This window comes from Hemicordylus capensis, chromosome 1, assembly GCF_027244095.1.
Source record: "Hemicordylus capensis ecotype Gifberg chromosome 1, rHemCap1.1.pri, whole genome shotgun sequence".
NCBI lineage: Eukaryota > Metazoa > Chordata > Lepidosauria > Squamata > Cordylidae > Hemicordylus > Hemicordylus capensis.
The window spans coordinates 8,885,251-8,957,154 of NC_069657.1; the positions used below are offsets into that span (position 1 = coordinate 8,885,251).

The 71,904-nt window shown below is 46.1% G+C and overlaps 1 protein-coding gene across 3 annotated transcripts; it reads right to left on the bottom strand.

Moving 5' to 3' along the window:
- Window positions 1–466: 466 nt before the first annotated feature.
- NAA30 (N-alpha-acetyltransferase 30, NatC catalytic subunit) lies at window positions 467–27,730 on the bottom strand. 3 transcript variants are annotated; one of them, XM_053283874.1, is made up of 5 exons: window positions 27,605–27,730; window positions 21,881–22,786; window positions 14,558–14,681; window positions 8,514–8,569; window positions 467–2,295 (listed from the first exon to the last, which is right to left on the bottom strand). In XM_053283874.1, exons 2-5 carry the CDS (start codon window positions 22,781–22,783, stop codon window positions 2,158–2,160), a joined length of 1,221 nt encoding a protein of 406 aa, XP_053139849.1. In that variant the 5' UTR covers window positions 22,784–22,786; window positions 27,605–27,730; the 3' UTR covers window positions 467–2,157. The 3 variants fall into 3 exon arrangements, with proteins under 3 accessions (XP_053139849.1, XP_053139848.1, XP_053139847.1); XM_053283873.1 differs by lacking the exon at window positions 27,605–27,730 and adding an exon at window positions 22,961–23,172; XM_053283872.1 differs by lacking the exon at window positions 27,605–27,730 and adding an exon at window positions 22,967–23,170.
- Window positions 27,731–71,904: the final 44,174 nt, after the last annotated feature.

Sequence of the window (71,904 nt, forward strand, 5' to 3'; positions counted from 1 at the left end):
GCCAGCAACCCTCTTGGGCTCACTGTTCCAATGTAGCTATTTTAGTTTTTAATTTAGAATCTAATCTCTAATGCTGCCTTATTTACATGTTTTTGTACACCGCCCGGAGTCTTTGGAGTGGGCGGTATATTAAATGTTTCTAATAAATAAGTCAAACAAGAAATGTGGAGAATATTCTTTAAAAGTTGCTTGGATTGTGGTGGGAAAACCCCACAATTACATCATGTCTTAGATTGCTTATGCGGCACTAACTTTCAGCCTCAGCAACTATTAAGATGGGCTTACTCAGTAGTTTAACCAGAGTTAGATTGGCCAGAATCATGACCAGTGATGCCTGGCAGGATGGCCTGTGCGGGCATATGGGTTTTGCCAACAAGATACTTTTGGTTGTAAAGAGCCATAATTCAGATATCATCCAGCCATAAAAGGAACCACAAACCACACAAGGTGTTTCCAGAGAGATATGCCAGTTTTAAATTAAAATCCTTTATTTTTTCCCAAATACAATTCACAACTTATACATAGTGGGGGAGATGCTCAGTCTGTGCAAAATAAGGATGGCCTTCCTTTAAACCTAAGCTGTCCAGAATGGGTCTTTTTCTCCTCTGAAGTGTGACTGGAGGTCAGATCCTCACAAATGTACAGTAACTCAAACCATGTTTACAACGCAAGTTGAATCCTTAACATACAACGTAGTAAGGCAAAGTTGAATTCTGAAAGTTTTCTTCTCAGTATGAGGAAGAGATTTCCCCCCCATGAGTCATCTAGGGTTTTGTCTTGACTTATATACATACCAATGCTGTCATTGCTGAACTGCCAAAAAAGTGATTTAAATGTTTTACATATTGCACTGACAGACAGAAGTATACACCGTTTAACTGCTGGGGGGGGGGGGGAGATGTTTTTAAACAAGTTTCTGTAGCCCATTTTAAAAAGGGGGAAAGTTCAAACCATACTTTTGACACACCTCTGCCAAATTATTCAGAAGAAAATTAAAACTGCAAGATTTTTGGCTTTTGGTTTTTGGAGGAAAAAAGCAGCTTAAAATGGACACAGTAAATCTTGAGATTTATTTTCATGACCAAGAACCAATGACCAAAGCATTTTTTTTAGAACATGGAAGCAAAGCAATATGAATCCAAATCAAAATTAAGTCCCAACTGCTTTAAAATAATGGTTCTTAGCTATTCTAGTGATAGTTTTGATTAAATAAAAGATCAACCCAATTTACATTAATTTGCTGGTTTAAAAAAAAAAAAGATCCCTCACTCTTTTTAAAGGAAAAAGTGCATCAGACTCCCTTTTAGCAGCTACTCGAGGTTTTCCAAAATAGCTTACACTTCTTACTATAAGAAAAGGACTTTTCAAGCCCTCACCTGGGAAAAGTATCCAAATTATAAAAGTCTGAAATAATTTATTATCAAATCCAGAATTTAAATAAAAGCCGTTCTTGCAAAGACAGAAAGAAAATCAAGAAAAGAAAAGCATGCACTCAAATTAGCGGTGGAGACAAATATACGTATCTATACAGGCACTGGCAGACGCAATTTAATTGTTACCGTTACTCGATGTAACACACACCCCACCCTACAATACATTTTTTCATCCACTAATCACTGAGGTACCAATATTTAAGAATGGAAAGTTCAATATTGAAAAATAAAACCTAAAGTTGAAGCCTTTTTTTTTTTAAATTTTCCCCAGAAAAAACTATGGTGAGTTTTGTATGAAATGTTAGTATACTTATAGAATTTTACAATCTACATTGGCGCTCTCTCTCTCTGGAACCGAAAAAAGTTGCGTTCCACACACCCAGGTTCTTGGATAAAGTGTTCACCATTTATGTAACAGGAGTCAGAACTGCAAAATGAAAAAAGAAGGGATCTTGGCTACCTAGTGGCACATCTTCCTGGTTACCATGAGGATCTGAAGTGTGAAGCAACCTGTTGTAAATTCAGAACAAGATGTGCCATGCCACACAGTGCAACAATTTAGGTGCGACGCTCGATGAGACACTCAGAAAGAAGAGCTGCATGGAAGTCAGGTCCACCTGCAAAGCAATTCCACACCAATGGCATTGCATGCAAAAGGACGCCGCTGCTGCCGCCACTGCTGTGTCGGGTGGGAAGGAGTCCTCGGTGCAGTGATGGCCTCCTATTAACGCAGCCACAGTTTAAGACGCAGAGCATCAACTCCATTTAAATAGTATCTGAACAGCCTCTTGTCTCGCACAAAACCAAGGTTTTCATAAAGTTTCAATGCAGACTTGTTGGTGATCTCGGTCTCCAAGACAACCTACAAAAGAAGACAAAACTTTTTCAAGAGTTGCATTTTATTTAAAATATTTATACCCCACCCCTTCTGTGCATACTGCTCACACATTACAACATTAATAAAATAGATATAATATAGGATTAAAAATGGCATCCTTTTGGATTTGCTTGTTTTGTTACCCCAGTTGTTGTTGTTGTTGTTGTTATTATTATTAATTCGATTTCTATACCGCCCTTCCAAAAATGGCTCAGGGCGGTTTACACAGAGAAATAATAAATAAATAAAATGGCTCCCTGTCCCCAAAGGGCTCATATTCTAAAAAACACAAGATAGACACCAGCAACAGTCACTGGAGGTACTGTGCTGGCAGTGGATAGGGCCAGTTCTTCTCCCCCTGCTATATAAAGAGAATCACCACGGTAAAAGGTGCCTCTTTGCCCAGTTAGCAGTTCCTTACAAGATAAAGTAAACACCAGAGAAAGTCCCAGAAGAATTGAAAGAACTACTTTGTCCATGCAAAAATGGAACCTGAAATCTTTCAACATGCACATAAAAGAGTGCTTATGAGGCAGGAGCGAGGTTCTCACCTGCAGTAATTCAAAACCTGTGGGGTAATGTAGGAGAGTTGAGTGGACTGGAAAAATCTAGGTTGGCCATGAGGCTTGTTGTGTGATGGGGCCATTGAGTCAGTTATGTTCTCTTGGTCTAACCTACATCACAGGATTGTTGTGAAGACAAAGGGAGGATGGAGAGACAAGTATGCATGCCATCCTGAGTTTCTGGGGGCCAAAGATGGATTGAGATGAGGGTTCAACCCCTGTAACTGGGATGTTAAAACAGTGTTATACCCAGGCTGAGCATCTGCATTAGGATGAGCTACAAACCAAAACGTTTCACTTACATTACTTCAGGAAGCACTTGGTATAACTAATCTTGATAAGGTTTTCCTTCTTTTAAGCCACTTGTGTTCCGAGATAAGCTACACATTTGGCATATTTATATACCGCCCCAAACTTGCATCTCATGGCAGGTTACACAAAGATTAAAACATATGCCCTTGTGTCTCTCAAAGCTCAGTGACTGAGTCACTATGAATGTTTGAACAGTCTTCACTGAAAAGGGTCACATACTGAGCGAGAGTTGTCCCAAGTTTTCGGGATAAGATGAGGAATTTCAACTTAAGCTTACTTTCTAATATGGACTGGAACAAGATGATATGCAGGTCAGTAAGTGCAGCCAGCAGGATTCTTTTTGATGTTTACCAAGCAAGCCAAGGAATAACTCATAACTGCATTTTGCAAGTGCAGAACTCCTAGCTAGCACCACTCAGCTGTCAGTGCAAGCCCTGCCAGATCAGTTGTTGCTCTTCAGGGGAGTGGTTAAATGTTGAAATTCAAGTTTATTGGCATCCTGAGGAATTTGAGGTTTTCTTTTCTGGTTATTCAGGAAACCTACACACGAATCCATCCTTGCATAAATAAAGATGCTCAAGAGTCAAGATTTCAGAACTATTTTTGATCTGCGAGTTCTAGTTAATGGGCTAAAAATGAGGAAACAAAAACAGCAACAGCAGCAAGGTCCCTGAAAGTCAAGGGCTTGAATGAGACATCACGCTAAATCACAATTAAGGAAGCAAATACAGTATGGCATAATCTTAAAACTGGCAACTCGTAATCTATCCTCAGACAGCAAACTATAATCAGAAACTATGACTGGAAACTCTGTTGCAAAGCACCTTTTGTGCTTATTACCTGGTACAATGTCTGAACTGACAAATCAGAGTTACTGCTATTGCTCCAGGCATCGAAAGACAGGTGCTGAGCAGATGCAAGATGAATACAGACAAGATGCTCTAAACCACAGTTTGTGCTTTTGGAAGTTCAAACCTTGCTTTGGCATTGAAACAAAGGGTTAGTTCAAACCATATTTTGGACATGATGCCTAAATTGAGCTGCAATTTATTTTTCATGTAACCTGGTCACAGTTCCAGTTCAGTGGGCTAGGTGTGGCCAATAAAATAAATATTGGGTTGGATCCTATGTCACTCACAACTAAGAACAACTAAAAACAATTACTAACGTAGGTCCCATTAATTTCAATACAGCTTGGGAATTCAAACTTTTAGGATACAATCCATATCCACTAAGAAAGCTGACAGGTATTTTACAGAGCTAATCTGCATACCACTCACAGGAGAAAGAGGGAAGTTTTGCTTTCTATGGAACTCCTAACCCAGTAGGCAGAATTTTCAAGGAACCTGCTTGCAAATTTTAAAGAGCTCTGAACAGACACAAAGTACTTCAAGGAACCTGCTTGCAAATTTTAAAGAGCTCTGAACAGACACAAAGTACTTGCTTGCCATTCTTGTTGATTTAGACACATCAGGAAGTGAACTTGACATTAAATTATGATATTGTATGGGGAAAAGGGACAGCCTTAGATACAGTCAAAATTATTATTATATTTCGATTTCTATTCCGCCCTTCCAAAAATGGCTTAGGGTGGTTTACACAGAGAAATAATAAATAAATAAATAAGATGGATCCCTGTCCCCAAAGGGCTCACAATCTAAAAAGAAACATGAGATAGACACCAGCAACAGTCACTGGAGGTACTGTGCTGGGGGTGGATAGGGCCAGTTACTCTCCCCCTGCTAAATAAAGAGAATCACCATGTTAAAAGGTGCTTCTTTGCCCAGTTAGCAGGGGTGTTTTTCAAAAAATTGGGAAGGAAACTGGCCAGGGTGGTCTTCATGTAACTCTGCCACTTATAGGAAACAAGCAAGACAAATGAGTGAATGACAAACTGAGGCTATTCTCACGCGCAGGCAAAACGGGGCTAAGGAAGCCCAGCCCGATTTTGCCAGCATGTGAGAACTGTCAGGAGCCGCTTAACTCCCAGAGGCAGCAAACCTGCCTCCAGAGCCCGCCTTCAAAACAAGGTTAAGGGAGCAAGTGCTCCTTTAACCTCATTTTTCTGACCATCTGCCAGTGCCAGTTGTTGCAGCCAGGGCTGAGAGACTGTGGAGCTCCCGGCCAGAGTCAGGGGAATCCGCGTAATGCACCGCACACTCACACGGTGCATTATGAGAGTTCAGAGGGCCTCCCGACCCTCCAAACTTCCCTGCTGCCAGCAGAAGCCAGCAATTGTCTGGATGAGCATTCCACCTGCCCAGCAAGGTGCAGAAGATAGTCTGCAGGGAGCTAGGCTTTTAAGGCTTTTAAGGCTTTCCCTCTACTCTCCTTCTGCAATCATGAGAAAGGGCTGACTGAATATTTCAAAGACCATATTTAATGTTACTCTCCTACCTGAATGAGTTCAATTGAAGAATGTTTAAATACACAAGTAAAATATTTCCCGAAATGTGTTTGAAGAGTCACATAGTTGTGACCAATACAAGAATACCCCTGGAGGAATTCAGATTTAAGACTAAAATAAATCAATTGTTCTATTTCTACAGTTGGACTTTAATACAATAGCGAATGCTTCCAAAGCTACTGAACATGCTCCTGTTAAGGTAAAGGGTGGAAAAATAGCCAAGGGAGATCAAAGGGCCTGGTAACTGGAGCCATTCTTGAAGCCATCCAAGGATAGCAGGGTAAGCAAGAATCCACTGCCACATGGAAAACTGATCAAGAGGGGCAAAGTGTTGTAGTTCTACTGCACAGGGAAGAATTCTCAACACTGACAAAAGGAAAGTGTCCCTTTGCATTCCTGAACGGATTGAGGTAATACCACTGTTTTACAAGGATGTTTGAAAATACAAGAATTCTTGCTAATTTCAGTGTTCCGTTAGTACACAGGTTGTACTTGGTTGCCTAAGTAAAGAAAAACATCCTCAAGTCTGCCCAAGAGAAGCTGCCTGGCCGGGTTTACTTCTGTCTTTAGCATAGGTTCAAGCAAATGAAAGGGAAAAGATGGAGGCTGCAAGGCCACAGGGTTGCACAGCACCAAACAAAACCAGTGACCAATCCAATGGAAGATGGAGGGATGCTCCAGTCATCCATGTAAGGAACAAGGTCCCGCATTAGGACTCTCAAAGAGGTGGGCTGAGGTGCTCAACCAAGGCATGCACTGATATGGGTCAGAGGGAGAACTGCCACTGACAAGGCCATTAGAAGGAAATGGTTGTCTTTTTCATTACTGTATATTAAAAATGTTTAATAGAACTAAAATGCAGTTTACAGCAACGTGCAACTTGTCTTAAAGTGACAAAGTAACTGAATAAATATCTTTTCAAGAAGGCTTACTTTGCTATTGAACAAGAGGAAAGATTTTCTCCTTGAATCAATCCTTCTATTGTTGAGTGGAATAATTTGTTGGTTTCTTTCATCCCCCTTGAGTGCTTCTACTCATGTTGAAATCATAACACACTCTCTTAGTTTAGCCTTTACCATAAAGAGTTTTAGATTCTCAGTGCAAGGAAACGACCCACAGATTTTCAGAAGGAACACAGGAGGCTCCTTTTATTTTGCTCCATACCAAGACTGCCACCTCAAAGTTCTTGCATATTTCTCCTTTGTTCTACTTTCATAAATGCCCACATAAGACATCATCTTTAATTGTACTAAAACTAGTTTCATTGCCACTGGGATCCAGCTCAATTCACCAAATAAGTTGCAGTTGGGCTCAGATGGATCTCAAACTCCATCGTTTTGAGAGGTAACCCACCTAGAGACACAAGTTAAGGTGGTTTACACATCCTAAACCTAAACCACACTACACTAAAATGAAATGCAGTGCAAGTCCATTATTTTAAAGTAGGCCAGCGATGACCAACTGGAAGCCTGAGCGTTGGGCGTTGCACCCAGCCCCTGGGAACATGTTATCTGGCCTGAAACAATCCTGACTGATTGATTAAGTGCCATCAAGTCAGTGTCGACTCTTAGTGACCACATAAGATAGATTTTCTCCAGGATGATCTGTCTTCAAATTGGCCTTTAAGGTCTCTCAGTGGTGCATTCATTGTTGTCATAATCGAGTCCATCCACCTTGCTGCAGGTCATCTTCTCGTTCCTTCAACTTTCCCCAGCATTACAGACTTCTCAAGGGAGCTGGGTCTTCCCATAACGTGTCCGAAGTATGACAATGTGTAGCCTGGTCATTTGTGCCTTGAGTGAAAATTCTGGATTGATTTGTTCTATGCGTCAATGCTTTTTCTATCTTGCTTCTTCAAGGTCCAGCTTTCGCATCCATAGGGTGTCATGGGAAAAACCAGTGTCCGAACAATTCTAATCTTTGTAGGTGTAGACACATCACAGCATCTAAATATGCTTTCCAAGGCCTTCATTGCAATCCTACCAAGTGCAAGTGCTAGAGTCCATCCTACACAGTCCTGAAGTCTGCTAAAATGTTTGACCAAAGTTTCACTCATAAAAGGAAAAAGATGTTCTCAGATTAGATATATTAAACACTTTAGTGTTATACATCTCTGCTGGGTTTTGCCCACAGTAACCTGGCTAAGCCAGCTCATACATGCTTCATAACTGGAGTCCTTCCTGGTAGATAGCACCAAGTTTATTAACGGCAGATGTTAAGCAGGCTGGTTTATTTTTATTTTATTGTTGCATTTATATACCGCCTTTCGTTAAAAGACAACCCCAAGGCGACACACTTCAGCAACACACTTCTGGGGCCAGACCATTGACCGGAGAACAAAGTTGCCCCTAAAAATACATTAGCTGGCAATGCCCAAGATGAGCTTTAATGTAATTTTATTTATTTATTTATCTATCTATCTATCAGACACCGCACCAACTTTAGTCTCTGGGCAGTTAACAACAATATAAAAACAAGTTTAAAACATACACAAAAACTTAAAACAATTTAGATAATTTAAAATCAAACAGATTTTAATAGAACTCATCTATCCAGTTCCTTTCATGAGTGAAACTGGTCTCAATTTCACATAGCCCAAATAATATCAGACTTTTAGTCTGCTAGACAAGCCAGACATGGCAATTCAAGCTATCCCAATCTCTTGCTGTCTGTTCAACTGTTCAGGGATGCGTGCACATCTTCAGAGATATTACTGCACTGCCTCAAGGAGGCAAATGTCAGACACCAACTCTCCTTCTGGAGTTACAGAAAAATGAGGATAGTATGTCTCTGAGTGCCTTCTATATTCCGATCTAGTTGAAGGGTTGCTTAAACCACAAATAGCATTTGAAAGGGTGGCCTTCAAGTGAAGCCAGGCAAGAAGTTCTTGCTTTGTCCCTTCAGAGGAACAAAAGACTCACCTCATCACAATCTCCTTCTACCATGGCATAAATAGCTTTCTTAACCAAGTTTGTACCTGGAATACAGATGAAAAGCAACACATTATTTCAGCTCCCACAGCACAGACACCTTATAGAGCAACTGTGCATGTGATCAGTTCATGCAAGACCAATGATTATTATGGATGTTCGGTACAACTAAAGCAAAGGCATTCTCTACTGTAGATTAAAAGGAGAGACCAATGCCTCTGAGCCCCGTCTCAAGCAGGGGCAGGGCACCTGCTGCCAATTTCAAACTGAAGTATCATTCAGTCTGCAACAATGCAATGAACTGCATGCCCAGGAAAAAAAATTTAGGCTAGAGAGAGAAAAAACCGCTAAATGTTTCTGAGATATACAAGTTAACATTTCCAAGCCCTGTTCATGCATTATGGTCAACTCTAAACATCCCCATTGACTTTGTGCAGCTACACAACATTTTTGCAGTAGCACAACTTTGTCAGCTGCACAACTGATGCATTTGTCTGGATGCTGACCCCCTAGTTTTATCTCTCTTCCTTCAGTGCTGTCAGATTGCTGTGCCCGATTTCTAGGGATGTGCACAAAACCGGTTTGCCCGGTTCGGTTCAGATCCGAACCGGGTCCGAACCAGGAGGAGGTGGTTCGGTTTTGGTTTTGTCCGAACCACCCCCTGGTTCGGTTCGGATCCGAACCGGTTGGGACCGGTTCAGACACCTGAAAATTGGTAGGATGGTAGCTGGCACCCAGGGGTACCTGTCACCCAAACCCCAAAGCAATCGGACACTCGTACGATTTTTTATGAATTTTTGAAAATTATTTTTGTTTTTTTCTCATAGGATATAATGGGACCCGAACCAGGCCATTATTCCTTATTGTGGAGCACCCATGGGTGCCAACAACCATGCAAACCCTGAAGCAATCAGACACCCCTATGATCTTTTATGAATATTTGAAATATTTTTAATTATTTTTCTCATTGAGTATAATGGGAACTGAACCAGTCCATATCCCCTATTGTGGAGCACCTAGGGGCACAAAATCGGGGTGGGTGGTAGACAGACAGGGGTGCCTACCACCCAAAAAATCTCAAGGCAATTGGACACTCCTCTGATTATTGGTGAATTGTTAAAGTATTTTTGAATTCCTCATAGAGAATAATTACGATTGCAGCAAATGTATAGCTTCACGTCGGGGGGGAAGGGGTGTCGTAGAGTGCAGTGTGGTGGGTGGTAGTTCCTAGGGTGGGCAAGGAAGCTATCAGAATTATTTGAAAGGATTTGGGCAGAGGGATGATTTTTAAGTGATTTTTGAAGTTTACGCGTCTTTAAGGTTTTCCCCCATTAGGTATAATAAAGGGTGTATCGCTTCATGTCGGGGGGGAAAGGGGTGGCCTAGAGCAGTGTGGGGTTGGTGGTAGTGCTGGGTAGGGGCAGGGAAGCTACCTGAATTTTTTCAAAGGATTTGGGCACAGGGCTGATTTTTGGTTAATTGTTGAAGTTTACGCGTCTTTAAGGTTTTTCCTCATAATAAGTTATAATGGAGCTTTCAGCAGCCCCATAAGTGCACATGGGGGGTGCTGGGGTGGCCCAGAGCGAGTGGTGGTGTAGTGCACATAGGGTGCCAACCACCCCCATGGGTTTCTAACCCATGGGGTACAGGGTTCTCTTGTTTCTGAGGTATTGAGTGTGGATTCTATGATAGCATATTAGAGTGGATTCATGGTGTCTCATTGAAAATCTCATTTGCTATCATAGAATCCACACTCAAGTCAATACCTCAGAAACAAGAGAACCCTGTACCCATGGGGGGCCCCCTACCAGAGATCCCTGTACCCCATGGGTTAGAAACCCATGGGGGTGGTTGGCACCCTATGTGCACTACACCACCACTCGCTCTGGGCCACCCCAGCACCCCCCATGTGCACTTATGGGGCTACTGAAAGCTCCATTATAACTTATTATGAGGAAAAACCTTAAAGACGCGTAAACTTCAACAATTAACCAAAAATCAGCCCTGTGCCCAAATCCTTTGAAAAAATTCAGGTAGCTTCCATGCCCCTACCCAGCACTACCACCAACCCCACACTGCTCTAGGCCACCCCTTTCCCCCCCGACGTGAAGCGAAACACCCTTTATTATACCTAATGGGGGAAAACCTTAAAGACGCGTAAACTTCAACAATTAACCAAAAATCATCCCTCTACCCAAATCCTTTCAAATAATTCTGATAGCTTCCTTGCCCCTTCCTGGCACTACCACCAACCCCACACTGCTCTAGGCCACCCCTTTCCCCCCTGACGTGAAGCTATACATTTGCTGACACCTCCATGCTTCTTTATGGAGAAAAACCTTAAAGACACGTAAACTTCAAAAATCACTTAAAAATCACCCCTTTGCCCAATTCCTTTCAAATAATTCTGATAGCTTCCTTGCTCACCCTAGGAACTACCACCCACCACACTGCACTCTACGACACCCCTTCCCCCCCGACGTGAAGCTATACATTTGCTGCAATCGTAATTATTCTCTATGAGGAATTCAAAAATACTTTAACAATTCACCAATAATCAGAGGAGTGTCCAATTGCCTTGAGATTTTTTGGGTGGCAGGCACCCCTGTCTACCACCCACCCCGATTTTGTGCCCCTAGGTGCTCCACAATAGGGGATATGGACTGGTTCGGGTCCCATTATACTCAATGAGAAAAATTAAAAATATTTCAAATATTCATAAAAGATCATAGGGGTGTCTGATTGCTTCATGGTTTGCATGGTTGTTGGCACCCATGGGTGCTCCACAATAAGGAATAATGGCCTGGTTCGGGTCCCATTATATCCTATGAGAAAAAAACAAATAATTTTCAAAAATTCATAAAAAATCGTACGAGTGTCCGATTGCTTTGGGGTTTGGGTGACAGGTACCCCTGGGTGCCAGCTACCATCCTACCAATTTTCAGGTGTCCGAACTGATCCAAACCGGTTTGAAACGAACCACCCGCGAACCGGGGGTGGTTCGGTTCGGATCCGAACCGGAACTGGTTCGGATCCGAACCGGTTCACACATCCCTACCGATTTCCTGTATTTGAGGAAGTCTACCACAGAAAGATACCTCACAAGACAAAGCAGCCCATTTATTGCAAGAGTATGCACTGCACATAAACAAGGCATGCCAAACTTTAATAGGATACTTCTAGAACACTGGAAAATATCAGAAAGGTTATCCAAGTCACTGAATGAGCAGGAGGGCATGTTGCTGCTACCACAGCAGACACAAAGAAAACCTGGTGTGAATGCCCAAAGGATGCTTGGAATCGCTGCCACAAACAACAGTGGTCTGAGCTGAGGCAGTGTTCCACAAGTTCATTCACTGCCGACTCCCGGAGCAAATATCCTTCTTATCAAGCCAGCATGACCACAGCTATTTGCTCCTGTCACCCTCCAATTCAGAAACCTTCTGAATCTGATCAGCTCCCACCCTATGAGGACAAGGCTCAGTGATCAGAACCAGTCTGGCTGGCTACCATAGTCTTATGGCCCATAGTCTGAAGGAAGGAGGCTGGAATTAAGCTTGGAACTGTCAATTTCTGTAGTCAAGCAGAAGCATACGGAGGAGGCAAGCAGAGGAAATCCATTCTACTTTGTTTAGAACCAATTTGGGAGCAGGAAATAGAACAGGTATGACACTGAAATGAACTGTTATTTATTCATGCACAGCAGAGAGCACATAAAAAATTGCAGTGGAATATGCTCATTTTCTCCTAATGCTTGGTGTGTAAGAGCAGAATCTAGGGGTTATCAACTGGCAATTCTCAGGCTTTTGCTGTGAAATTAAGACTTATTAGAGGCATTTGTTCTGTCTTGACCTTCCTCAGCTTTATGGTTCTCACTCAGCTGCTGTTCTTTAATTCATTTGGCTATTGCATTTTGTTTTATCACTTGATGGCCAGGAAAATGATCAGGGGTCTAGAGCAGCTTCCTTACGAGATAAGGCTACATTTGGGGGTTTTTTAGCTTAGAAAAAAGGTGACTAAAGGGAGACATGATAGAGGCTTATAAAATTATGCATCAGACACACACTTCTCCCTCTCCCACATTAGAACCAGGAGGCATCCCATGAAACTGCCATGAAGTTTAGGACAGACAAAAGTACTTTTTTTCACACAGCACATAATCAATTTATGGAATTCTCTGCCACGGGATGTAGTGATGGCCACTAGCTTGGATGGCTTTAAGCATGGTGATGGCTTTTAATTTTAAATTGTTGTGTTTTAAATTTCTTGTTTTGTTTTTAACCATGTTTTAATGTTGTTTTTATCTGTTGTAAACTGCCCAGAGACATAGGTTTGGGGCAGTATAAAATATGTTAAATAAATAAATAAATAAGCAATCCAAGGGCTTAAACAAATTCAAGGACAGGTCTATCAGTGGCTACTAGTCTTGATGGATCCAGGCTACCTCCAGGCTCAGAGGCAGGATGTCTCTGAATACCAGCTGCAGGGGAGCAACAGCAGGAGAGGAGGCATGCCTTCATATCTTGCTTGGGGGCTTCCTAGAGGCAACTGGTGAGCTACTGTGGGAAACAGGATGCTGGACTAGATAGACCTGATCCAGCAAGGCTGTTCTTATATTCCAAATAAGATGATATAGTGGCAATGATATATGCATACTCCCCTGCTCCAGGCAAGATTTAAGACTTAAAATCTAAGATCTTACAAACTCGAGCAAATGTGTTTCAGTGTTAAAACATCATTGTCAATGCTCTGTCGCAAACAGCTGGACACTCTTAAAATTAAATACAGCAACTGTTATTTAACCAATTCAAGTAGAGGAGAGAGGAGAGAGGAGGAGATGACTCTACAGATCAAATTTTTAAACCTTTTATAGACCAATAAATTAAATTGCCACTTTCAATAAATTGCCTCTTCCCTAACAGCTGGTTGCAGCTGTCCAATATACATGGCCTCTTATCTTACGCTCTGCTGTATTCCCTTCAATAGCCAAAACAAACATCTTGTTTGTACAACTCTTTCCTCGTGTTTTCCTTTCATATGCTTTGCCCAGGGTTTCAATCAGTTTTTATTAAGTTGCATGTCTGCCAAATGCTCTTTATACTTTTTTAACAGGGGTCTCCCTGTCTCCTCAATGTAGAATTCATCACATTCCAGACATATGATCTTATACACTGTTCCTTTAATTTGGCAACAACTCTCTTCCTTTTCACAAATCAAACAATCCCTGCTCTCAAATTTGTCATAAAGCCTGGACTTAACCAGATGTTGTTTTAGGTTCATAGGTGCTGTACAAATTATATTAGCTTTCAGGCCATGTTTTCTTGAAGTCTTTGGTGTTTGCCAGGCGAATCTGTCAGTCACATGAGGAACTTTAAGTACAGATAACCCTTCCTCAAATTTTGTTCTCTTGAACTGACAGTGATGTTTTAACATTGAAATGTGTTTGCTCAAGTTTGTAAGTTTGTTTTGTTTATCAACACAATAAGAGAGGTCTTAAATCTTGTCTGGTCTTATATTGTTCTATTTTAATTTTATGCTACTTTCATCATACTATGCAAATGTAGCATTTAAAAAAAATTTTTTTTTAAATAGTCTCCCATCCCAGCACTGACCAGATGCAGACCTGATTCGCTTCGGTAAGTTTGCTGCATCATGTGCCTTTAGATCATGTCTTGGTAATGAGAAATTTGGAAACCATGAAAAGCAAAGAGCAATGAATTTAGTCATCTTGGTATCTCTTTCACAATCCTCTGCCTGCGCCATAATTATTTCAAACTCATCTCTACAATTAGACCAGCTTGTAATGTACTTATTTTTAGGAAGTGAAAATGACTATTCCCAGGATTCTAATAAGAGTCCATGGACTATGTGGAGGTGCTGCAAGGATGCACATTACTGGCCAATCTTAAAAATAGAAAGATCACCTGAACCACAGTAGAACATGCCGGTATCCATCCCGCACCCTGCACCCCCGAAAGTACCCAATCAATTTATTGCTTCCTGGAGGATTTTGAAATGAAACGGGCTATTCTTACCTATGCCTTTTCTTCTGTATTTGGAATCCACAGCTAACATGGCTATATAACCTCTGCGAAACATCTTTTTGTGCATATCCAACTTGCAGACGATAGCACCTACGCACTCGTCTCCCACCATTGCCTTTAAAAAAACCAGAATATTTTTGTAGCTTAATTAAACAATACAGAGTGCCATAAGACCCACAATCTCACAGCAATATAAATATTTCATCTCATAAAACATGTCTGTATTCTGGAAGTGACCTGTCCTACAAAGAGCTTTATTGCAAGATGCGTTCTAAAATGTAAAATCTCTCTCTTAGCCACAAGCAGTATACATCACACATTTTGTGGTATGACAAGTCTAACATACAATTCCTCAAAGTAAGTTAACATAACACTTACTAGCTTCAGCCTTGTTTGGTTCAGATCCTATTGTATTCTACACAGAACTCCAAGCTCTTACTACTACCATTACCACCACCACTTATACACCGCTTTCCAACAAAATGTTCTCAAAGCAGTTCACAGAAAAAAGATGACACCCTGCCCTCAAAGGGCTTACAATGTAAAATGGTTTACATGGTGCCAATTATACATGATTATTTAGGACTGAACACCTGTGTGGTTTTCCTTGTACTAGGAAAAAGATTATAAAATCCTGGAGTACAATATACAGAACCAGACATAAACCAAGCATTATTTATTTTTATTAACAAGCTTCTGAAATGATAGAGTGATTGCTATCCTCTAACCACATACCCAACTGGAGTCAAAGGGAAAACTCTGAGGATCTTCTGGAATAACTGGTTTCTCTGCACAGCTAAATCCATATTTTGAAATGTAGCTTGGCAAACTTAAAATGAATTTTATAACAAGAGCAGTGTTGGTTTTTCCTTTGGCTTTTCAGCGAATAAGTCTTCTACCAAGCTCCATTCCCTCTTTTTCTTATACACACAAATATGTTATCTGAAGGGATCACTTGCTAGTCCTAAATTTGCTTCCAGGTCCTAATGGTTGCTAGATGTTCTTCATTGGCTTGCATATCCAATGATAATTTAAGTCGTGATAAATAACATTCTCACCCATTTATTACATTCACATTACAATCTTGGGACAGGAAAGCATAATGTCGTAAGAGCAGTCCAATTAAGAAATTCAAACACTCATAGAATGAAGTGCTGGGACAGAAACATATCATTGCAGAAGAACCAACTTAAAGGAGGTGGCCAACATGGTGTGCAATGAAACATGGCCATTTTGAAACACCCATGACACTGGGCACTGAAAAGAGTGCTGGTGGTCTTGAGCAAATCAAAACTGGCACAAACACACTTCTGCAAAGCTACTTACATTATTTACTGCACAAAACCGCCAGCAGGTTGTTTTGTTTTTTTAGGTGCCCAAGGTGGCACAAGCAGTTCAGAGCTGCCTGTTTCACTGTGCCGATAGTTTAAATTGGGGCCATTTAGAAAACTGCTTTCTCCACAGATTAGAGTCTCTGCCCCTGAACTGCTGTAATTATCTGGGCAACAAGGTCACACGGACATCCATCTGAGGTTTCTTGCTCTTGCACCAATCCTTGTATTTATTTGGTAAAGTAAGAAAAATACTAGGTTCAAGATGCAACCAGTCACATCAAAATATGTTTGAAATACGCATTAGGCCAAGGTAAGCCTTGGTGGTCTGAAAGATGCTTTTTAAATTTTATTTTTTTTTAAATCAAGTCAAGAATTTAAGCAAAAACAGTAAGTTGCAGAACTCTCCCAAGTTGTTTTGGTTTCCAGCTCCTAGGAAATCAGGGCAATTGCTTTCAAGTTCTGGAGGAGGAAAAAAAACACACCCCTACCTACACAAAAAGCTTGCCTCAGGCAGAAACTTTGCACGCATTTTATATGCGCCAGTCAGTTACTGAGAACCGCTGGTGTAATGCTGAACACACAGAGAATGCCTTTTTTTTTGGACAGAACAGCTTGACTGTATTAAGTGACTATCGTGTTATAGCAGCCCTTTTTGTCAAAGAGATAGTAATGGTGAAAAAACCAGGATCTCTTCAGATCAGCCAATTTTACAAACTAGGGGCAGAATCCAGTCAGGGTGAAGTACTTTGAAGTTCCATTGACTTCTAGGGTGGGATGTAAGCTAGTGGCTGCTTTCCCCATTGAGATCAATGGGACTTCAAAGCGTCTTCATGCAGCTAATTCAAGGAAACACACAGACAGTACACAATAGGCTTACTCATCTTCCTAGTGAACAGTGCTTGCACAGCAGGCTACACACAACTAGCAGCTTGATCTTAAAAATGCTTATGCTGGCACAGTGCCTTATGCTGTGCCCTCACACTGGCACAGCTGTTCTCTTATACTCCACCCTTACAGCTTGAATGGAACAAAGTCAGTTTTGGTATTGGCAGGCAGGCCAGCCAGCGTTGTACCGCACCGTGGCATCTAGGCCCTCTTGCGCTTTACAAGACAGGAGAGGTTTCAAGCAGCTGCCTCCAAGTCTTTGCTCAGGTAGTGAAGGGAAGCCTCCTCCTGTCAGCAAAAAGGCTCCACTTAGTTCCCAAAGCTGAGAATCAAAATTAGATTCAGATTCTGTTCCCAAAGCCTGAAGGAAGAGGTCCGCCAACTAGCCAGCCATTAAAAGCACAAAGCATCCCCATTAATGTCTTCACCCAGACATGACGAAAGGCTCACATGTGCAGGTGGCTGGATTGGTAAGAGAGGTTGGCACATTTAAACAAGTGAGCACCTGAGCCTTGGGACTGGGCTGCAAGTCACTTCTGATTGACAATGGTTACCTAGCAATGACAGTAACAAGGAATTGCAGAGAAGAGCAAGTGCAAACTCAAGCTAAGGGCACCCATGGCCCCTTCCTCCTGTGCAGACCCTTCCATCTGCATTTCCAGTAAGATGCTAAGTGAACATAAGAACAGCCATGCTGGATCAGGTCCAAGGCCCATCTAGGCCAGCATCCTGTTTCGCACAGTGGCCCACCAGATGCCGCTGGAAGCCACAGGCAGGAGTTGAAGGTGTGCCCTCTCTCCTGCCATTACTCCCCTGCAACTGGTACTCAGAGGCATCCTGCCTTGGAGGCTGGAGGTGGCCCACAGCCCTCCAACTGGTAGCCATTGAGAGACCTCTCCTCTCTGAAGTCATCTAAACCCCTCTTCAAGCCATCCAGGTTGTTGGCTGTCACCACATCTCGTGGCAGAGTGTTCCACAAGTGGATCACGCGTTGTGTGAAAAAGTACTTCCGTTTGTTGGTTCTAAATTTCCTGGCAATCAATTTCATGGGATGAACCCTGGTTTTAGCGTTATGTGAGAGGGAGAAGAATTTCTCTCTATCCACTTTCTCCACACCATGCATGATTTTATAGACCTCTATCATGTCTCCCTGCAGTCGTCTTTTTTCTAAACTAAAAAAGCCCCAGGTGTTGTAGCCTTGCCAAAAGTGAACATTTGGTTCAAGAACCTGGGAGTTTATTTCAACATTTTTCTTCAGACACAATGCTGGCCCTCCAAACAAAGGCTTGGATTTTGGGATGGTACTGTGGGCTTATATGCTCCCTCCTTCCCGCTTGTGCATGCAGATTCCCCCTTTTTGCCTGGACATTCAAATCAGAGCTACCACAAAAAGGGGACATTCATAAGAGGAGTGAGGTTGAAGGAAGAAGTGGCATGTTCCCAATCTTCAACTCTAGAAGGAAAGGACACAACACTAAAAAGGCAACTATGAGGGGACATGACTGAGGTTTCTAAAATTATGCATGTGTGAAATAGAGATTCTCTCTCTCCTAAAGCACTTGAACCCAGGGTCATTTAATAAGACTGGCAGGATAAGGCAAAAGGAAGCACTTCTTCACACAGTGCATAAAGTATGGAATTTGAAACAAGATCTGGTAATGGACACCAGTGTTCCCTCTAAGAGGGATTCCCAGATGTTGTTGACTACAACTCCCAGCACCCCCCAACCTTTGCTTGAGGGTGCCGGGAGTTGTAGTCAACAACATCTAGGAATACCTCTTAGAGGGAACACCAACAGCCACTAGCTTGGATGGCTTTAAAGGAGCTTATCAGTGCTTCAAATGCTGCAGAAACTGCTGCTTTCTACAGAGGTGCAGCTAAGAAGAGAAATAAATCCTGTCAATGCCGCCACCACCACCACCACCACCACCAGGGGTAAGCAGGAGATGAAAGAACATTGTAGCTCAGAAAATGGTGTAGGTTTAGCCAGTGTGTCATCCTACCTGGGCCAATGCTCTACAAAACACACAGTGCCACAAAACTAGAAGTTCACAGAACTGCTAGTAACATTAAGTAGTTTATATTTGCAGTCTACTGAAGCAGACCTGTGCCCCACGATGACAATTTCAAGCAATATATTTTACTTGCTACTACGGAATTCATGTTCAACTCTGACAAGGATTCAGCTTACTAGACACCCCCTAAACATATTAGCATAGCACTAGCAGATAATAAGTTTGAACGAGAGAAAGTTCCATTCCTACAGAAGAGCTAAACATGTTTCTCTAATATTCCTAATAAAGATGTATTCCTGTCTTTAGAGAGATGCTGAGAATATCAAGATTAATTTTGTTAAGAGGCTAACCAATGTGAGGGGACTAAATTTACCACACTATTAGTTTGTCTCTGAAAAGCAAAACCTATTAGGATTTAGGAAGAACGTTTTGTATTTGATAAACACAACTTCAAGTTACTAGTGCCAACAGTGAAGCCTGTGCATCCATTTGACTTTCTAAAATGCCTTCACAACTCCAGTTGTGTTGTGTGCTCTAGTGTAGCTTTTAAGATCAACCCTGCAAATAAGTGTTTAGAAACAAGCCTTGTAAGTGCTAGAAGCTGTGTGGAACAAAGATATCAGCTGACTCAAGTTGAAATGCTTATTCGTTTTTCTTAAAAGCAGATGCCTGTGAACATCCTCAGCCCTTTTACCAAATGCAGCATGAAGTCAGCATTATACCAAAAGAACACAGTATTCATTTTTGTTGCTGAGGCTGAGCCTTTTAAAAGTCACATACCCAATAAATAAAGCTGGTGAAGATCTGCTGCAGCTGTACACAAGGGCTGTGCGATTCGTAGAACACCAAATGAGAAGAGCGATGAGCACTTACACTGATGCTGCCACTATACAGAGCCAGCTCCTGAAGTTTTTAAAAACTGTCTCTCTCTCTCACCCATCCACATTTACTCAACTACTGATGCTGTGCTTCTACAGGTTGCGAGCCCTTAAAAAAGGCTGTCTTAGCAGCAGCTCATAAATCCACCACACGTTTTAGATCAACTGGTGTAAAATCCACATACAATGACATTTCCTTGGAAAAGATGGGGAACAGCTTGCTACACACTCTCATGCCACAAGCTCCAAGCACAACCATATTAGAGTCCAACAAGAACTCCCTTCCCTTTCACAGACTTGTTAGAAACCAGACATAGCCCATCAGTTCTTCTACATAAACCTTACTTTCCCATTTCAACTTATCACGGTTATGACACACCATGGACACAGACTCATTCTCGTTTCCAGCTACTCATCAATTAACAAGCAGCTTTGATTCTAAAATTTGCTATTGCCTCTATATGTGCTTCCATAATGTTCAACATAAGGACTGAGTTGGCAAGCCTGAGGCTTGAGTATGGAAGCGGAATGCAATCTGGTCTGCTGTGCAGTATTTTAGGGAAACACCAATGTTTTCCCCCTATAGGAGCAACTACTTTATCATAAATTGTACAGCTATTTAATTAGGCTTATAGATTTTCACTGCTTTCTCCCTTCCCACTTTCTTTTAAAGTTACTCTTTTAAAAAAAATCCATCAAGGCTTGCACTCACTGCCCCCACATAAGTGACTGGACTGATAGCTCTCTCTAGGCACATAGTGTTTTAAACAAATATTTTATTTGTTTTAAAATGGGCGCTACAGAAAGCTAACAAACCCATTGGGTTTCTAGCTCTCCGCCTTCTCAAATTTCTGCAAACCTCAGACTTTACATGGCCTCAACTATTGAGCAGTTACTGTCACAGAACAGTACCAAGTTGTCAAGAAAAGGTGAGGGAGCCATGAGAACAGAATTATCATTAAATATCAAGACTAAGGCACACAGTCTTCAAACATATAAGAGATGGGATTAATTGCTCACTTGCACCAGGGAGAAGAGATTGCAACAGAAAATTAATTTACACACTGTACAGTGTGTGCGCCTGTACAATTATTTTAGTCTTTGTGCACAAAGTGTACTAAGTGGGAGTAGGTTACTGAGAAGTGCCCTAGAATATTTTCTGAGATTCTTAAAATAAGTGAAAAATAGTTTTTAAGGAATAAATTTAAACTAATCTTGAGCTGCAAAAAGATGAACTTCCACATCCAGACTAAAATGCTATTATTCCAGAAATTAAAGGAAAAGGAAAGGTTGTGCTCTCCAGTCAGTGTCGACTCCTGGCAACCACAAAGCTGTGTGGTTTTCTTGGTAGGAGTGGTTTACCGTTGCCTTCTCCTGCACAGTATGAATGGATGTCTTTCAGCACCTTCCTATATTGCTGCTGCCCGATACAGGAGTTTTCCATATTCTGGGAAACACACCAGTGGGGATTCGAACCAACAGCCACCTCCTCTCTAGGAAGGTTGCTTCCCCACTGCGTTACAGTCCTCAAAATCCTGCCTTACAAAATGAGAGCCAATTGATGTGAAAGCTACTCTGCTGATATTCTCAAAACCATTACTTTTCAACAGTTGGGGGAGAGAGCAACAGAATACTAGAGAAACTGAAGAAGAGCAATGACAACCACTTTAGAACACAACTCCTCGACTCCCTTGAAACAAATATATATGTACACCGGCTCTGCTGATATACCACTATTGGTATACATACAACTGCACTGAATATCTTAGTTTAGTTCCCTGGTTCTTGTGAATTTATAGGCACAAAATGTGATGGTCTTACTGCACCATGGTATACAAATACATATGCCTTTGACTTATACAGAACTCTTCATTAGGAGACTTGCACATTCTCGTGCTAAACCAACTGAGCTGAAGAAACCATTATACCTGGATCATCATGTATCATTCATTTCACCAAAGGCTGAATTACTAGGAAGAGAGCCCCAGTGAACAGTGTGAGAGTCAACACACGACTGTGAAAGTGGCCAGCAATGGACAAGTGAGCGGCATCCTCGCGCTTAGCTTACCGTGTCATTTTTACCACACCATCCACTGCTCTCTCTAGCCTACACCTATGAGGTCTGCCTGCCTCCCTTCCTTCCTCTCTCCCCTCACACCAAGGAGCAAGTAGTTCCCCTTCTTTCCTCCACCCCCAACTTACCAAAAAGCAAAGCTGAGGCCAGTTGTGGATAAAATACCTATATGTGTAAATGGAGTAGGGTTCAGACAGATCTTTGGTGATCAGTCTCATGATATCGGGCATCTGCAGCTCAGATTCGTATCGGACGTATCGTGTGGCGAGGTCCCCTTCCTCCTCCTCCTGCGGGGCCCAGGAAGAGTCCGTAGGGGGCCCCTTTTGCAAACTGCAGGTGGAGGCCAAGGACCGAGAGAGGAGCAGCAGGGACTCCTCCTCCTCCTCCTCTTCCAACTCCTGCTCCGCACCTTCCTCCTCTTCCCCAGCCAGCCCATTCCTGTCCCCGGAGGAGGAGGAGGAGGGGGCAGGAGCGTGGTGGTGGTGCTGGCGGCGGCGAGGGTGCTGCTGCTGCTGCTGCGCAGTCCTTGCTTGGGGCTGGGGGACCCGGTGGGGAGCGGGGTGGTGGTTGCTGAGGGAGGGGGCCGGCGGCAGAGGCTCCTGCTCCCCTTCGTGCTGCTGCGGCTGCTGGGCCTCCTGCCCGTGTCCTCCCATGCTGTGGCTGCTGCTGCCCTTTTGGCCGGGCGGGCGCCGCTGCTCGTAGACGCCGCCGCCGCCGCCGCTCAGGACCTTGCCCTTGAGGGAGCTCCGCAGGTGCCGCAGGTCCGGGGCGGCGATGAGCCCGTTGAGCTGGTGGTTGCGCCGGGGGGGCGGCGGCGGCTGGGGGCAGGGGCGGCGGCGGGGCCCCTCCCGGCCGCCTTCATCCCCGGCCGCCGCCTCCTCCTCCTCTTTCTCCTGGCAGGGCCGGCCTCCTCCTCCGCCTTCCTCCTCCTCCTCTTCCTCCTCGTCGGCTCCCGGGAAGGGCGACAGGAGCGAGGCGGCGTCTCCCGGCGAGGCGAGGAGGCTGCTAGGCCCGGGCGGTACCTCGGCCATGTCCTGAGGCGGGAGGAGACCGGGAAGGGGGGGGGAGCGGGACGGGGGGGGGAGAAAGAAAGGGAGAGAGAGTCAGGGGGGGACCCCGGCCCGGAGCCCTCCCCTCGCCTCCCCTGGCCCGCCCGGCGGCGGCCCCCTCCTCCTCCTCCTCCAGCTGCTGCTTCGCCGCCGCCTCACCCTCACCCCAAAGTCCTCTCAGCAGCAGCAGCGCCTCCCGCTCCCCTTCGCCGCTCCTCCTCATCCAGCGGCCGTAAAGCGAGAGCAGGCTTCCTGTCAGGCCTCTCTTTCGGGATCGTGGTGCGGGAGCACGACACTTTGCGGCGCCTCGCTTGGCGGCGGGCGCTGGAGGAGGAGGGAGGGGCGGGAGGCGTGGCCTTGCCCGGGTGCGTGCTGGGCGAAGGGGGCGGCGCCTTCTTCCTCCTCGGGTTTGGGCATAGAGATAGAGAAAAGCAAGAGTGGCAACAGGACTACAGGGTAACGTTCGAAGTCACCGTGAGGCCTTAGTCGTAATTATAGCCGCAAGTTTCCCTGGCGAAATGAAAGCTGTTGATTATGATAAGCTCAGAGCTGTTCATACCAGTTTACACATTTTCCCCTTAAATGATAATCGTGCTGTTCCTAAGGTCGGAACTCGCGGCCTCAAGATTGCTAGTTTAGGTGCTAATATGAGAAAGACAAGCCACTGCCGCTGCCTCAGTTGAACTAACATCCTAGATTTCTGCACTGATTTCCAGAGGCAGCGGTTTCACTACTACTACGACTACTACTAAAAACAAAACAATAATTTCATGTTAACCCGGGAGTGACCTATCAAGACATCGTTGCGGATTACTCTGGCCTATTCTTATCTCTGTGGCTTCAGGCAGCACACGCAACACTTACTTAGCGCTTGCGTGCTTTACGGGTGGTCCTGTCGCTGTTGGCTGGGCTGTCGGTGCACAGACCTAAGAACATCGCCAGAGTGACTCGTTGCCTAAATTGAAAGTGTCCAAGCTTAATTCGATAAGACTCCCTCCCGCTACACACACACACACACACACACTGGAAGTAAGAGTTACCTACACAAAATCATGGGAGAAATCCTGAATTTCTACGTAACCCCGCAGTGTAGCCCACCATTAATATTATCGTAGTTAAAAGTAGAGGCTGAAGCTAGTCGGGATTGCCAGCCAAAAATCCATCTAAAATAGAATAATGCAAAGCATTCTCCTGGTTGCAGCAAAGGGCTTATCTACCTAAATGGCCCCTTCAGCCACTGCACCCTGCTGAAAGCCCAGCCCCAGACTGCATGCAGGAGCCTTGGGCAAGGATCCAGTGACTTGGATGCAGACCCCTTGCACTTGTAAGAACCTAAGAGCTAAACCAAGCCAAGGATTCTCCAATATGAATCCCCAGATCTTGTTGGACTACAGCTCCCATCATCCCCCATCACTATGGCCCTCTCTTCCTTCACCCCGCAAAAGCTAGCAGCAAAACGAAGTGTTCCTATTCTTTCTAAATCAGAGCTCATTTCATTTGAATTTTAGTCTAGTTCAGGGCTTCTCCAATTTGTGTCCCCAGAAGTTGCTGGACTGTATTAAAATTCATATTAAATACGCAGGGATTCTCAGCGTTTGGTCCCCAGATGTTATTGGACTTCAACTCCCATAATCCCCAACCAAAGGCCACTGGGGCAGGGGATTATGGGAGTTGAAGTCCAATAACATCTGGAGACCCAACGTTGAGAATCCCTGAGCTGGTTTAGTAAAAAAAAAACACCAGGAAAGCCTCTTGTTGCTGTTACCTTTTTGTGGGAAGAGGGAAAGGGGGAAACTTGCTCTTGCCTGCCTTTTCACTCAAGGCACAAATGACCAGGCTCAAACTAGCATACTTTGGACACATTATGCGAAGACCCAGCTCCCTTGAGAAGTCCATAATGCTGGGGAAAGTTGAGGGCAAGAGAAGAGGACGACCAGCAGCAAGGTGGATGGACTCGATTACGGCAGCAATGAATGCACCACTGAGAGACCTTAGAGGCCAAGTTGAAGACAGATCATCCTGGAGAGAATCTCTCTATGTGGTTGCTTGACGGCACTTAATCAATCAATCAATCAGTGCTGATTTAAGGAAAAAACACCAGAAAAGCCTCTTGTTGCTGTTACCTTTTGTGGGGAAAGGGAAAGGGGGAAACTTGCTGTTGCCTAATCACAGCCATGCTAAAACCCTAGATTTTCCCACTTATTTCTATGGGCCGCCCTCACTTCCGCCCTGGGGCGTGGAAACAAAAAAAAAGTCTTCCAAAACCAGAATTTTAAACATGTAACTCTAGATTCTTATCTCTATGGTTGGTTAGACACTCTTCCCTTTTCTCTATGTTCCTAGTCATAGACTCTATGGTCAGCAAGGAAGTCCCAGGCATCAAAAGGGAAACTTTCCCATTAGGGGGTGATCAGGGCAAAAGAGGAGCTGTCTTCCATTAATTTGAATGGGAAATCCACCTCACATAACCTTTTGGAGCCAAATTGCAAAAAAATAGAGTGACAGCTGCAAATTCACCCTTCATCTATGACAGAATGTGCTTCCTCGCGACTGTGGCAGGATTTCAGCCCAAGTTTTAATTGAGGGGCTGCTGTGCCCCCCACCCCTCCAAGTTGAGAAGCAGCTGCAGCCTTCTGCCACAACTTTCAGTTTAGCATAGTTATCCAAAATAAATTTAAAGGGGCAGCATCTCTGTGACCAATGGAGAGACATGAGCACTTAACATTTTGCATTTATTACAGGGGTTCCCAACCGGTTGTACTTCAGATTTGGTGAACTACAGCTCCCATCATGCCCAGCCACAATCAGTGGTATCTGGGGATGATGAGAGTTGTAGTTCAGCAACCTCTAGAGTACCACAGATAGGGAACCACTTCTTTATTACGCCTTTGTCTCTCTGAGAAGATAAAAGGAGCGCAGAGTGTTCTCCCCACTGTCTGATCATCACAACAGCCTGGTGAGGTAGATTAGGCGGAGAGACAGTGACAGGCTGAGCAAGAATTTCAACCCAGGCCTTCCTGGTTCTGCTCTCTGTGTGACCTATACGTTTTTCTCACCTTTTGTTTGGACCTTTACGCACTGTGTGTTTAAATCCTTCTCTCTCTTTCTCTTTTAAAAAAATCACCTTTGTTCCAATCAGCAGAAAGCCCTCTGCACATGCACAGAGGCACTGTCCCTTTAAATTTATTTTGATTACCTATGTTAACTAGGGATGGCAACTGGGAATTGTTTTTCAGTTCATGGCTCTTGGAGAGGAGAGATGGTCTTGTGGAAGCAAGCATAAATTGTCCCCTTTGCTAAGCAGGGTCTACCCTGGTTTGCATTTGAATGAGAGACAATATGTGTGAGCACTGTAAGGTATTCCACTCAGGGGATGGGGCTGCTCTGGGAAGAGCACCTGCCTGCATGCATGCAGAAGGTTCCAAGTTTCCTCCCTGGCATCTCCAGGTAGAACTGAGAGAGACTCCTGCCTGCAACCTTGGAGAAGCCGCTGCTGCCAGTCTTTGTAGACAATACTGAGCTAGATGGACTGGTGGTCTGACTCGGTATATGGCAGCTTCCTATGTTGCTATGAGATGTGAGGTGGTTGTGTTTGGAGGGCAGCAGCACAACAATTAAAACTTTCAAAAACTGGTTCTTGTGCACTTGACATTTTCTGATATCCGTGGAGAGACCCTGAAATGATCCAACTGCTAGGGAAGGGTTCTTGCAAATCTGAGAACAGAGTGGAGGTACAAACTGATCAAAAAAGAGGCAGCTGGGATTTCAGAGACAGATAAAAGGAATAGTGGGCATTGCTAGTGATGGAAGGACATGTTGTGGGGGGCACGAGGGAGTTTCCCCAAACACATTTCTCAGGAGACAAGAGGAGCAATTATGGTACAGCTGCCAATTTTTCAGCAGGTCAGTGCAGACATATGTATGCACATACACACACACCTCTCTCTCTCTCTCTCTCTCTCTCTCTCTCTCTCTCTCTCTCTCCATGCATTCATACATTGTGTGTGTATAAGCACTAGGAATGTACACAGAACAGGATTTGTGTTCTGTCCTGAGCTCAGAATGGAATGCAAATTCCCAGAACATTCGGTTGGAACAATCGGTCAAGCCAGTTTGATTTGTATGATTTTTATTGATTTGTATTTGTAGGATCATACAAGTTGATTTGTATGCTAACAAGCCAACCAAGAAGCAAGGAGATCACAAGCCAATCAGAAGCCAGTGCCAAAACCAGTCAGCAAGGAGAAAAAAAGCTGGGGACACTTGAAACATTCCAACTCGGAATGAGGTTGTTCCGTTCCGAGCCCAAAACAGGCCTTTCATTTGAAGGACTTTCTGTTTCGAGCTTGAAACACCCATAGCGGCCCGTTTCGTGTCGGTTTGTTATGAGCTCAAAACATTCTGCACATCCTTAATAAACACACTTACACACACTCACACCCCAATAATATCCCCTATAGAAACATAAATATTATATTATTTCTTCTAGGAGTCTTTGGCTTAACTTTTCGCCCCACAGCCCCACTACATCTAAGGGCCATGAAAGGCATGATGATGGCATGGGGAAAGCCTTGTGTGTACATCTCTACAACGTGGCCAGGAAGCACATTGTCATGGGCACAATCCCACTTCTTGTTGGATGTATGAGTGGGAAGCGAGGGGAATTTGTGAAACAGTGATGATGATGATGCGGAGGAGGAGGATGAGGAGGAGTAGAACCTTTGTTGTTCCCTTTGATGCTTCTATATCATCCCTAATTCACGAGCACCTTCTTTCCACGAATATATTCTTTGTTAAGCTGACCTGTTTGTTGATCAGCGGACAGATCCATCCGTGGGTCTTTGTTTTGTTCTTCTCATGCAACCCTGAGGATCTCGCACCATCGTTGGGAGGGACGGGCCTCTAAGTCTAAGGTTCTGTGATGTCCACCAGGACCCCTCGTCAGAAAGATGCTTTGGCTGTCTGTCTGCTCCGGGCTGCAGAGCTCACATTCTTTCTGCCTGAAGTCATAAAGCTGGCCGTGATGTCAGAACTGGCTGCTTGGTAGATGTCTGGGATATTGCGGAGAACTTTGCAGAAGAGAGTTTATTTTGGGAGAGGCACCATCCTTCCTGGGAGTTTTTAACAGAGCTCCTCCCACCCAATTTAGGCCAGAACTCCAAGAGTGCCCTCTTGGGTCTTCCCATATCCCTCACTCTGCTGCTTTATTGTCAGTGAACCATTTTGAGACTTCTGTTATAGGTGCTATATAAATGTATTAAATAAATTAATTTTTTAATTTTTTTTTTAAAGGCCTCAGAATGACTTCTGATGTTTCCCTTCACCATAATCTCCAGACCCGCTAACAGGAACATACGTAGCAGAGGTGAAACCTCTAGTGTACTAGTATTGCAATTACCATTTATATACTGCTTTTCAAGAGAAATTCTCAAAAAGGTTTACATGGAAAAATAAAGTAAGTAAATAAATAAATAGGATGGCTCCCTGTCCCCAAAAGACTCACAGCCTAAAAATAAGCATAAAGGAGACACCAGCAACAGTTCCTGTTGTATTTTCTGGTAAGGGGAGGGAGAAGGCTGAGGATTATTTATTTATTTATTTATTTATTTATTTATTTATTTATTTATTTATAATATTTCTATTCTGCCCCAAACTTGCGTCTCTGGGCAGTTTACAATTTAGAAGCCATTCACAATAATAATGTAATATGGTCCACTTGTGATTGTGTTGGAAGTGAAGGACTCTTCGCTGCCTCATGCCTCAATGACAGAAGGGGACAGATTAGTGAGTCAGAGGGCTAGAGGGGTCAAGACATTGGTCATCCCTTCTCTCTACTGCTCTGACACTATCCCTTTGATATGTAGATTGCTACTCTCAGGGACTTCATTCCTTCCTGCCTGGCCACTTCCTCTTCTCTTTCCTTTCTTCTCCCTTGCAACATACAAGCTCCTCTCTCTCCCTGTACCACGTGTGCAGAGATGCAGAAGCCTCCCTCCCTCTCTTTAACACACATGCTTGTGTCTCTCTCTGCACCATGTGTGCAGAGATGCAGACAGCATCTCTCTGCATCCTGCTAGCTAGCTAGATTAGAGATCCCATCTCTCCACTTTCCTATCTAGAATGGAGTTCTCCAATACAGACTCCTCATATTGATTTGAAACTATGGACTGGCTCCAAGTTTCTTTTGCTCGCAGCAAACACGCATGCCTCAGCAGACTCCGCTGTGTTTTGCCTCTGTGCACTCTGCTGTAATAGAAGAGTATCTCTTGCCAGAGAGAATTCCCAACAGATTGTACCCCTTCGAGCTACACGTTGGGCAAGAAAGTGCATGAACTTATCCCGATTTGAGAGCTGCGTATGCTCCCAATTTTCAGTTGTGTGGGAGTAAAGAACTAGTGAGGAGGGATTGTGAGGAATCACTTGTCCTACCCAGTTTTCGCTTGTGTGGATGAGCTCAATCTGTTCCCCTTCCATTGTACAAGAGAATAGGGCTGCTTGCATTTGGAGTATTTGTGTGTTAACAAAGATTATCGCAAGGGGGCACTGTTGCACAGGGATTGCTCCATGTTAACATGCACATTGCTCTTTGAGGTATATTAGCTGCAGAAAGAAAGCGCACTAATTTATCCGAGATTGTATGTGTGCACATGCGTGTGTGCATTCACACACTCTTCACAAATTACGTTTTTTGTGTTCACCCAAGATGTTTTAATTGTACACTAAACATTTAAAGTGTGAATGTGATGGACGCATGTTTGCAAACACAGGTGTTGCGACAGATAGGTGCCCTGGAGAGTTCAGAATTTCATGTTGTGTGTATGCTTAACAGCAAACGTGGCCTTCCTCTGCATCGTATGTGAAACAGTCCAACTGTATAGGCCGGAAATAGATGTTCTCTTGGATACCAGGTCCAGGTGGTGACTCCTTTTGGCAGACAAAAGTAAGGTGGGACGGAAGGAACCAGAGACACAGAGATACGATTTGCCACCTTTAAACAAGGCAAATTATGGTCAGTCTAAAAACAGCAGCAACAATAATATTAGCAATTATATGTAACTAGCTTAACCCGCACAGAGCATCTGCGTGCTAGTACTTGATGGCTCCCTTCAAACCCTGCCACAGCTCCCCTCACCTCAGAGGTCTCTCCACCCTCACCTGAGCCGCACTCCTGCTCCTCCTCCTCCATCCCGTTGCTTCCACCCCCCTCACCCCTCTTGGTCACTCCTCCATCCCTTTCATGCACCCCCCTCATCCCTCTTGCTTGTGTCTGCAGGGCTGCTGGCACCTACAGGCCAAGCTGCAGCCCCTATCCCCAGAGACCTCCCCACCATCACCTGAGCCCTTCTCCTGCTCCTCCCCCCAGGAGCGGGCCCTTCCTCGCTGCCACCACCGCCATGGCCGCTTGTTCCCCTCAGTCCGCTGACAGGCTCGGGTCTATCCCTTGCCTGCCTGCCTGCCTCCCTCCGCCAATGGCCTCGGTAGCCCCAAACAGCAGCAGTGGTTGACTGGGCCCTTCCTTGCTGCCAATAGGCACCACCATGGCTGCTCGTCCCCCTCAGGCTGCTGACAGGCTCAGGCCCGTCCTTCGCCTTTCCTTCTTTCTCTCTTTCCCTCCCTTCTTTTTCTCTCTTCCTCTCTCCTCCACTCGCTCTTCCCCTCTGTCTTTCTTCCCCTCCCTTCTTTTATCTCTCTCTCCCCCTTCCTGAGTTAACAGATCTTGTTCATCTTGTTTCCTCTTCCAATTCACACAACAGCAGCCTCCTTCTCCTGAAAGGGCTCTTTCCTCCCTCACGACCCCTCTCTTCGTACCACTATCCTTTTATTTATATAGATTCCTCTCCTCTACAGTCAAGAATACCTTTCGAGCAGTAACACTTGCATTCAAACTGTCCTTAATCATCACAGGCTCCTCCCCCTATCTGCATATAGAATCCTCACTGCCCAATCACCACGGTGCCATAGGCTTCTTCTCCCAATCTGCATATGGAATCCCCACTGCCCAATCACCATGGTGCTTCTGCTCATAGACTCCTTCTCTCTATCTGCATATGGAATCTCCATTGCCCAATCACCACGGTGCTTCCACTCGCGAACTCTTGAGAGAGCTGTCACGCACAGGATTAGCCATGGGTACGCCTTAGAGAATGATATAGATATAGATATAGATATAGATATAGATATAGATATAGATATAGATGTTATTGAGTTCCCAAGGTGGTTTACAGAAAAACAAATCAGAATATTAGTAGCATAATTAAAGCAGGGATACGCCACATGTGGCTCTCCAAATGCTGTCAAATGACAACTCTCATCACCCCCAACCACAGTTTATTACAGCTGAGGAGGATGGGAGTTGTAGTTCAGCAAGATCTAGAGAACCACAGGTTGCCTGTCGCTGATTAAAAGCAATCTCCATGCAACCAAGAACAACCACCAAGGAGAAAAATGAGCAAAAGGCAGCGATGGCTGTGGATCAAAAGTAGTCACTTAAGCGAGCTCAAACAAATGCATTGTGATCTGTTTACAGAAAACCATAACTAATTATATTGTAAACTGCTTTAAGATCATTTGTACCTTTGTATTTTAATTATGCATTGTTTTAATTATATTGTAAACTGATTTGAGATTATTTTAATGAAAAGTGGTATATATATCAAATAATGACTAAATAGAAATGCATAAAACCAGAATGGAAGGAGCCAGAGAAGCAGCCCTTGGAAGGGTGTTCCCAGATTTGGGTCAGCAACCCAGAAGCCCTGCTTGTTCTGGAGGCTGATCTGGATGGAGCAAAACAACTCCCACAAGGAGCTCGTTGCCGCCACAGTCTGACCATGGGTATCTAATGACATTGTGTTCACTATTAAATACAGAGCTGGCAAACGGGTCACTTGTGCTGACTGAATTCATGATTATACGCACAGCAGTTTCCATTTTTGGAGTGGACAGAGCATAGAAAAAGAATTGGCTGTGTGTGACATTTTTAGAATGTACACCCTGTTCAGACATGCTGTTGTACTGGGGTTAAGATGTCTGTACACTCATAAATATTTTTGTGTGAATGGCTGCCCCATAACTAATCAGGGTCTGCCCTGGTTGCATATGAATGGGAGACTAGAAGTGTGAGCACTGGAAGAGATTCCCCTCAGGGGATGGAGCCGCTCTGGGAAGAGCATCTAGGTTCCAAGTTCCCTCCCTAGCAGCATCTCCAAGATAGGGCTGAAAGAGATTCCTGCTTGCAACCTTGGAGAAGCCGCTGCCAGTCTGTGAAGATAATACTGAGCTAGATAGACCAATGGTCTGACTCAGTATATGGCAGCTTCCTATGTTCCTATGTTCCTATGAGTGGGGGGGGGAGCAGAATATAACCCTGTGGAACCCTTGATGTCGAAGGGGCAGAGCAAAAGTCACCTTCCGGATCCTTCTTTCCAGGCATGAGCTACAGCGCTGCTGTTCTCCGATAGGTAGCCCAGAGGGATACCTGGCTTGATGGTACTGAAAGCTGCTAAGAGGTCCAGGAGAATGAATAGAATTGCACTGAAAGTGTTGACTCAATGTGCGGCAGCTGTGAAAAGGGCCAATTCCATGCTAGGGATCATCAGGAAGGGGATTGAAAATAAAACGGCTAACATTAAAATCCCCTTATACAAAACTATGGTGCGACCACACTTGGGAGTACTGCGTACAATTCTGGTCACCACATCTTAAAAAGGACATTGTTGAACTGGAGAAGGTACAGAAGAGGGCAACCAAGATGATCAGGGGCCTAGAGCACCTTCCTTATGAGGCAAGGCTATAACACCTGGTTCCAGGTCATCGAAGTCATCCAGGAAAACCTGGAGCTGCAACACCAGAACATGGTCTAAGGCCGGCCTGCTCAACTTTCGGCCCTCCTGCAGATGTTGGCCTGCAACTCCCATAACCCTTGGCTATTGGCTACTGTGGCTGGGAATTATTGGAGTTGTAGTCCAAAAAGAGCTGGGTGGGGCTAACTGGAGCAGGCCTGGCCTATGGGCATGCAATGCAGCCACCTTGCTGGAGCTAAGCAGGTCTTGGTGTGGTCAGCACCTGGATGGGAGACCCCTGCATGCCACCTTTGGAAGTGGGCTGTAGCTCAGTGGAAGAGCATCTGCCAGGTAGGCAGGCGCAGAGTCAGCCGAACGGCAGCCTGGGGTCGGCCCTGCCTGGCGGCCCCTCCAGCAACATCACGTGTGGGGGGCATGGTTTGGGCTCCGGGAGAGCCCCGAGCTAACTCCCCCCACCCACGCCCGGGCTTCGAAGAGCCCCGGGCAAGCTCTCCCCTGACAGCCTTTATTTCCCTTTCTTTCCCTCAAGCCAGGGAGACAAAGGCAAACAGATTCTGTCAGGCAGCAAGCACTGCCTGGAAAGGACAGGAGAGACCTCGCTCAGGCCCTCCAGAGCCTGGACGTGGGTGGGGGGAGTTCGCTCGGGGCTCTTCTGGCGCCCGGGCCATGCCCCCCTGCGGGCTTCGGCAGCCCTTTTCATTGGCGGCCCGAGTTCTTTGAACCCATCTGCACAATGGTGGCTCCACCCCTGCAGGTAGGGCTGGGAAGGACTGAACCTTTGGAGAGCTGCTGTCAGTCAATGTAGACTGCAGACAGTGTAGACAGCACTGAGCGAGGTGGACTGAGCCCTAAGCAAAGCCCAATGGCTGCTGTAAACTTGGCTTAAGAACATGCCAGTTTCGTCAGGCCCAAGAAGAATTCTGCCTAACTCAGAAGCCTGCATGTCCCCGCGCCAACAGATCTTGTCCGGTCTACAAAAAGACCTTCAGGGAACCGCTTACTTCATCTCTCTCACCCTCCATTTCTGATTTTCGTTGCAGGCATTTGAAATTGCCTAGATACTGCTTAGCAAAATTGAACGGAGAACACAGAAGGGACCCTGTTTGGCTGTTACCTCTGCTTTGTTTCTATGGCAATGCAATGCAATTTCTTTTTCTTTCTTTTTTTTAAAAAAAGCTATTTATTTACTTTTGAATGAGATCCAGACTTATTCCGGCTGTGCACAAGTGATTATACTTTCTGTGAGCAAGAGGAACAGTGAGCCTATATTCCTGTTCCGTGTGAAATGGCCAGCTCACATGCCATGCTGGTCCGTGTTCCAATGCTTTTTCGTTTTGATATAATACACCTCCAGACTGGCTGCAGCACGACAAGAGAAAAACTGGGGGCGGCGGGGTGTGTGTGTGAGGGAAGAAAGCCTACTTCAGCTAGGGAAAATCACTTCTGGTGAATGAGCTGTGGCAAGGGTTCTCAGACCTGGACTACAACTCCCATCTTCCCTAGCCACAACGGCATTTGGCCATTGTGGCTGGCGATGATAGGAGTTGTAGTCCAACCACACCTGGGGGCCACAGCTGCCATCACTCCCAGCCGTTATTCATTGTGGCTGTGGATGATGGGAGTTGTAGTCCAACAACATCTGGGGGCCCAGGTTTGAGAACCCCTGGACAATGCAGATGGCACCTTCTTGCGTTATATTCTGCTCTCAGTTGTGAGGCGCAGTGCCGTTGTGGATCTTGTGGAGCCTCTGCACATATCATTGCCTAGTTCTCTCTGAGGCAGTCCGTATGGGTCTGGGCTGTACCATTTCAGAGGGCAGGATGGGGCTGATTGAAGGCTCCTCTGTATGAAAATGTCCCTGCACACAGAAAGACAGCATGTCAGGGGGATGGCTAGACTGGAAGTGAACATAGGAACAACTGGATCAGGCCCAAGGAGGCCTCTCTAGTCCAGCATCCTGTTTAACACAGTGGCCCACCAGATGCCTCTGAGAAGCCCACAGGCAAGAGATGAAGGCCTGCCCTCTCTCCTGCTGTTGCTCCCCTGCTACTGGTGTGCAGAGGAGGCATCAGTGCCTCTGAGGCTGGAGGTGGCCTATAACCACCAGACTAGTAGTCACTGATAGACCTCTCTTCCTTGAAGTTGTCTGAGCTACTCTTAAAGCCATCCAAACTGGTGGCCATCACCACATCCTGTGGCAGAGAATTCCATATATTATGTGCTGTATGAAAAAGTACTTCCGCTTGTTGGTCCTGAATTTCCCGACCTTCAGTTTCATGGGGTGACCCCGGGTTCTAGTGTTGTGAGAGAGTGAGAAGAAATTCTCTCTGCCCACCCTCTCCACTCCATGCATAATTGTATACACCTTGATCATGTCTCCCCTTAGTCGCCTCTTTTCCAAGGTAAAGAGCCCCAGAGGCTGTAGCCTTGCCTCATAAGGAAGGTGCTCCAGGCCCCTGATCATCTTGGCTGCCCTCTTCTGCACCTTTCCCAGTTCTATAATATCCTTCTTAACACACGGTGACCAAAGCTGTATGCAGTACTCCAGGTGTGGCCACACCATAGATTTGTATAAGGGCATTATAATATTAGCATTTTTATTTTCAATCCCCTTCCTAATGATCCCTTGCATGGGCCTTTTTTCCAGCTGCTGCACACTGAGTTGACATTTTCAACATGGTTCAGCTGTCCACCATGACTCCAAGACCTCTCTCCTGGTCAGTCACTGACAGCTCAGACCCCATCAGGGCGCATGTGAAGTCGGGGTTTTTTTTTGCCCCAATGTGCATCACTTTACATTTGTTTACATTGAACCGCATTTGCCATTTTGTAGCCCACTTAACCAGTTTGGAGAGATCCTTTTGGAGCTCCTTGCATTCTGTTTTGGATTTCACTTCCCTAAATAGTTTAGAGTCTTCTGCAGTGCCATACAAAAGGATACTAGCCTCTCCCTGAGAATATAGATTTATTATATTTCTACCCGCTGCTCATCCAAAATGTACTCCCAAAGCAGTATACAGTTAAGATCCATCAGCAGATACAATAGTGAAGTTGGCTCTGTCCAGGCATTAGGAGAAGCCGGGGTGCTGTATACAACACACCCGAAAGCATGCTCTGAAGCCCCACCTCTTCGCCAACATACTCAGAAGCTCCATCTGCACTGTCCATGATTGCAGAGACAAACATTGTATTCGCTGAGAGAACCAGTATGACGCAGTGGTTAAGAGTGTGTTGGACTAGGACTGGGGAGATCCGAGTTCAAATCCCCACTCAGTCATGATACTCACTGGGTGACTCTGGGCCAGTCACTTCTCTCTCTCCACCTAAACTACCTCTCAGGGTTGTTGTGAGGACCAGTGTTGCGGAGATGGAGTTCTAGTGCATCGACCTTTTGCACCAAGTATCCTAATGACCACTAGGGGCACTGGGGGTAGAGGTAGTTAGCGAGGGTCCCCTTACCTGTCCCTTCTTTGCCTCTGCTCTATGACCCCTGCCTTGACTCCTCAGGTACTTCCTGTAGTGAGTCAGTCCTCTTCCTTTCCTCCTAGAGAGAAGATGGAAACATCTCCCTCCTCCCTCCCTCTTCATTATGTAGCTGATAGATAGGATAGGTCTTTCCTCTCTCAAATGTACTTCACCAATAAATCAATTGAGTTTAGCCTCCACAGTCATCTCCGTGCGTGTTCCTTAAATAGCGGCAGCAACTAAGCCCAGCAGTCTGCAACTGGCCGCTTCCTTGGTGCTTTACTAAATAATCACAACCCCCAACAAACGTAACCATGTACGGGCCCTTTGGAGGACGAGCGGGATATAAATGTAAAAACAGGCACACCAATTGATCAATGACAAATCATTCCCACAGTAAGACTGGAATGCCAGTGTTCTGTCGGTATTCTGATCCTGGGGAGGGGGTCCATGTGGACAGTGTTTGTCTTTGCAAATGAATTCTGTAAGCATGGCCAGCAGGGGTGGAGGGTCCTCCATACATCAGTGCAGTGCTCCCTGATGTTTTATAACATCTGAGCTGGGCCTGCCTGCCTGCCTGTTAAACGATCTAAGTGCCTGCTTAGGGCGCAAAAGCAGGCAGGGGCAGAAACAGCCTGGGTCATGGGGGACCCAGGGTCACCGCCCTCTGCCCCCTCCCCACGGCCTCTGCCCAAGCTTTTCGTGGCGTCAGTGGCCATGGGTGGGCGATGGGGGAAACCCGCCCACCAGCATTCCCTCTAACAGAGAATGCCAGATGTTGTTGACTACAACACATAGGAACATAGGAAGCTGCCATGTACTGAATCAGACCATTGGTCCAGCTAGCTCAGTACTGTCTACACAGACAGGCAGCGGCTTCTCCAAGGGTGCAGGCAGGAGTCTCTCTCAGCCCTGTCTTGGAGAAGCCAGCATCCCCAGCTGCGATGGCCTTTGGATGGGAACTATGAGAGTTGTAGTCAACAACATCTGGAATTCCCTGTTAGAGGGAACACTGCCGCCCACTTGCCTAGCCTCATCGCTGCCGCCGCCTCCACCCGCCACTTTCGCAGCGAGTAGAAGTGAAGACGAGAGCGGTGGTGAGTAGGGCAGACGAGTGGTCGGGTTTTCCCCATCACCCACCCACTCACCCTTCTTACCGCCACTGCCAAGAGGCAGAGGTGGTGAGGATTGCAGGTGCACACTCCCTGCCACCAGATCTTGGAGACTCCAGGCCAACCCTAGAAGTTTGGCTGCCTGAGGGCTAGAATATAATTTACATAGAAACACAGGCAGCTGCCTTCTGCTGAGTCAGACCATTGGTCCACCTAGCTCAGTATTGTCTACACAGACTGGCAGCGGCTTCTCCAAGGTTGCAGGCAGGAGTCTCTCTCAGCCCTGTCTTGGAGATGCTGCCAGAGAGGGAACTTGAACCTCAGATGCTCTTCCCAAAGTGGCTCCATCCCCTGAGGGGAATATCGTCCAGTGCTCACACATGCAGTCTCCTATTCAAATGCAACCAGGGTGGACCCCGCTTAGCGAAGGAGACAATTCATGCTTGCTACCTTAAGACCAGCTCTCCTCCCTGGATTTAGTGGGTTTGTGTCTGCAGGGTCAGGAGTGGAGAAGGAGAGAACACGGTTGTGTCTCACACTTCTGGCTTCATGTTCTTTCCTCCATTTTGAAGTGTCGGTCACCTGCTTGGCTAGTTTGTTCCTTTTGTGCACTTTTAAAAAAGAAAGCCATGTCACATTATGTTTCTCTTTCATAAGACTGAAGTGCAGTGTAAAAAATATTCTAAACAAAATGTACCCCTCCCCCCGCAACCGCCACAGAGGGGAGGATTTGGAATGTTCCCTGACAGTGCCAAGAACTAACCCAAGTCAAGATGTATTCAAACCCAGTTATAAGCCCATGGACCTAGAGGCTGGCTTCAGGCACTGCCATGTTGGCTGGTAGAAAACTGAAATGGTCTTTGAGCTCTTGAGTGGCCGCCATTCATTTCAGGGAGGCTTCCATCAGAGATCTTCCCCATGGATTGTGCCCAGTGAGTGAGGTCTGCCTGTCTCCCAGCCGACCACCCCAAATGTCGTCTACAAGTCTGTTCATTGTGGAATGAACCTCTGTTGCATCTGCTTCCTTTCCATTTAATATTTGGTGTGTGTGTTCTTGGTCCCATGAACAAAAGGCTGATCAGTGGCTTCATCTGGTAGGATATTTTGTGCTTCAAACAGTTGTTGGTTGAATCAAAGGAACTGTTAAGGAACAACTTTGAACTTTTCGACCAGGGATAACCAAGAACATCCACATGGTTTCCTGTGGCAGGGATTCCTTGAAAAGGGAGCAGATGCAACAGTGGCCTTGTGGTCAGGGAGTTAGGAAGAGGAGAGCTAGTCTTGTGATAGCAAGCATAAATTATACCCTCTGCTAAACAGGGTCTGCCCTAGCTTGCATCTGAATGGGAGACTACATGTGTGAGCACTATAAGATGTAGGGGGCTATTCTAGGAAGAGCACTGGCATGCCAGCGTGCAGAAGCTCCCAAGTTCCCTCCCTGGAAGCATCTCCAAGAAAGGGCTGAGAGAGACTCCTGCCTGCAACCTTGGAGAAGCCCCTGCCAGTCTGTGTAGACAACTCTGAGCTAGATGGACCAAGGGTCTGACTCGGTAGAAGGCAGCTTCCTATGTTCCTGTGTAATGGTCTAATTTGGTAGAAGGCAGGTCCCAGTGTTTCTGTTAATTTTTGCACAGGAAAGATGCTCCATAGAATTGCTAACCTTCTCCCATGAAGTGCAGGCACACCCTTGTGGGCAGTCAAGGGAGCTAGTGCAACATCGGATGGGGCCTTGGAAACTTGAGGAGATGGGAAAGGGATTTTGAAGTGGAGGGATGCACAGTAAACTTAACTGGGTGACAAGAATGCCAAAACAACATTTGGACCAGAGATCAAGTCTAAGAGAGTCTCCCGAGGGTGAGCCAGTGACTGAATGGTGGCCATTGAAGGCCTGGTGATGATCACAATGGTAGCTGACATGATGATATGATGAGGAAAGAGATGCAAGTAGACCCACTTGAATTAAAAGGACAAGTCATTCAACTCCACAGTCCTAAAACTCCTAGCAACAGATTGCAAAAGATACCTTTTTTAAAAAGACAAGATCTTTGGCACTTTCTGTCGGGTATTCTCGTTTTATTTTCCTGCAAGTGGGAAACATGCCATATTTGCATTTTTGAGCCTGAATAGTTCTAATTTCCCATTTTTTAATTGCAGAAGCTCAAGAGGAACATTTACTTTGTTTTCACTGAGCAGTTATACAATTATTCCTTTTCAGATACTATGTGAACCATGAACCCTAATAGGCTGGGCTTTGTTAATGCAATTTGTCAGAGGTATTTACATGAAAACAGAAATCTAATGAATTTTTCAAATGAGTTACATTGGTAACATAAAGTAATTACTTTTGAGGGGGGGAGATGCAAAATTCATTAAACTTTTCTCAATTAGTACAGTGACTTTCTAAATAAGCTGGAGAAGGAAAGAGAAATGCTTTATGATAAACATGTTACATTTTCCAGCTCATCCAGCAAATTTGCTTCAACTGGACAGGCTTTATTTTATTTTATTTTATTTTATTTTATTTTATTTTATTTTATTTTATTTTATTTTATTTATTGTTCAATGTTTATACCGCCTTTCATAAGGCATTCCATAGCAGTTTACAGAAGTTAATACAATAAAAATTTCATAAAAATCACATTTAAAACCTTAAAATAAGTTAAACAGTAAAAACCATAAAACCCCCAAAAAACAACCACCACTAAAAAGACAAACAGAATCAGGAGAGCTGAGAAACCTGGCAGCCCCAAGGGGTCAAGGCCCGATCAAATAAAAAGGTCTTTAGTTTAAAAGCAGCCACAGATGTCAAAGAGCAAACGTTCACCAGGAGAGCATTCCAGAGCCTGGGGGCCACAACAGAGAAGGCCCTGTCCCACGTGCATGGCGAGCCACTCTCAATGGAGTAAAAGGCCACACTGACAATCTTGTTGGGTGGGCAGAAACCCTTGGGAGATGGAGGTAGTTCAGGTATCCAGGGCCTGTCTTGGTGCTTCCAGGCTAGGAGAGTTAAGGATCTTCATGGCCCCGTGCATGGGGTGTTTGTGTTGTGGTAGAGCCGTGTTCCAAATTTCCCCGTGAGAACTTCTGGCTTGACATTCGGAGGAGATGCAGGATCCAGGATGCACCTCGGCTCAACGTATTTCTTCGTGGCCAGTTTCTCAGTGATGGTGTTCAGTCAGGTTTGAGTGTAGGTGTCATCCCACTCATTTCATTGCCTACAGTTCCTTGGAAACTGCTGGCTGGGCTCTGCTATCTGAGGAGGGCATCTCTGGGCCAGTTTCTGCCTGGACTGAGGCTCCACTCGCTTCTGCCCCTTGTGGCAAACCACTGCACTGCAGCAGCTCTGGTGTCCTCCCAGCTCTCGTCTGGCCCTGCCCGGTGAGACCAGCTATTGGCTCCCTTCCTCAACAGGGCGAGTATAAGAGCTTCCTGCTCGCAACAGCCTTGCCTTGTCCTCCAGGCCTCCTTGCTTGCTGAATGTCTGCTTGGCTTGATCTCAGGAGTGTTCCTGACCTTTGGCTACCAGCTTGTCTCCTGCATCCTGATGGTCCACTTGACTTGATCACCAGTGGGCTACTCCTGACCTTTGGCTACCAGCTCGTCCCCTGGCTCTGGCCTAACTACCTAGCTTGCCCTTTGGCCTTTTGGGTTCTGTCTCCCTCCACTCTCCTGGTTAGCCACCCATGGCCCACTGTGACATTCTAGAAGTGCCATGAGCCCCACACTCACCAGCAAGTCAGAGTCTGACCAGGACGAGGCTGAGCCAGCACTGGGGTCAACTCCATGCCCCGCAGAAGCAGGACTATCCCTAGCCCCAGAGATAGTCCTGAGCCTGTGAAAGCCCCAGAGGTCAGCTCCAAGGAGGCAGGACCAGAACCCAGGCTGTCCTCAAATTCCATCAACAGACTGGACTTGGTGGGAGTTCTAGGAAGAGAACCTCCTGTGAAAGCCTCTGAGGAGCCTGCCTGGCCTTTGTCTGATGGCATCCTCAGAGCTGGGGCCCACGAGGAACCAGCTCCTCCTCCTCCATCTCCCCCACCAATATCAGTGTAGCAGTGCAGGCAGCAGCAGACAAGGCAGGAACAATGGGAGAGGAGGAGGAGGAGTGCTAGGCTGCAATCCAGGAGGCTGACCCTTTAAACTAGTTGCAGTCTCTGGTGGAGACTAGCAGGGGTAGCCTGAGCTCAGGAGTATTCCAGCCTGCTGCTGCCTGCCATTGGGTCAACTTGTCCCATGGCTCTCTCCATGGTGCTGCCTGACGCCTAAATCTTGCCTTGCTGCATGAACCTCACCTTGCCTTGCTTTGACACCTGAACCTTGCCTCGCCTTGTTGCCTGCACGGTGTCCTGCTTCACTACTCGACTGTCAGACCCAGAAGACCCTGCAGTATGGGTATGGAACAGGACAGCTAGCAGTCATGGCTATAGCCCAGGTCATTTCCTAGTCCTAGAGGTCAACCAGGGCACTGACAGAAGGAGCCGCTGCTGCCGGTTTGGCCATAGCCAAGATGTGATGCCATCGCCTTCCAGCCAGGGCTAGCAAGAGTCTCCCCAGCTCTGCTAGAGGCAATGCCGGAGGAAGAAGGCATGTGTCATGGGCATGATGGAAGACTCCGAGGAGGAGCTGGAAGAGGGGATGGAGGTTACAGCAGAGGAGGGAAGGCAAGGACCAGAAGTTGCAAAGGAGAGTGGGTCTGATGCATGGGGAATTGAAAATGAGTTCGGGTGAGGCAGCTCTTGTGGAGGAGGCACGATCGGTCTCAGCTGTGGAGAGGCATCGGTCCAAGAAACAGCAAGAGTTAAGGAACCACATGCGTAGAACAGCAGGCAAAGCTGCTGACTCAGGATCTCTTGATTAACAGCAGCCTTTTAAAGACGACTGCACCACAGCTACCCTGTTGATAGCAACATCAATTTCCTGTGAGCTAATCAGCTGTGTTCATGTATTGCCTTGACCGTGTTTGGACCCTGGACTGTGTTGACCTTGCCCGTGGACTGCGATTTGGACTCTGTTGGATTGGTTGAATTTGACTTGGACTGAACCTGGTTTGGATAATTTCTTCTTATAAGACTTTGCTATTCTACTTCTGCCTCTGCCTGTTTTATGCTCTGTTTGGCTAGCCTGGCAGATTTACGACAGCATGGTTCCTTAGGGCACAGCTAGAGACAATACCCAGGTTGTAGGACTTCTAAAGCTCACTGGAACAACACATACATGTTGCTGTTCTGACTGAGTCATCTTGCACTCAGCCTCTGATCCTCTCTCCCTGGGAGCTGACCAGAGTCCTGATCTCTAGCAACTAGCCAAATCTCTTGCCAACTCTTTCCCTGAAGGTCCCCAGCCTCAAACTGCTCCGAAGTCGAGAACTTCACAACTGTTTCAAAGTTTTAAGCATGCAAACTAGTTCTTTTAAATGCCCATGTTTCAAATGGGCGGTCTCGAGTTCAAGATAAAAAGGACCATTAACCAAAAATTTGTTCAGCTCTGTGTAGCATGCACGACGTCTTTACTTGCATTGCTGATATGCATATAGATCCGTAGGGGTGCCCTTCCTTTACCAATCACCCTGCTATACCATGCATAATGGGGAAATGCATATGGGACTTTTGAAAAACTCTCTCATTAGTCTGGAGGGGTGCACATCAGAAGGGTTAATTGCCAGAGTCTTTAATTGTTACCCTATGACCTCAGCTTCCCTCGGGTGATAGTGGCACACCTTTGGGGCTAATAGTGAGAAAATTTGACTCTCGCTCCAGCTAATGGAACACTTTCCTCTCATTTTCTCCTTAGGGTGGCTGTAGGAGTGCAACCTTATAATTGTTGCTCTTACGGTAATTGGAGGTAGTAGGAGTATGTATAATTCCATTGTCTTTCCTGTAAGGGGGTCGGTTTATTTACGAGCGATTTGACGACTCCTAGCCAGTGGCAGAAACACAGTGAGTCTTGCATTAGTTTTGCTTCCCTGGTTGAACAAGGGCAACCCAAAAGCTATTATTAACTGGGGGTTGGGGGTGGGAAAATATGAGCACTAGAGATGCAAGTCTGGAGCAAATATTCATAATATTCGGTGGAAAAAAGTGTCACGATACCACTGGTATTTGGGAAATGTGAAATAAGCATTGCTGCCGAGGGATATACCAAATGTCCTCCCATTTTGATTTTTGGATCAAAATCTGCGCTTTCAGTGAGGCAGATATATTTTCTGGAAAAAACCCCAACATTGTACAGACCTTCACTATTAAGAAAAGAAAAAGAACAACAACAACAAAAGAGCACTGTACACAGTGCACTGACATTTAAGGGAGGGGTTCTCAAACTTGGGTCCCCAGATGTTGTAGGACTACAACTCCCATCATCCCCACCCACAGTGGCTGCTAATGGGAACATTAAGTTATCTCAGTGCTGGGAGTTGCCAGTGAGAAGGTGGCTGCAAGGGATGTGAAAGGGCAGCGTCAGATTTAGGGTCACACAAAAGCCTGGTGTGTTGGACTCAGGGGCATTGCTTGGTACTGAGAAGATTCAGGCCCTGGGCCCACAACCCCCATTGACAATTAAACCCAATCAAGCCCCTCTAAGAATAATTACATCTGACCCCCCCCCCAAAAAAAACTGGAGGAGACAAGTTTGGTGTTGGGGGCTAAAGCATCTGTCTCCAGTGAGGCATATGTTAGGGAGGAGGCAGAAAGGAGAAGCGACTGGAGCTACTGGAGCTACTGGAGCAGCAGAAGCAGAGGAAGCAGCTGATGAGGTTCGGGGTTCTGAGCCCTTCATTGGGAGCCTGAGCCCCATGGACCCCCTCCTCATGGTGCCCCTGGCTAAGCACTTCCATGCTTCTTAAAATCAGAGTTGCTATGTTATTATTTTGTGGTGGTGGTTATTACCATTTTCAACAAAATGTTGCCAAGGCATTTTACACACTACGTACAGAGGTGGGGAGAAAAAAAGATGATCCCTTGTTCTGAAAAGGGCTCACAATCTAAACACAAACACAAGAGGAGAGCTGGTCTGGTGGTAGCAAGCATGACTTGTCCCCTTAGCTAAGCAGGGTCTGCCCTGGTTGCATACAAATGGGAGACTAGAAGTGTGAGCACTGCAAGATATTCCCTTCAGAGGATGGAGTCGCTCTGGGAAGAGCAGAAGGTTTCAAGTTCCCTCCCTGGAAGCATATCCAAGATAGGGCTGAGAGAGATTCCTGCCTGTAACCTTAGAAAAGTCACTACCAGCCAGTGCAGACAATATTGAGCTAGATAGACCAATGGTCTGACTCAGTATATGGCAGCTTTTTTTTTTTTTTTTTGGAGGCAAGCTGGTCTTGTGGTAGCAAGCATGACTTGTCCCCTTAGGTAAGCAGGGTTTGCCCTAGTTGCATTTGAATGGGAGACTTGATGTGTGAGCACTGGAAGAGATTCCCCTCAGGGGATGGAGCTGCTCTGGGAAGAGCAGAAGGTTCCCAGTTCCCTCCCTGGCACCATCTCCAAGATAGGGCTGAGAGAGATTCCTGCCTGCAACCTTGGAGAAGCTGCTGCCAGTCTGTGAAGACAACACAGAGCTTGATGGACCAATGGTCTGACTCAGTATATGGCAGCTTCCTATGTTCCTGTGTACAAGGGAGACACCACCAACAGCCCTGGAAATGTACTATGCTGGGGTTGGATAGGGTCCGTTGTTTTCCTCTTGCTAAACACAAGAGGATTGGCACTTTAAAAGGTGCTTACTTCCCCAGCAGGGGTTATTTAGTGTTCTTTTTTCAGAAGTTACATCTTTAATTGCCCTGTAAAATGACTGACTTCCCCTCCCTCCCTCCCTCCCTCCCTCCCTCTCCCTTCCTTCCTTCCTTCCATAATTTCTCTGGCTATGCCAATTATGCTCTTGTTGTTTTCTGTGGATTGTCAAAAATTAAAATTGAATTTAAGATATGTATTTAAAATAAATTAAAATGCTTCCATAAGATTATTATTATTATTTTTACATTTTTACAAGGAGCCCAGAACGGTGTACTACATACTTGAGTTTATCTTCACAACAACCCTGTGAAGTAGGTTAGGCGGAGAGCGAAGTGACTGGCCCAGAGTCACCCAGCTAGTTTCATGGCTGAATGGGGATTTGAACTCCGGTCTCCTCGCTCCTAGTCCAGCACTCTAACCACTACACCACGCTGGCAAAGATTAAACACACTGGTTTCTGTTTGATTATAGATGGCATGAACAAACAAACAGACAGACAAACAAACACAGATTTACAGTTCCATGTTGCAACTGCTTTGTTTTTGACAACTGGGGTGAATCATAGCAGGGCATAGATCATACACTGGGCCTATAAATGCAATTTGAAAATAGGGTATTCAAGAGCTAAACCGATGGAGGGAGGGTCTGAAGATCCTCCTTGCCGGGGCCATTTTTGGTCTAACTTTGGGAAAGAGTGCAAAAGTTCCTCCTCCGTACACATTAATCCCCCTCAGATGGAGGGTTTGCAGGGTTTCCAGGGATAGGTCGGTGTTTGCAGAATGTATTTGCAAGGATGCTTCTCTATAAAACCTCCGCCGTGTCCTCTCCGTTGCTTCTATCGCCACTGTCTTCCTCCTATCATCCTTGTGCGCGAGAGCCCCGTGCCAGCAGAGCTAATCCAGACACTAAGGGGATTAAAACGGAAAACATGGACAATAACATAATGCTCTGTGCTGATGATGCCCTTATTAGTGCTTAGTGTTTATTTATATGGCTTTTTAGAGTGCTTATTGTAGCTAGCTCACCCAGAAACTAGAGTCACAGCGGGGCTGGGATCTCTCCAGGATTTCTGCCTTGTCTCTGGACATAACTTGAACCCCGGCCCTGCCCCAGGACCCTCTTGTTGTTGTTGTTGTTGTTGTTGTTGTTGTTGTTGTTATTTCAATTTCTATACCGCCCTTCCAAAAATGGCTCAGGGCGGTTTACACAGAGAAATAATAAATAAATAAGATGGCTCCCTGTCCCCAAAGGGGTCACAATCTAAAAAGAAACATAAGATAGACGCCAGCAACAGCCACTGGAGGGATGCTGTGCTGGGGTTGGAGAGGGCCAGTTACTCTCCTCCTGCTCAATAAAGAGAATCACCACGTAAAAAGGTATGTCTCTGCCAAGTTAGCCTGAGATGCCAGGGACAAGCCATGCCCCCCATCCACCATGGCAGGCTTTGTGCCCACCTCGCCACCCCAATTTCTCAAACACCACCCCTGATTTCTTCTCCCCCATCTCCCCACCCCTCCTCTCCTGACTTGGCAACTTCTGCTCCCTTCCTCTCCCTCTCTCATGCTGCCCCCACCTTCTGAAAAGGTGGGGGTCAAGGAGCAGAGCAGAGTGGGGGGGGTGTTTGGAGGACACCACACCTCCTTCCACACACGTCCCCCAATTCCTACCGAGTAGGGAGCAGGGTGAGTTGGAGGGAGAGAGAGATGTATCAGCAGCAAGGGTACTACCATTGGGCTGGGGTGGGTAGGATAGGGAAGTGGGGGGGCTGCCTCGCTTGGCCTCATTAGCAGGCCGGCCCTAGTAAACCTGAATAACATTGCGGTTTCCCTTGAAAGTCTAGAAACTTGAACCAGAAACTTGAAAGTCCATTTTGTTTTTTCTTGTGAGCTGCTGGGAGAAGACAGACCATCATTTTGGGCGGTGAAGGCGCACATAGGGCTCCTACACATGTGCAGAAGGTATTGGTTTGGGGCTGGGAAGGGTTCTTGCCCCATTGACGGCAGACAAGCAGAGCCTCCGGTCGTCTCTGCAAGCTCCGCTCCCGAACAAGCTCTGCAGCCACGTCCCCCACTGCTGCAGCTCAGGAATCTGGGGAGAAAAGTGCCTCAGGGCGCTGGGGAAGTCTCCCCAGCGTGTTCCACGTTGCCAGGGGAAGAGAAAATCTCCTGATGTCATCAATTGCCCTCTGACTGGCCACGAGGGGGAAGAGGCAGGGCAAGGCCCATTCAGGTCATTTTGAGCACATGATCAGAGAGTGGGCTGTGTAGAGTGGCACATTCACAGATCTCAGCCCCTCCACCCACAGAACTCTCTTACAAACATGGTGGCCAGCTGACGGGACCTGCATAACCCAGGAAAAGGAAAAGCACAGTTAACAACAACAACAACAACAACAACAACAACAACAATCCCAGGTATCAGGGTCTCTGTTCTACACTAATCTGGGTTAAGATTGAGGGTTAGAAGCAGCATTACCCAGATTCAGACTAACAGGGCTTAGGGTTTTTGCCCTAGTTCACATGAGCATGCCTGAGTTAGAGGCAGATAACCTAGGTTAGATGCTTGTGTGAAGAGGCTTTATAATATTATCACACTGTTCTCCATTCAAATATACCTATTGCCTTTCAAGGTAAAACTCTGGGCGGGGGCGGGGGAATGGCTCTGCATATTGTAAGCAGAAGCTGGCTGTGGACAGCACGGTTTGACAAGTATCTGTGATGTCATGCTGAAATCTCTCCCCCCCAAACCTGGAAGAGTTTTGCACTTAAGGTATTTATTTGTCAGCTATCCTTCATGCCTTGGGGTAATTAAAAATATATATAATTACACAGAGGCAGAACTATAAGCAGGCTGCCACGCGCCTTGAATACAGGCTGCTGGGGACCCCTGCCATTGGTGGGGCCACTGCAGGGCCCCACTGCTGGAGGGGCCCCATCACCACCAAGGAGCACTGCCAAGGAGTGCTGCTGCTGCAGCCCTTGCTGACCCCCACTCACCCTGGGCCTTTGCATACGCCATACACATAAGCCGGTGGCTTCCCATTGCTGGCCAGTATGGTAGAGGCAACTGCACTGGGCAGAAAGGTCATTATTATTATTTCTAAAATTTAAAATATTTCTATACTGCTCAAAACTTGCGTCTCTGGGCGGTTTGCAATTAAAATCATTTAAAACATCAAATCAATATTTAATTAGAATCATTAAAAACATTTTAAACCCATTATTAAAATTATTTAAAACTATAAACCTAATTAAAAGCCTGGGTGACTAAATGTGTCTTCAGTGCTGTTTAAAACGTTGCCAGAGATGGGGAGGCTCTTATCTCAACAGGGAGATATTCATTCATTCATTCATTCGATTTCTATACCGCTCTTCCAAAAATGGCTCAGGGCGGTTTACACAGAGAAATAACAAATAAATGAGATGGTTCCCTGTCCCCAAAGGGCTCACAATCTAAAAAGAAACATAAGATAGACATCAGCAATAGTCACTGGAGGTACTGTGCTGGGGGTGGATAGGGCCAGTTACTCTCCCCCTGCTAAATACAGAGAACCACCACGTTAAAAGTTGCCTCTTTGCTAAGTTAGCAGGGGTGAGCACTTAGGGTTAAGGCCCCCTAACGGGAGGGAAAAACCAGGCAAGTGGGCATGAAAGAATGAATGAGCAAGTGAGACCTCTTTCAACCTGCCTTCGGCTCTCTGGAGACAAGGAACCTCTCTCACCAACCAATTTGAGGGTAAACTGAAAGACAGTGAGCACCAGATCAAGGCCACCTAAGTAAGATTTGAATTCAGGACCTCTCCCTCCAGTCCAAGGTCAGCCCACTCTCCATTACTCTCCACTGTCTGTCGGCTGCATCTTTGTGAAACAGCCATGCAAATCCAACTTCGTGTCAGCTGGCAGAAAACACGGTTTCGAAGCCCCATCTTCCTGGCTCGCTGTCCATCTCTAGAAAATCCCACTCCTTTCCCCACATCTCCTTCTCAAGGTGAAGCTAAATCAAGACAATCCCTGGGCTTCCAAAATAGAAAGCATAAAATGGAGGGATGCCTATAGAAAGCCAATCCGTTCCCCCTCCTCTCTGCCCTCTCCAAGGATTTAGAAGCAAACAAGAGAATGAAGAAGGGGGAAAGACAAGCTGACCCAGATTCTCCAGCTAGCAAGAAAGTGAGATAAAGCAGGAGGAAGAAAACGGAGGAGGATGTTTTGCATTGTGCATACACCAGTGACGCAGCCACATTTGACACCATTTGCATTTCAAGTTGGAGTCTGTGACTTGGCAACCATCAAGGCCCCCTGCCGGGCTGATGCTTGGCTGATTAAGTGGAATATTTGGCATGGATGAAATTTCTGCAGGGAGATGCAAAACTACCATGAGACTAAGGAGTCTGACCTGCAGTTGTCCACTCCTGGGGTGGATGGACCCATAGACAAGTCAGAAGGACATAAGTTACACAGGAACATAGACGCGAACTTACACTGAGTCCAGTTCGCTCACTATTGTCTACACTGACAGGCAGCTGCTCCTCAAGGTTTCAGGCAGGAGTCTTTCCCAGCCCTACCTGGGGATGCCAAGGAGTGATCCTGGGGCCTTCTGCATGCAAACATGAAGATGCTGTTCCACTAAGCTATGGCCCCATCCCCTAAGGATAACATCTTGCTGTGCTCACATTTAGCAATAGCAATAGCAATAGCACTTACATTTATATACCGCTCTATAGCTGGAAGCTTTCTAAGCGGTTTACAATGATTTAGCATATTGCCCCCAACATTCTGGGTACTCATTTTACCGACCTTGGAAGGATGGAAGGCTGAGTCAACCTTGAGCCCCTGGTCAGGATCGAACTTGCAACCTTCTGGTTACAGGGTGGCAGTTTTACCACTGCGCCACCAGGGGCTCCCATCCAAAAGTATTTAGTCACCCATCCAAAGGTAACCCAAGACAGACACTGCTTAGCAAAGGGGATACTACAAGACCAGCTCTCCTCCAGGTTCAGCAAGCAATCTGTGGCAGATGGAAACAACAGACAAGCAGGATTCACAAAGTTCAGGGTGCAAGGGTGGTCAGGAACCGGTCCTTCAGGACCCTGGACAGCTCAGAGGGAGCAGACAGCTTGCTCTAACCAAGCTTTTGTATTCTACCCGGCCCTGACTATCCTCTCAGGTTCTGCCCCTGACTGAAGAGTGGAGAGTCTTAAAGGCATGACCCTCAGGCCTGGACCCAGGCACTCCATGGCCTCCTTACCCTCATAGAGGAGAGCTGGTCTTGTGGTAGCAAACATGATTTGTCCCCTTAGCTAAGCAGGGTCCACCCTGGTTTGTTTGTTTGTTTGTTTAACTTATATACCGCCCAAACTTTCGTCTCTAGGCAGTTAACAATGACATAAAAACAATTAAAACAAATATAAAAGGTTAAAACAGTTTAACAATTTAAAAACAGTATAAAATTAAAACCTACAAATTTGAAAAACTGAATATGCATATGAATGGGAGACTAGATGTGTGAGCACTGTGAGATATCCCCCTCAGGGGATGGAGCCACTCTTGGAAGAGCAGAAGGTTCCAAGTTCCCTCAATGGCTTCTCCAACATAGGGCTAAGAGAGATTCCTGCCTGCAGTCTTGGAGAAACCACTGCTAGTCTGTGTAGACAATACTGAGTTAGATGGACCTGTGGTCTGACTCAGGATATGGCAGCTTCCTATGTTCCTATGTACCCATTCTCATCCTGGAGTGTTGCCTCCATGGGGTGTGGAGAAACTGTCTGGGGAAAGACTTAGATTTCCCCCCTTGAAGAGAACTTCAGTTTCTCCATTGGGAAACTCTGAACAACCTAAAATTTGAAGAGAATTTCCACTCGGGAGAAATTTATCCACAGGCCCCTGGTGTGGAAGGACTTGTTTCCTAAAAGGAATCTGCCTTACGCTCTCACACCAACTCCTCCCACCAGGAGAAAGATCCGTGCATCTTATGGGACTCTTAACACCTCCCTCCCTCCCTCCCTCCCTCAAAATACTGCAAAGCCACCAGCCCCAAATCCTGGTCTCTCTTGCTTCACCAAGAGGGGGAGGAGGGCTGGTCTTGTGGTAGCGAGCATGGAGTGTCCCCTTTGCTAAGCAGGGTCTGCCCTGGTTTTCATTTGGATGGGTGACCACATGTGAGTGCTGTCTGCTGGAAGATATTCCCCGTAAGGGATGGGGCTGTAGCTCAGAGGTAGCAATAGCAATAGCAATAGCACTTACATTTATATACCGCTCTATAGACAGAGCTCTCTAAGCGGGTTACAATGATTTAGCATATTGCCCCCCAACATTCTGGGTACTCATTTTACCGACCTCGGAAGGATGGAAGGCTGAGTCAACCTTGAGCCCCTGGTCAGGATCGAACTTGTAACCTTCTGGTTACAGGGCGGCAGTTTTACCACTGTGCCACCAGGTAGAACAGCTGCCTCCATGTAGAAAGTACTAGGGTCACTCCCCAACGTCTCCAGGTAGGTATGAGAAAGACTCCTGCCTAGAAACATGGAGAAGCCACTGCCAGTTGGTGTAGATAATACTTAGCTAGAAGGCCCAGTGTCCTGACTCAGTTTAAAGCAGCTTCCTATTTTCCTGTGTAAAGAACTGGCCAGCCAACATGAACAACTGCAAATGGACTAGGAAATAAATCTGCTGTATGAGTCAACTGGATCTTCTTGGATCCCCAGGTGTTTCTGGACTACAACTCCCATCATCCACAGCCCTGGCTGAAAGATGGGATGTTAGGAATTTTAGTCCAACCTCATGCAGGGACCCAAATGTGAGAACCCCCTGATCTATCCTAATATTACCTACACTGACTGGCAGCCATTGTCTGAGAGCTCGGTCAGAAAGATGACTTTCCCAGGACTTGTAACTGGATATGAAAAAAAAACCACAAACCAATCCCAACCCAAAACACTGGAACTGCTAGGAACTGAACCCGGGACTACAAAGCCCAGGCCATTGGCACTGGGGAAGGGATTTTTAAAAATTTATTTTAAACACCATGTTTGCAGCTGAGCAACTTAATGGCTGTGTCATGCTGGAGAAATTCTCAGGTGACTTTCTGTTCAGATTGCAACCCCCCCGGGGGAATCAGTGGTTAGCCACGAGGCTAAGGTGGCAAGGACTAAAAATGGAGACAGCCGGCTGAGATGGGCAGGGGAGGAGGCGGGGGCACCACACCTGGCCGCACCACACCTGAGCGCCTGCCTCGGCTTTCTGCATCATTAGCAAAAGCCACCGAGCCGTTTCCCCCGAGTGACTCGCTGGAGTAATTTCTGAGCCGGTGAGCACGCCAGGGTAAATCTGACTTCTACTTTTAACCCCGTTAAGAGATAAGAAATTATTATTCTCCTAATTACCGTGCCGTTACTTTATTGGTTAAATTAACATTCAATTGCAGGGGGTTTGCTGTGCAATATACAATATTATTTCGCCTACTGTGTGCTCAAAGTCTTCTTGTCACAGCAACAGCATGCGAGCGGGAGAAATCCTTTTAACAAATAGGTAAATATAAGCCTTGGGGGGAAAATAAGGGGAAAGGGAGTAATTATTTCAGCTATGTTAGTGGGTGAAGGGAAGAAACGGGGGCTAAAAATAAGTCAAAAATGCTGAAAAATATTAAACGGTCTGTAGGGAAAGAAAAAGAAAGAAGCACAGCAGATGTTGGAACTTAAGGGCCTAAGAGCTGTGTTGGGTCAGATAAAACATCCATTTCATTCAGTTTTGAATAGTGGACAGCCATAGTCTTCTCGGAAATTCATAAGTAGGGCATGAATGCAACAGTCCTCCCCTATGGCTTGTCCTCAGCACTTGGCATGGAGAGGTAGACTGCTCCTATTCATGTAGGTTCCATTTAGCGCCCATGACTATTGGAAGACTTCTCTTCCGTGATGCATTTATTTAATTCCGTTTAAATCCATCTAAGCCAGTGGCCATCACAATATCTTGCAGCAGCAAATTCCTTAAATTGTATTTTGCGTTGTGTGTGAAGCAGTACTGTGCTGATTCTGCAGCTGATTGACTGCATTGGGTGACCCCGAGTTCTGGTTTTATGCAAGGGTGAACCAAAGTCTCTCTATCCACTGAGAAGGCATGTTTCATATAGACCAGGATTGCATCATCATCATCATCATCATCATCATCATCATCATCAATATACCACTTTCTCACATGTATATACTACTATTGTGAAATATTTCACGATGGGAGCTGTAGTTCTCTGATCTATCCCAGATCCCCAGATTCCCCAATCTAGATTCTCAGATCTAGACAGATAAATAAATAGATAGATAAATAAATAAAATACTAAATAAATAAATAGATCCCAGATCCCCAGATCTATCCCAGATTTCTAAATCTAGATTCCCAGATCTATACCAGATTCCCTGATCTATCCCTGATCTATCCTGTAGATCCCTGATCGATCCCAGTATTATCTCTGTCTGGCCATTGGCCATCAAAACGGAAGTATGTATTACACCGCTCTGGGCTCCTTGGAGGAAGAGCGGGATATAAAATGTAAAATAATAATAATAATGATTTCATGGCCATTTAGAAGGAACCAGAGTCCAGTGCATTCCAGTGGGCATTCCCTGTCATTCGTTTTAGGATGTCCTGACACTAGCCCACTGTAAGAACTGCGTGCTGACAGTCCCAAGTTCCGTGCCTGGCAGCAACTCCAGGAAGGGCTGGGAAAGACCTCCTCCTGAAAGCATGGAGAGCCGCTGCCAGTCAGTGTAGACCAGGGATTCTCAACGTTGGGTCCCCAGATGTTTTTGGACTTCAGCTCCCATAATCCCCAGTCCCAGTGGCCTTTGATTGGGGATTATGGGAGTTGAAGTCCAAAAACATCTGAGGACCCAACGTTGAGAATCCCTGGTTGTAGACAATACTGAGCTAGATGGACCAAGGGTCTGACTCGATAGAAGGCCTCTTCCTATGTTTCTAAGACAGGAAGAATGGTAAGAAATGGCTGGACTAGCAAAAGCAGCCCATGATTTCCTTGTAGAAAGGGCTTTGTGTGCCTGCTGAGACCCTGGAGGGGAAAACATCCCAGGATTGCATCTCTGCCTGTCCCTGCAGCTCTGCACCACTGGATTACAGCACCATCGGTGTCCCTGGTTTTTTATAGAGGAATACAAACAGGTCTCTGCCCTGAAGAGCCTACAGTCCCAATTTCAGCAGTGAAAGAGCCAGAAGAGGGAGAGTGCAAAGGTAGCAGAAAATAAAGAGAGAGGGAGATGGGAGCAGGCCGGGCGGAGGGGTGTGTGTAGAGTGGGTGGGTGGGCAGGTCAGCCAATCTAGTTATGTATATTCAGATTTTGTTGGGGTTGCAGGCAAAGACAAGGGGTTTAAGCTAAAGGCCTAATGGGGAAAGGTGGGTTTTGAGGAGGGCTGTGAAGGAAATGCAAGAGGTGACAGCTTCTCTGTATCAATCCCAAATGGATTTTGAAAGATTCCTGTATTAAAATTTCAGAACATAACCCTTCCTCCCTACCACAACCCGTGCGTAGAATGCCTGGTGCAAAACCAGAACGAAGGGCCAGAGCAGGTTGGTGCCGCATATGATGCTGCCCTACTGAGTCCATTTAGCAATAGCAATAGCAATAGCACTTACATTTATATACCGCTCTATAGCCAGAGCTCTCTAAGCGGTTTACAATGATTTCAGCATATTGCCCCCAACATTCTGGGTACTCATTTTACCGACCTCGGAAGGATGGAAGGCTGAGTCAACCTTGAGCCCATGGTCAGGATCGAACTTGTAACCTTCTGGTTACAGGGCAGCAGTTTTACCACTGCGCCACCAGGGGCTCTTTAGCTCAGCTTAGCATTTAGCTCAGATACCTACACTGACTGGCAGCCGCTCTTTCCCAGCCCAAAGTGGAGATGTCAGGAATTGAACCTGGGGCCTCCTGCATTCGACATTCATGTTTTCTCACTGGGGCCCCATCCCCATTTATTCTGACTAGGACTTTGGGCGGAAACCCAGAAAGAAAGAAAAAACCCTGGCTTTTCATGACTATCGGTTTTATTCCCTGGGTCATATTCCTCCCTTGACCTCCCAGCTCTGACCTCTGACCCTCTGACTATTGGTTGCCTGTAGCTTAGCCTTGACACCTGCCCTTATCGGAGGCATCGCGGGGTGGTGATGGAGGAGTCAGGGGATGGGGGCCCTGAAGAGGCCAGCCCCAAATAGGGGGCGATGTATTCAGCAGCTGCACCCTGGCTGGGTACTGCTAGCTCCTCCTGGCGTGGCATCTGTGTGGCTGGAATGGCTACGAGTCAAGTGGCCTTCTGGCTGTGAGCCACTGCGTTGCTTTTTTTACGGACGGTGTTGTTTTTATTAGTATGGCTTTGACATGTGAATCGCTCTCTTATACTGCTGGCCACCTGGGCTGCTTGAATGGAGGTGTGCGGCATTTTAATAAATAAGCAGCCAGACTCCTACTGACCCTTGGTGGTGCTTTCTGGCACTGGCATTGTGAGACCCCTCTTTCTTTCCAGTTTTGTTTATTTACGATATATATAACAACAACAACAACAAATATTTATATACCTCTTTTCAACAAATGTTTCCAAAGTGGTTTACATAGAGAAACAACAGAATAAGACAGATCCCTGTCCCTGAAGGGCTCACAACCTAGAAAGAAACACAAGACAGACACCAGCAACAGTCACTGGAGGTCCTGTGCTGGGGGTGGAGAGGGCCAGTTACTCTCCCCCTGATAAATCAAGAGAATCATGATGTTTAAAATGTGCCTCTTTGCCCAGTTATCAGGGAGCGCTCTCTCTCTCTCTCTCTCTCTCTCTCTCTCTCTCTCTCTCTCTCTCTCTCTCTCACCTTTCTTCCGTTATGGCCGAGGTTCTTAAATGTGAGTCCCCAGGAGTTGGGACTACAATTCCCATCACCCCAAGCAGTGTTCCCTCTAACAGGGATTCCCAGACATTATGGACCACAACTCCCAGAATCCTCAAGCAAAAGCCAAGCTGGGGATTCTGGGAGTTGTAGTCAACACCATCTGGGAAGCCCTGTTAGAGAGAACACTGACCCCCAAGCCGCAATGGATCAAACCATTGTGGCTGGGGATGATAGGAGGTGTAGTCCAACAAGATCTGGGGACTCTAGACTGGGGATCTCTGCCGTATGGGATTCAAGGCAGAGTGTAGAAGGTTCCCAGGAAATCTCCCATCCAGGTACTGGCCAGACATAGACCCACTTACCTGTATTTACTGGGATAGAAGACAACTCTGAATTTAAGATGACCCCTTTAGAGGTGATTTCTAACATCAAGCAACTTTAGGAAAACCTAGTTTTGGATTCAGGTAAATACAGGAGCCTCCGAAAGGTGAGTATATCATGTGACCATGTCCTGGGAACCAGACCAAGCCTGTCTCATTTGGGGCATTCAGTTTAATCTGGGTCAGCCTTCACCAAGACTTGGCACCACTTCCTGCTGACGATGCCAGAGCAGGAATCTGGAGTAATGACACCCATGTCCATTCACGCATGCTTGTCCAACACGGGATTGATGAATATTCAGTGATGGGCACCTGAATGTGTGAATGGACTCAGTGTCTGAGTTGGGCGGATGAGTCTTCTGTCAAGGGTGGATATGTGGGCAAACTAGAGAGTAAGAAATCAAACACACATCCTAATAGCCCAGGATAGCTTAGCCCTCATTCTTGCTAAGGTGGCAAAGGAGTATCTGGACTGTACCAACTTCAGGTGGAGGTTCACATGATGGAATGCCCCTCCCCATGAAAGAAAACAGCCCTGCATGTGGAAGGCTAGTACACCAAGCCCAAGGGTAGCTTAGAACCCTGATGGGTTAGTGTTTTATGTGGAGGGATTTTTTTGGGTAGGGAGGGCCATTCCATCGTATCCGTTTGAAGCAATACCATCCAAATGCAACTTTACCAGCTTCGTGAGAACTACTACTACTACTACTACTACTACTACTACAGATATGTATATACTGCTCTTGAACCAAAGTTCATGAAGCGGTTTACAAAGAAAAATACATAAATAAAATGGCCCCCTGTCCCCAAAGGGCTCACCATCTAAAATGAAACATAAGGCAGATACCAGCAACAGCCACTGGAGGTATGCTGTGCTGGGGATGGATAGGGCCAGTTGCTCTCCCCTTGCTAAATAGAAGAGAATCACCACTTCAAAAGGTGCTTCTTTGCTCAGTTAGAACTAAGAACTAGAACTCTTTGCACATAGTTAGAACTAAGAGTAAGCAGTTGTAGGGGAGGAACAGCAGGAGAGAGGGCACGCCCTCAACTCCTGCCTGTGGGCTTCCAGCAGCACCTGATGGGCCACTGTGTGAAACAGGATGCTGGACTAGACGGGCTTCCTTGGGCCTGATCCAGCAGGGCTGTTCTTATGAATAGGAGATAGGAGGAAGATCGGATTGGAAGGAGGAAGATCGGAAGCTGCCTTATACCAAGTCAGACCATCTAGCTCACTACAGTCCAGTGTTTCCTCTAATTCGTGCGCTTGTGTGCATGCTCACATGTTTTTGATGTCCGCTCAGTTCATTTTATATCCTGCCCAGGTTGAATCAGGAAGGCCCCACTCTGATTGCATGTGTGCACACACTCCCTTGATATTGCTGCCCAGATCAAAACTCATCCTGCACGCTAGTGAAAAAAATTAGAGAGAACTCTGGTACTGTCTACCAGGGGTGTGTGTGTGTGTGTGTGGTGGACCTTTTTCTTTTTAATTTTAAAAAATATTGTTTTGTACCCTTACTCCCTTCAAGGGAGTTCCTTGAGGCGGGTGTGTGTGTGTGTATCCACGGAGGTTCCCCCTCCCCCGCCTGCCTCAATGCAGCCCAAACCGGCCCGTTCGGCCATCTCTTCAGCTCGTTTGGGCTTTCCCCCTCGGTGCAGTGGCCATTTTGGAAGCCGCTGTGCCTGTGCAATTGGCCTCTGAGAGGCCTGGGTCATGCTTACCACTGCTTACTAGTAGAGGAGCTGAGTTAGAGCAAAGTAAGACACCCCTCGTGGAGGATGACAGACTCTGGGTGCCTCAAAAGCAAGTGGCCAGCACCTTAACTAATGGCGCACTTGCAGGAGGAAAATGAATTCCCCACCGCTTCTAGGCTGGGTTCCTCTTCTTCAGGGGAAAGTCTTCGTGATTCAGAAGGCAGAATTCCTCTCAAGCGACTGACTCAGGGAGAAGCTCTGCGTTTCGGTTCATGAAGACTGTCCCCTGAAGAAGAGGTACCCACCCTTGAACTTGCTGGGACTTCTTGTCCTCAATATATTTTATTTATTTACTTATGTTATGTAACACATTTGTATACCGCCCAAAATGCAAGTCTGTGGGCGCTTTACAACCAAACAATAAAAACAGCAGATTAAAAAGGTTAAAACTTTGCAATAATTTAAAACTTAAAACATTAAAACTATTAAAAATACAATCAAAACAGTATCTAATTAAAAGCCTGGGTGAACAAATGCATCTTGACCAACTAAGCTCTTGCTTCAGCAGGATATAAGAGCGGAATAATATTTACTCATATAATAGTAAATATTAGGAGTTGTAGTGGTAGTAGTATTCAACACAACATGTGCATAACTGTACCTGTCTATACACTACACAGGTTGTGCAGGTGTTAATATCCAGGCCGTGGGGAATCCCGCAGGGTACCGCACCCCTCGCTCCTGGCTCTGAGTTCGCCACTGAGTAAGAGCAATTCCCAGCCCCAAGCTACCTGCTTCTGATCGTGTGCAAGTGCCCATCCTGTGGGGAAAGGGCTTGTGTGAACGATGTCCCTGAATTCATTTACAAAGTGAGCACAGATCCTCTCCAATACAGGTACAGGTGGGAAGTGTCCTGCTGCTGAATGCAGGCACAGAGTAGTGCATCTCCTATCTGTATCAGCCTCCAACACAACATGTGAATGGCTGTACCTGTGTACAGATCTCAACCTGAGTACACTGTGCACAGATTGTACGAGTGTACAATCTGTACCCTCAGAAAGAAAGGAGGATAGCCCTGTTCACATGTGACGTCCCACATGTGAACAGGGCGATCCTGCTTTCTCCATTCACCCAGACAAACGAGTCTTGAAATCCTGGGTATCATTTGATGACCAGAATGGATGTCCATGGCGTTGAACATTTTACCAGGATCACACCAAGATCCTCCTCCCCTTCCTCCTTCTGCCGTCGCTCAGTAAGCAGGATGGATGCATTGGGGGTGAAGAATGCCCCCTTTGTTTCTTCCAAACCTAGACGGGCTTTTCCTCCCTCCAACCTCTGACTCCCAGCAGTGACTACTTGCGAGCTGGTGGTGAAAGAATTTGTCAACAGCAATTTGCTTGTTCCAATTTGCTTTTCAAGGTTTGTGATCAGGATTGTGAAGGAAGCCTGTAAAAGGATCTCGTTCTATTAATTTGCCCAGGTTGTTTCTCTTGTTTGAGCCCTATTCAGTTTCCCTGGCAGTTCCACTCAGTGAGCTAATTGAATCCAAAGTGCCACCACCTGGTCCTGGGGGGTGGGGGTGGGGGCGCTACAGTTTCACGTCCAGACCTTGGCTCTGCTGTGGTGCAGTAGCGGATAGGTTACACCTGTTGAAAAGGTGAGGAAATGTGGAAAGGGGCTCGTGCAGGGAACTTTTTCGTCTTACTCCATAGCTGAAGGGGTGTGTGTGTGTGTGTTTGTGTGTGTGTGTGTGTTATTCCTGAGAATGGCATTGCCCTCCTGTCTATAACAGGAATTGTACCTGAATGAGATTTTCTTCCAAATACTTATTTATTTTTAAATACTTAATACTCCACTTTCCTCCTCCAACAGAGATGCCCGAAGTGGCTAAGAATAAGTTATTCTTAGTTTAATCTCTTCTTCCTTCCTTCCTTCCTTCCTTCCTTCCTTCCTTCCTTCCTTCCTTCCTTCCTTCCTTCATTTTAGGAAAAACTGCATCAAAAGCAACCCCAAAATGTAGGAAGAATAATATACCAGCATTGCAAACCCCACCCCAATAATTAAGCTCAGAAGTAGCCCAACAGGTAAAATACTTAAAGTAAAGTGTGCCTCCAAGATACTCTAGAAGATATTCCCTACTTGCAAGAACCTCAAGTAAGGGAAGATGAAGTTAGATCAGCACTCCGGTCATTACCAAGTCGGAAGGCTACAGGAATGGATGGAATAGCTACAGAAATATGGCAGGCAACAGAAGAAGAATCATTCAAGGCTCTAACCAAACTATGCCAGCAAATTTGGAGAAGGACACAGTGGCCAACAGATTGGAAGAGGTCAATCTACATACCCATACCAAAGAAAGGAGATTTAACAGACTGCGCAAACCATCGCACAATAGCCTGAATTTCACATGCTAGCAAAATTATGCTCAGGATCATCCACGCAGATTAGAGCCCTACGTGGAAAGGGAAATACCGGATGTTCAGATTGGTTTCAGAAAAGGCTGAGGAACAAGAGACATCATTGCTGATGCACGCTGGATAATTGAGAAAGGCAAAGAATACCAGAAAGAAGTCAATATGTGCTTTATTGACTACAGAAAAGACTTTGATTGCGTCAACCATATCAAGTTGTGGCATATCCTTAGGAAAATGGGCTTCCCAGAACATCTCACTGTTCTCATGAGAAACCTATACACAGGCCAGGAAGCCACAGTCCAGACGGAACATAGTGAAACAGACTGATTCCAGATCGGCAAAGGAGTAAGACAAGGCTGTATACACAGTGGAAAAATGGAACTACAACTAAATGTAAAGAAGACTAAACTAATGACAACGGGTACAGCAACTAGCATCAGAATTGACAATGAAGACATTGAAGTGGTGGATAGCTTCTGCCTCTTAGGATTGACCGTCCACAGTAAAGGATCCAGCAGTCAAGAAATACACCGCAGACTAGCACTTGGTAGGGTTGCAATGAAGGCCTTGGAAAGGATATTTAGAAGCCGTGATGTGTCTACACCTCCGGAGATTAGAATCGTTCAGACCATGGTTTCCCCCGTGACACTCTATGGATGCGAAAGCTCGACTTTGAAGAAGCAAGATAGAAAAAGCATTGATGCTTTTGAACTTTGGTGCTGGAGAAGACTTTTGGGGAGACCATGGACAGCCAGGAAAACAAACAAATGGATCATAGAACAAATCAATCCAGAATTTTCACTCAAGGCACAAATGAGCAGGCTCAAACTAGCATACTTTGGACACATGATGTGAAGACCCAGCTCCCTTGAGAAGCCCGTAATACTGGGGAAAGTTGAGGGCAAGAGAAGAAGAGGACGACCAGCAGCAAGGTGGATGGACTCGATCACGACAGCAATGAATGCACCACTGAGAGACTTTAAAGGCTAAGTGGAAGACAGATTATCAGCCTGGAGAGAATCTGTCTATGTGGTCGCCAAGAGTCGACACCGACTTGATGGCAATCAATCAATCACTCAGTCAATCAGTCAATCAATGTGTGCCAACTCCTGGTGACCACAGAGCCCTGTGGTTGTCTTTGGTAGAATATAGAAGGGGTTTACCATTGTCTCCTCCCATGCAGCATGAGATGATGCCTTTCAGCATCTTCCTGTATTGCTGCTGCCCAATATAGGTCTTTCCCATAGTCTGGGAAACATACAGTGGGGATCTGAACCGGCAACCTCTGGCTTGCTAGTCAAGTCACTTCCCTGCTGTGCCATTAGGTGGCTTACCAGGGTTGAAAATGGTTTTCAAGAGTTGGCAAAGAAATGTCTAACATGATGCGCAGTGTTACGACTCCATAACTCTGCGCCCTGGGGCTGCTGAGAGCCAATGCTTTGTAGTGGCTAGAGTGCTGAACTAAGACCAGGGAGACCCGAGTTCAAATCCCCATTCAGACATAAAACACACTAGGTGACTCTGGGCCAGTCACTTGTCTCTCCACCTAACCTACCTCACAGTGTTGTGAGGATACACATAATCCTATAGACTACTCTGGGCTCCTTGGAGGAAGAGATGTGTATATATAAACAAATTATATATATATATTTATTTCACATATTTTTATACCACCCAAAACTCAAGTTCTCTGGGCGATTTACAATGCTCTTCAGAAGCAGCATTTCTGCAGGTTTCCCCAGTGTTGCAAAATTGGAAAACCTGCGGAAACACTGCGGAAGTGTCTCAAAAATATTGGGGGTAGTTGGTGAAATAAAGGGATCCCCCCTTCTTTCTCCCATGGCTTGCCAAGGAAATAATCTCTAGTCCGAAACAATCCCTTTTGTCTTTGCAAAACAGAAGACCCCATCCTTCCAGCAATGCCTGCCCATAACCTTGGAGAAGCCGCTGCCAGTTTGTGTAGACAATACTGAGCTAGATGGACCAATAAAGTGTGACTTGAATAATCGGCACCCTCAAGGTTGACCTGGGCCCCCACACACCAAGTCACGGTCAGTTTCGGCCCACCAGGGCATTTGAGTTGTGCACGCCTGGCATAGATGGACCAAGGGTCTGACTCGGTATAAGGCAGATTCCTATGTTCCGCTTTCCAAAGGGCCAGAGGAATGCATGGAATTTCTAAATGGCCTACAGTCCTTCGGAAACTCCATGCATTCCTCTGGCCTTGGTAAGGAACCAGGTCTTTTCAGTGGGCATTCCCTGCCATTCAGTTGAGTACATTCCTTGGAGCATCTGATTTAAATGAAGAAGGTTCCAAGTTCCCTCTCTGGAGTCCCAGGTGAGACTCCTGCCTGCAACCTCGGAGAAACCGCTGCCGGTCTGTGTAGACAATACTGAGCTAGACGGACCAAGGGTCTGACTCAGTATATGGGAGATTCCTTTGTTCCTACCCACCTCCTAGCTTCAGAGCAGAGTAGGGCTGCACAATTTCGACCCTCCAGCTGTTTTTGAACTACAGCTCCCATCATCCCCCAGCTACAGCGGCCAAATGTCAGGGATGATGGGAGTTGTAGTTCAACATCTGCGGGAAAGGTGAAGTTGGGCAGCCCTGGCATAGAGGATTTATAAAATGTCCCTGCTAACTGAGCAAAAAGGCTCCTTTTAAAAGTGATGACTCTCTTGTATGTAGCAGGCGGAGAGCAACTGACACTATCCAGCCCCAGCACAGCATCCCTTCCAGTGGCTGTTGCTGTTGTCTGCCTTATGTTTCTTTTTAGATCGTGAGCCGTCTGAGGACAAGGATCCATCTTTATTTATTTCTATTTCTATTTGTAAACTGCTTTGGCAACTTTTCTTGAAAAGCGGTATATAAATATCCGTAGTAGTAGTAGTAGTAGTAGTAGTAGTAAGTCTAGTCTTGGGCACCTCCCAGAGCAGCTTCCTGGTGAAGGACATGGACCCACTGGGGAATGGGGAGTGCTATCCATGGGCTATCCATGCCGGAGAATGTGGCGAAAGGACGCTCTTGCACAAAATGTGAAATGGTCTAAATGCAGTTGCACAGTGAGTAGCCATTGGCAATCATGGCCATCCCTTTCTTGCGATGTGTGCTAGAATGCTCATGTGCACAATGATGCACACATTCTGCTAAAATGTAAAATACAACATTAGTATGTCAGCCAAAAGTAATCGGCATGTGTTCAGCTCAGAGAGAAGCAGGCCCCCTCAAAGTGGAGCTGAAGGGGGCCAAGGCAAACCAGGGACCCCTCAGAAGCTCTGAAGTGATCTCTGAAGTGAGATCACTTCTCCCGCTCACACAACACTAGAACCAGGGGTCATCCCATGAAATCGATTGCCAGGAAGTTTAGGACCAACATACGGAAGTACTTTTTCACACAACACATAATCAGCTTGTGGAATTCTCTGCCATGAGATGTGGTGACAGCCAACAACCTGGATAGCCTTAAGAAGGGTTTGGATAGCTTCATGGAGGAGAGGTCTATCAATGGCTACTAGTCGGAGGGCTATAGGCCACCTCCAGGCTCAGAGGCAGGATTCCTCTGAGCACCAATTGCAGTGGAGTAACAACAGGAGAGAGGGCATGCCCTCAACGCCTGCCTGTGGCTTCCAGCGGCATCTGGTGGGCCACTGTGCAAAACAGGATGCTGGACTAGATGGGCCTTGCGTCTGATCAGCAGGGCTGTTAATAAATAATAATAATAATAATAATAATAATAATAATAATAAGTTATTAGTTATTAGCAATAGCAATAGCACTTACATTTATATACCGCTCTATAGCCGGAGCTCTCTAAGCGGTTTACAATGATTTAGCATATTGCCCCCAACATTCTGGGTACTCATTTTACCGACCTCGGAAGGATGGAAGGCTGAGTCAACCTTGAGCCCCTGGTCAGGATCGAACTTGTAACCTTCTGGTTACAGGGCGGCAGTTTTACCACTGCGCCACCAGGGTATTAGTTATTAGTTATTAGTTATTAGTTAATAATAATTATTAGTGCCAGTGAGGCACTACCTTGGCATGGTTGTGGGGCTTGCGTGCTCTGAGGAAGGTGAGAGCTATGCCAGAGGTTCAACCATACTGGAAAATGAAGATGTAAAAAGAAAATGAAGATGTAAAAATATTATGGGACTTCCGACTACAAACAGACAAACATCTGCCGCACAATACACCAGATATCACTGTAGTCGAGAAGAAAGAAAAACAAGTCAAAATAATCGACATAGCAATACCAGGGGATAGCAGAATAGAAGAAAAAGAAATAGAAGAAATCACCAAATACAAAGATCTACAAATTGAAATTGAAAGGCTGTAGCAGAAAAAGACCCAAATAATCCCAGTGGTAATTGGCGCCCTGGGTGCAGTTCCAAAAGACCTTGAAGAGCACCTCAACACCATAGGGGCCACAGAAATCACCATCAGCCAATTACAAAAAGCAGCTTTACTGGGAACAGGCTATATTCTGCGACGATATCTATAACAATAAAATTCTGGTATCCCAGGTCCTTGGGAAGGACTCGATGTTTAGATAAAACAAACCAGTCAATAACACCTGTCTGACTGTGTAAACAAGAAATAATTTGATTTCTATACCGCCCTTCCAAAAATGGCTCAGGGCGGTTTACACAGAGAAATAAACAAATAAGATGGATCCCTGTCCCCAAAGGGCTCACAATCTAAAAAGAAACATAAGACACCAGCAACAGTCACTGGAGGTACTGTGCTGGGGGTGGAGAGGGCCAGTCACTCTCGCCCTGCTAAATAAAGAGAATCACCACGTTAAAAGGTGCCTCTTTGCCAAGTCAACAGGATGTTATGTTCTTAAGTGAAATGACCCTGCTTCACACAGGCTTACTGCTTGTTGGCAAGTTGGTCCCAAAGTGTCAGGACTTTAAGCCTCCTCTTCTAGGTCTCCAAGGAAAGGAGTTAACATTCCTTTGGGTCCCAGGGCAAGCCCTGACATGTGATGCAGCCACTTGGCTGAAGCCAAAAACATAAGAACATCGAAAGCTGCCTTCTACTGAGTCAGACCATTGGTCCCTCGAGCTCAGTATTGTCGACACAGACTGGTAGCAGCTTCTCCAAAGTTGCAGGGAAGAGTCTCTCTCAGCCCTGTGCAGAGATGCCAGGGAAGGAGCTTGGAGCCTTCTGCATAAAAACAGGCAGATACCCTTCCCAGAGCGGCCCATGGAGTGGAGATTTCTTACAGTGCTCACACATTTAGTCTTCCATTCAAATGCAAACCAGAGTGGACCTTGCTTAGCAAAAGGGACAATTTATGGTTGCTACCAAAAGACCAGCTCTCCTCCATGTAGAAGTTATACATCTGGTCAGTCCCTGGATGGGAGACTACCTGGGAATCCCATGAATGTAGCCTTGAGTTCCATGTTGGTGGGAATACTGGGAAACTGGGCTGAGGTGCCAGAAATCAATGGGGCAAGCATGCTGCCTGTTTCCGTTCAGACTGCCCCCTTTCCTAGATTGTTATCCAAGTCTTAATATCTTTCTCTAGAGGAGAGGAGCTGAGATGTAGACATCAATGCAGGCGCAATGAAACTTGTAGGGATGTACATGAAACGGATTCTGTTTTGAGCTCAGAATGAAATGCAAAACGGCCAAAAACTTTTTGAGTGTTTCAGCTATAGGGAACAATGGGGGAACACAAAACACCCCACTGCTCCCCATGGATAGATCCAAAGGACATCAAAGTGGGTTGTTTGGTAGGGCATGATGGGTACTGCCTACCACCCAACCCTCAAAAGAAACAGGCAAGTGGGTGAGTTTTAATTATTTTTAACCTTTCCCACAAAACCCCCATAGGATCCTATGGGGCTTTGGGGAAAAAGTTAAAAATGTGTTACCACACAACCCACTGTGGTATCCCTAGGAGCTACCCATGGGGGACAAGGGGGTGTTTCAAGTTCCTCCATTGCTCCCTATGGCCAGGATAAGCTGCACTCAGAGCACACACACACGTTTTACATTGCAATTTGCAATGCATTTTGCAGCCCTGCCTTGAAAAACACTGCAGAAGCACACAGTAAAAGGGGATCTGTCCCTCCTAACACAGAACACACATTTCAATCACAGTCCAAAAATGGCCCAAAAGAATCACTGACCCCGAATTCACTGCCAGCAACAGTGCCTGCACTGTAGTAACGTCATTAGCACAAGTTGCCCTCTCACAACAATTATGACTCCTTCCTTCCTAGCATTGTGACAGCTGCCACAGCAGCACCCTTAGCAGCAAGCATAGCCATAAGCTCAGCTAGAGCAACTTCAGCTGCCTTTTGACTGAGTACACCTTGCAATGCAGATTGCAGAGCAGACAGGTTAGTCTCAAGGCCAGACATGGAGCTCATCACAGTAATCGCCAAGAAATATTACACACACACACCTACTACTTTTCATTTCTCATCACAACACTATCCCACAAACAAACCAAAGCACAACGCAAGAAAGGCAAGCAGCCACGTTTTGCCAGTAAGGGTAGTCACACACGACCAGAGGTGAGGCGGGCAAGTAGGTGGGGGCGAGAGGCTGTGAAAAACTTACCTTCCCCCAGATCTTCTCCATTCCCTTCCTGCCACCTCCTGTCTGTGCAGCTCGGCTGTGCACATGAGTGGCTGTCCTAGGAGTTAGACAGCTTTCCAGAGGCCGGGACAATGTGTCCCAGCCTTTGGGAACCTCCAATGCACCGTGCAATGAGTGTGATGCATTGAGAGATTCCACCATTAGATGGGCACTCTAGGCACCAGTCTCTGTGACCCTTGGGCTTCAAGCAGCCTGGTTGGTCACATGACCGCATAACTGAGATTGAGGGCACACTTGCGCCTTTAACCCTGGCTAACAGCCGGGCTACAGAGCCGGGTTTTGTGGTTCGCATGGGCAGCTAAGTCCAGGCTTGTATAGTATAGCAGCAATAGCACAGCATAGTATACTCAGTGCTGAGAAAAGAAAACCACAAAGCCAACCTTCATTCCTCCTCTCTTGATGTATCTTCTTCTTCAAGAGAGGCACAGTATAAGGGCTCTCTCTGACTCCCAGTCCCTTTGAATACATTTTAGCAATAGCACTTACATTTATATACCGCTCTATAGCTGGAAGCTCTCTAAGCGGTTTACAATGATTTAGCATATTGCCCCCCAACATTCTGGGTACTCATTTTACCGACCTCGGAAGGATGGAAGGCTGAGTCAACCTTGAGCCCCTGGTCAGGATCGAACTTGTAACCTTCTGGTTACAGGGCAGCAGTTTTACCACTGCGCCACCAGGGGCTCTATAGGGGCTCTATTTTGAAATTCCCTCCTTTTGGGCTCCGGTCTCCCTGCTCCCTCCTGCCAGCCAATGGGACACAATTGCCCCATGACAACACTTGCTTTGTATGATAACAAGCCAACCAAGAAGCAAAGAGATTGCAAGCCAATTGGAAGCCAGTGCCAGAAAACCAACCAGCAAGGGGAAAACAGGCCTCCAAAATGGCGCTTGAAGCGTCGAAACATTTCGGTCGAAATGAGGTTGTTTTGCTCCGAGCTTGAAAAAGGCCCTTTATGTAGAGGGCGTTCTCTTTCGAGCTTGAAACATTCAAAATGGTCCGTTTCGAGTCTAAACATTTCATGGCCGGAATGTTCTGCACATCCCTACCATCTAGTCTGAAAACACATGAGAAAGTTGTGCTTTCAGCCCTGGAGTGCAGGCAGGAGGAGAGGGGGAAGACCTCCTTTAAAAATGCATCTGCCCCCTGCCCACATTGGCTCCCAGGTTCTGCCACCTGACTCTCAAGGCTTGAGCCTCAGGAAAACTGACAAGTAGGGTTGGCGTCAGGGGTCATCTACAACAACCACTACAGATATTTAAATACTGCTTTTCAACACAGTTTCTCAAAGCAGTTTACACAGAAAAATAGAAATACACGCATAAGATGACTCCTTGTTCCCAAAGGGATCACAGTCTAAAAACACACACAGGGTAACCGGCAACAACCGCTGGAGGGATGTTGTGCTGGGGCTGGATAGGGCCAGTTGCTCTCCTCCTGCTAAATATAAGAGAATCGCCACATTAAAAGGTACCTCGTTGCTCAGTTAGCAGGGAGGCTGGCATAGATGAGCAGCTGTGGAGGGCCCCCTAAGACCTTTGGAAGGGCCCACTGCCTATCCCTGAACGCCCTTGCCCTGGCCTCACTCTCAGCTGGGGGGATGGCTCCGTCTCGCTTCCTCTTGCCCATTACATTTGCTGAGGCCAGGCCCAGCCCAAACCTTAAGGGCCTAACCAGGTAGGAGGGAGGCCTGGGAAGGTAGTTTGCTGAGAGCCCACAGAATCCTGTAGTTGGCCTTGCTGGCAGTCTTGGTCATAACTACTACTACTACTACTGTAATAATAATGATAGTAATGATAATAACAACAATAACAACTGAATTTCCTTCTTTCCAGTCAGGCGGAATGTCCAGAACGGACCCAAGGACATAAATACAGCAGCTGAGCTCCTCTGAATTTGGATAATTCTTCTTTCCTGAAAAGTGAACCTTTTCAGGCCCTGCTTCCTGTTTTAATCAAGGAAAAAAGTGAGCCTCCGCAATCAGGATTTGGGGACCAGTTCTAAAGATACATTTGAATTGTACTGAGCTAGCTAACCCCTGCTAACTGAGCAAAGCGGCACCTTTGAAAGTGGTGATTCTCTTGTGTTTAGCAGGGGGAGAGCAACTGGCCTTATCCACCCCCAGCATAGGAACTCTCTCTCTCTCTCTCTCTCTCTCTCTCTCTCTCTCTCTCTCTCTCTCTCTCTCTCTCATTCTATGGAAACTGTATTGAGAACTTTTGTTGAAAAGTGGTATATGGATATTTGTAGTGGTAGTACTAGTGCACTGACAATGGTCAACAAGGCAAGATAATTTTTCAAAAAGAAAATAACGGTTAGGGGTATTTTATTTTCTCTGATTTTTTCCCACCACCAGGGGGCAGACGTGGCCTTTGGCTCGTTCATTTTTAAATGAACTAGGGATAGTTCCCTGCTTTCCTAATAGTGCCTCTCCCAAATCGTTAGGTTAACCCCTTATAGCCTGCAAAGCAGGCTGCATGAAGGAATGTTGTCTGCCTAGTGGGGATGTCTAAGACAGAGGTTCCCAGCTGTGGGTCCAAAGATGTTGGACTACAACTCCCATCATACCCTGACACAATGGCCAAAGGATGATAGAAACTGTAGTCCAACTGCATCTGGGAACTCCTGGTCTGACAGCACCAACATCCTGGATCAGGGCCACTACTGTAATGGGAGGGAGGCACAAAATAGGCATATCCCCAAACAGTCAAATCCTGTTAAGCAATATAATGTTTTCTGTGCCCTGAAATAAATTTGGTGCACTTTCAAGGTAGTAGTAGGTGAAAAGGCAGATTGCCCGCTTGCTTAGAGGGCTAGAAAGGGCTGGAGGGCAGCTGGTCTTGTGGCCGTTAGCGTGAATTGTTCTGTTTTCTAAGCAGGGACTGCCCTGGTTTGCATTTGGATGGGCACTGTCTGTTGCAAGATATTCCCTGTAGGAAATGGGGCCCTGGCTCAGTGGCAGAACTTCTGCTTTGCATGCAGAAGGTCCCAGGTTCAATCCCTGGTACCTCCAAGTAGGTGGGGAAATACTTGTCTGAAACCCTGGAGAGCTGCTGCCAGTCAGAGTAGGTGATACTGAGCTAGAGGGGCCAATGGTCTGGCTCAGTAAAAGGAAGCTGTCTGCGTTCCTATGGCGAAAGGGAGGAGGAGAATAATGATAGCCGCTCATGTGTGCATGCACCACCTGCTTGCATGCAGCAGGTACAGTCCCTGGCAGCATTTCCCGGTAGAGCTGGGAGGTGCACCTGTCAGAAACCTTAGAAAGCTGCTGCCAGTCAGTGTTGACAATACTGAGCTAGATGTACCAATGCTCTGACTTGGTAGAAGGCGGCTTCCTTTGTTCCTAGGGCAGCAAGTCAGTTCAGGTGACTCTCTTCTAGCTCCTTAATGGCTCTTGCCTACAGCCTGACACAATGAAGCACATTCAGCTGCTGAATATTGTAGAAAGAGGCAGGGTAGGATGGGAGAGAACATCGGGACCTCAAGGCTTGGGTCAGCTGATGATAACTGGACAGCACCTGCCCGTCAGACTTATTCCTCAAATTTCCTGTGCTAGAGCACTCTATCTGAGCAGTACAAATGGGACGCAACTGTAAAAAGGCCCTTCTGAGCTTGCCCTGTTAACGGTTCTGGGGTCAGAGTGAGGAATGTGGAGCCTTCCCTAGACCTGAAATGACTAGTTATGGTACTAGACTTGCTAGGATTCCTGAAGGCCAGGCCCTGAAATACAAGGAAGATAGGAACAGAGGAACACAGGAAGTTGCCATATACTGAGTCAGACCATTGGTCTATCTAGCTCAGCCGACTGGGCTCAACTCTCCTCTGTTGTATCTGTTGAAAATTCAAGGAAGGGTTCAAAATATTTCTCGAGATCATTAGGTTAACCCTTTATAGTCTGCAAAGCCTTCATAAGAATATAAGAGCAGCCCTGCTGGATCAAGCCCAAGGAAGCCCATCTAGGCCAGTATCCTGTTTCATACAGCGGCCCGCCAGATGCCGCTGGAAGCCTAAAGGCAGGAATTGAGGGCATGCCCTCCCTCCTGCTGTTGCTCCCCTGCAACTGGTACTCAGAGGCATCCACAAGCCAGATTCCATCCAAAACCCAGCGCCAGCGCCCCCAAGGGCCACATGCTCCACTGAGCCTGCTGACCAGTGTCAGAAGCAAAGCAGCCATCTGGCAAGAGTGAGCAGAGAGACGATGGAGTGCTACATTCCAAAAGGGCTGCCCCTTTAAGACCCTGCATGCTTCTGGGGCTGGCGGGTGGGGGGCAGAGCATGAGAGGACTAAGCAGTCAGGCCAAGAAGTCTTAGGGCTCAGCTCAGCTGAGACTGCCTTCTCCTTAGAACAAGGGGGCTACTTTCTGAGCTCTGTCCAGGGTCCTGAAATTCTGAATCCTAGCAAGCCCAGTACCATAACTCATCATTCCTGGTCTAGGGAAGGCTCCACCTCCCTCCCACTCCCCTTCTTGTTTCCAGTGTTCTGGTGTGGGGTAGCTCTCAGCCTGTTTCCTGTCTGTCCTCTAGACCAGGGGTTCTCAACGCTGGGTCCCCAAATGTTATTGGACTTCAACTCCCATAATCCCCAACCCAAGGCCACTGGGGTTGATGATCAATTGATGTAAAGCACTTTGGGAACTTTTGTTGAAAAGCAGTACATAAATATCTGTCGTCCTCATCATCGTACCAGCATTTCAACCAAGTAATCTTTGACATCATGGGGTATGAGTAAGGCTCAGATGCTGCTTAGAATTATTCCATGTCTAAGCTAGTTGGAACTTAAATTCATTTCTGTGTCTTTGCCTTCTCGTTTTATGCTATCTGTTCTCTTTCATTTATTTATTTATCTATCAAATTTGTACCCTGCCCCAAACTTTCATCTCTGAGCAGTTAACAATAACATACAACAAGTTAAAAAGATTTCCAAAGAACTTAAAACAATTTAACCATTTAAAAATAAACCAGAGATTAAAACCTAAAAAATTTAGGAAGCTGAGAAAGCTTGGGCGAAA

Excerpts from the sequence above, each read along its gene's own strand:
- NAA30 (XM_053283874.1), bottom strand. The coding sequence starts at position 22,783 with ATGGCCGAGGTACCGCCCGGGCCTAGCAGCCTCCTCGCCTCGCCGGGA. Across the intron at positions 14,682-21,880 it reads GGCCTCAGCTTTGCTTTTTG|GCAATGGTGGGAGACGAGTG; the intron begins GTAAGTTGGGGG and ends GTTTTTTTAAAG. Across the intron at positions 2,296-8,513 it reads TAGAAGGAGATTGTGATGAG|GTTGTCTTGGAGACCGAGAT; the intron begins GTGAGTCTTTTG and ends CTTCTTTTGTAG.